The sequence below is a fragment of the Mus caroli genome, chromosome 7, assembly GCF_900094665.2.
Source record: "Mus caroli chromosome 7, CAROLI_EIJ_v1.1, whole genome shotgun sequence".
Lineage (NCBI taxonomy): Eukaryota > Metazoa > Chordata > Mammalia > Rodentia > Muridae > Mus > Mus caroli.
In genome coordinates, this window is record NC_034576.1 from 101,486,532 (window position 1) to 101,543,171 (window position 56,640).

At 53.3% G+C, this 56,640-nt stretch overlaps 1 protein-coding gene and 1 pseudogene across 5 annotated transcripts; one reads left to right on the forward strand and one right to left on the reverse strand.

Moving 5' to 3' along the window:
* Positions 1 to 18,349: 18,349 nt before the first annotated feature.
* On the forward strand, positions 18,350 to 36,562 carry Wnt11 (Wnt family member 11). Of its 5 annotated transcripts, XM_029479810.1 has the most exons (7): positions 18,350 to 18,517; positions 19,224 to 19,383; positions 22,167 to 22,349; positions 29,470 to 29,705; positions 30,284 to 30,561; positions 33,097 to 33,389; positions 35,929 to 36,562. In XM_029479810.1, the coding sequence occupies exons 3-7, from the start codon at positions 22,267 to 22,269 to the stop codon at positions 36,101 to 36,103; spliced, it is 1,065 nt and encodes a 354-aa protein (XP_029335670.1). In that variant the 5' UTR covers positions 18,350 to 18,517; positions 19,224 to 19,383; positions 22,167 to 22,266; the 3' UTR covers positions 36,104 to 36,562. The 5 variants fall into 5 exon arrangements, with proteins under 5 accessions (XP_029335670.1, XP_021024103.1, XP_029335671.1 ...); XM_021168444.2 differs by lacking the exon at positions 19,224 to 19,383; XM_029479811.1 differs by lacking the exon at positions 18,350 to 18,517 and having other exon boundaries at positions 19,089 to 19,383.
* A 1,016-nt stretch (positions 36,563 to 37,578) lies between these two features.
* On the reverse strand, positions 37,579 to 38,067 carry LOC110297992 (annotated as a pseudogene).
* Between the last annotated feature and the right edge of the window lie 18,573 nt (positions 38,068 to 56,640).

Consider the following 56,640-nt stretch of genomic DNA (forward strand, 5'->3'; position numbering starts at 1 on the left):
TGTGTGTTGTCACTGGCGCCTGCTTGGTCCAGCGCTGGGTCGATGAGTCAGGTCTGCATGCTGAACCCCGTGCCCAGTGGTGGCCACTCTGGCTGTACCTGCTGCCTTGCCCAGAGTTGTGGGCTGTTCTTTGAGAGAACTCAGTCGGGGCCTTGGTGAGCTGTGGTTCCTGCTCTGTGGCCTGGACACAGACACAGAACCTTTCATCCTCTGCTCAGTACCTCTTGTCCCCAGACAAGCCTTCCTTATGGGCAGTGTATGCACTCCACTGGCTTCCTATAGGGGCCTACCTCTCCCTGGGACTAGCCACCCAGCTGCTGCTTGCCGCAGTGGGTTACCTGAGACTCGACACCCACCTCCCCCAATATTCTCCCCCCCCACCCCCACCCCCCACTGCTCAACAGGCAGTCACACTCCACCTCCACCACTGAGATTGTAGCTCCAGACCTGGCCTTGTCCTCCAGGCTGCTCTAGTTTCTTAGAAATTCCTAGGCTTGCCCTTCCTGCTCTCTCTCTCCAGGTAACTGTCCTCCAGCTAACCCCCCAGCCTTCCTGAACTGTCTCTCCCTGTTGCCTGTGTCTCCACCTTAGGGGGCTTCTCCCTAAGGATGGGCATTGGCCATGTCAGTACAGGGCCAGGTGTGGATGACCTGTGAGGTGTTCGTTGAATGAGTGGTACGGGATTTCTGCCCTTCTCTAAAAGCTGGAGCCAAAAGAATACATCACAACAGCTTGCAGCCGAGGTGAGTCAGAGGTTCAAGCCTTGTTTGCTGTCTCCATTGGCACATAATGCCTGTCAGCCAAGAGACTTCTCAGGGAGGTGGTATGATGTTCTAGCCACTCTGCCAGAATTGGGGCCCTTGAAGATTACCTCACTAGGCAGAAGGGTGTCAGGGCAGGAGCAGCCAGGAGGTGGCTGTTCACCCAGAAGTGCCCTGGCTCATGGGGGCATCAGCATGGAGAGAAAGGCTCTGGGATGTCTCAGATGGCCGGTGCAGGGTGTGGGGTCACCTTTGGGGGAGGAGGACAAGGGGTAGCAGAGACGAGTGGCCTCTGAATGCTTCCCCAGTGGAGAAGAGAGACTGCTGTGCAGGAGACAAGGATAATTGGGTGGTGTGCCCCTTCTAGTGTCAGAAGGTAGAGAGGGGAGTTGTTTGCCTGCAGGACGCCCCTCCTGGCAAATATGGGCTGCTGACAGGCTCTCAGAGTGATGTAAACAGCCAGGCTCTTCAAGCCTCCCTATTCCACTCTGGGGAGGCCTGGAGACTTCACAGACGTGAGCAGAGCTGTGATTGATACCATGTGCTTGACAGGGGCTGGAGAAGTGCATGAACCCGACCAAGCTGGGGATCGGGGAGATTCCTGGCCCAGGAGCAGCAATGAAGGGGTAGGGAGAGGGGGAGGAAGTGAGAGGGCAGCTTTTCCTCACAGGCCCCTCATTCATGCTGTTCCTTAGTACCCAGCCCCACCATGGCATGCGGGGGAGATGGACTCAGAGGCAGGGCTAGCAGATTCCTAAGGGGCTGAGGCTTTGGCTCCAAAGAAAAAAAGCTGGGGAGAGGATTGATGGGTGGGAAGTGTAGGGAGCAGGGTGCTGAGGGAAGTGTGGAGGACAGGGGAGAAGGGAGACTCAGCCCAAAGGTCTCTTCTTCCTTTTTTTTTTTTTTTTTTCTTTTAAAGAGCCACAGCTGAGATCAAAGGCGATATTTTTACAGCAACTGAAATAGAAAACCACTGGACACATGGTGGGAGGTGAGTGGCCAGGACACAGGCCCCTTTGTGCAGCTTGTGGCCGGAGTGAGCATCCTGCCCTCTTGCCACTGGGAGCTGGGGACAGTGTGGCAGTCACCGTCCCAGCTTGGGTTCAGCGAATCGAGGATAAAATAGGGGTGAGCCCTGGGTGCTGACTCCAGTCCCCGATGGTAGAATCATCGCAAGCTGGCACGTGCAGCCATCATTGTCATTGTGTGGAGTTGTCTGTCGTGCAGGTGTCTAGGAGGCCCAGAGTCTTCCAGACAGTTCCCTGGAGGAAGGATTGCTAGTGGCCCCTGTTTTGTGGAGACAGAAACATACAGTTCAGTGAAAAGGTGACCCAAGTTCTGTCCTACAAGGAGTTGGGAACAAATTCAGGATGAGGTGCTATGGACTAATCGGACATCCCTTATACTCACTGTTACCTTCCATCTACCTACTCAGACACCAAACTGTCCCTCTGTTAGCCACAGCCAGATCCCCTGAGGTCCTCAGATACCAGCATTAACCACAAATACGCTGGGATTGCACATTCTCAGGTCCGAATCCAGACTAACAAACGAGAAATTGTCGGAGTGGAAGCTAGCTCTCCAGACTTCAACAGCCTGTCCCAGGGATTCTGCTGGAAGCTGAAGTTGAGAATCCTGTACTGCGTTGCCTCAGTTTCCATAAGGTTAGGCTAACACATGGGCTGGGTGTGAACCTGGGCCAGGCATCTTTTTAGCCATACAAATATTAACTCAGCAAAGTTCACAAATGACCCCATGAGAAAACCTAATGAAGTAGAGGTGCACAGTGGCAGAGGAAACCAGGCTGCTTTGAGCAGCTAAAAGGATTCTAGAGTCAAGCTCTTCCGGGCTGAGAAAAAAATCCCCAGCAGTGGGTCTGGCTCCTAGAGGACATTCTGGGCATGGCTGAGACTGCGGTCCTACCGGTGGCCTCACCTGAGAGAGACGATGCCCCCCCCCCCTCGTTCTCTGAGATCTGCTGCTTTGTCAAGACTGAGGTATGTGTCATCTGCAACACCAACTTCAGTGTCTGGAACCCTGGGGAATGTCAGCCTCGCCGCCCTGCACCAGGCTACAAACTCAAAGTGACATACATCCTGGGCTTTTGAAACACCTCACTCTATACGGGACACAGAGTGGTCTCTCACAGGGAGCTGGGACCTCAGTTTGACCTCTCCGAGCCTCTGTTTCTTCTTCTATGAAGTGAAGGGCAATAGTTGTAAATCCACAGGGCTTCTATGAGGTCGGGGATGGTGATGTTTGTCACACCCAGAAGTGTGCACAGAGCAGCAGACTGCGGTTAAGCTGACTACCCCCTTCTCCCCCCCTGCCTTCTGGTGGCTTTGGGGAATACCAGCGTCCGGAAAAGTTCAAAGGAAGAAGCAAGCTCCCAAACGAACCAAGTGCACTTGGCCTCCAGCGCCCCCCCCCCCCTCTCTCCAGCTCCTGGGCACAGGGCTCCGGGGAGGTTTTGGAGGTTAAACACAGGCGCCTGCTGTATCCTGGCAGAAACTTAGTTACCTGTGTTGGGGAGCACCAGCTCTACCACCCCTCACCACATCTCACACACCACAGTGCACTGGCCAGGCCAGGCCAAACTAGGCTTCCGCAATCACTGTTATGTTTGGGGACCAGTTGCCGCCAGGCTGAGAACATCTGAAGCTCGTAAACTGCGGGTTCCCTGGGGGCTGACCCCCACTTTGGCTTGGGGAGAATTACCCATAGACAGAACTTGCAAAGGATGCAAAGGAAAACCAGGTGAGGGGTGGCCATGAAGGTAGGGGGAGGCAGCATCTCTGGAGTGGCCTCTGGGGACCTAAGGAGAGAGAGCTGAGAAGGCTAGGAGGGAGAGTCCCAGGCCTGGCTCAGCTCCAGCCCAGAGTGGCTCACCAGTTATGCAGCCTGGGGGCCAGGGCTTGGTTTTTCCTCTCTAGGCCTCAGTGCCCATGTGTGTACATCAGTGGAAGGGGCTGACTGGAAGGGTATACACACAGAAGGCTTTTGCATTCTAGAATTTTGGGCCTCTGAGGTCTAGCTTAGTGCTATAGGGAGGTAAACAATCGGTAATTCAACCAGGGGCAAGTCAGTGCGAGGGAACCATGACTCCATTCAGTCCTGGAGATCACAGGAGAGTCAGGAGCAGAAGGCCAAGAATATGACCCCATAGCTCAGAACCATCCACTTAGGGTTCTCAGTGGTTAAAAGTAACACAAATGGTTATACTAGCCAGAGATGAGGCAGATGGAACATTCCAGAAGCAGGGCTTGCAGCTGGGTGCATGGTCCAGAAGCCAAGGGCTTCTCCTTAGGACTCACCGCCCTTACCTTTCTCTCCCATAGACCACAGCCAACATTCACTGAGAACTTTTTATGATCATGCCCTGCGGGGTTCTAGGCCATACACATACATTAAAAGCAATTGAACTTCCCTGTGTGCCAGGTCCTGATGCCTGACTAGCCTGGAGTGTGGCCACCACAGCGGGTCTCAAGACACCTCACAGGACGGGCGGGCTGGTCCTAACACTACCCTGACCTCAGGCAGCCTCCTGTTCCCTCTTAGGACTCATGTCTCTGAAAAGCTGTGGCCTGGTGAGCCTGAGACTCACACACCTCGGTGACACAACCTCTCCTCAGAGATGCCTGCTGTGGGCATTGGGGTGGACACGTCTCCCAGACAGTACATCTGGCTTTGGGAATGAGGGCGTGCATGTGGCCAGAGTGGGCTTTCCTCAGCCTTGGTTCTGCTCTGGGTGCCTTACTTCTCAGAGTATCCCTCAAGCACAGGCCACAGAGTGCCTCTGAGCTGGGAGCCTTTGATTCATTGAACTTCGAAGATTATATTTCTAAAGGCCCAGTCACAACAGGACCACGCTAAACACACTGTCACAATTAAACACTTGATCATTTTCAAATAAGAAAAACTAGCCGGAGGTCTGTAGAAAATACAGACAGCTGTGAATATGTGAAAACATACCTTGGGTTAGTTTCTCAGAGAAATTCCAACCTCCTGCTCCATCCTTTCTTACTTCCCCCACCTCTGCACTGATCTGAAACGCCCTCCTCCAACCCCAGACATAATCAATAGCTCACTACTTTCGCCAACAGCTGTTCCCTGAGGAATCCTTGACAGCTGATCCCGAAAGACCGCCCTAGACCGGATTCTGGAAAGGTCAGGACTCGTTCGGAACAGCAAAGTTTCCACCCAATCAGAACTGTTTAGGAGATATTGTTCCTGGTCAGTGATCCAGAGAACGAAGGGGCTTCCAGGTCCCTTGCCTACTTTGTGGACTGGATGTGTGGCCCTGGGCCTGTCCCTGCCCCTCTCTGAGTCTGTCTCTATAAAGGACTGGGTCTGATCAGGTGGTTTCTGCCTGGCCAGTCCCAGGCACTCAGGCTCAGCCTACTAGGACTGGGCTATCCTGCTCTGAGGACAAGCTCTCACACCACTCTGAGTTCTCCCATGAAGAGGATCAGACCAGAGTGCCTGTCCTGTATATCAGGCCTGCCTAGAGTTCTGGGAAGGTAAACATCCAGGACCTGTGAGAGTGTGAGGTGGGGGGAGGGGGGGAGCGCCTGCCTGCCTTGCACCTGGGGACTGGGCCAGGCTTACCAATGGGCGCGCTCACTGCCACGTGCTCACAACTCTGAGGAGAAGTGTGGATCCTGGCCCAGCTCTCCACATGAACTGTCAGAAATGTTTCCCAGAGGGCCTTGGGGCTCATGACATCATAGATAGCAGTTTCCATGTGGCACTCACAGAGCTAAGTTCACTTACAAATGAGCAATATCTTTTCTTCTTCTTCTTCTTCTTCTTCTTCTTCTTCTTCTTCTTCTTCTTCTTCTTCTCCTTCTCCTTCTCCTTCTCCTTCTCCTTCTCCTCCTCCTCCTCCTCCTCCTTCTCCTCCTCCTTCTCCTTCCTTCTCCTCCTCCTTCTCCTTCCTTCTCCTCCTCCTCCTTTTTCTTCTCCTCCTCCTCCTTCCTCCTCCTCCTTCCTCCTCCTCCTTCTTCCTCTTTTCCTCCTCCTCCTCTTCCTCCTCCTCCTTCTTTTTCTTCTTTCTTCTTTCTATTATGGCTGAGACATGGAATATAAGATTAATGACTGCAGGAATTTACAAAAAAAAAAAAAATACACAGGCTGAATTGAATCCAAGACTTCCTCTGGTTTCTGGGGTCCTAAACACAACAGCAAAATCCAGAAGTTCATCGCCTTCTTTCTTTCTTTTTTAAGATTTATTTATTTTATGTATATGAGTACACTGTCTCTGTCTTCAGACACACCAAAAGAGGGCATCAGATCCCATTTCAGATGGCTGTGAGTGGTTGCTGGGAATTGAACTCAGGACCTCTAGAAGGGCAGTTGGTGCTCTTCACCTCTGAGCCATCTCTCCAGGCCTCCCTTCTTTTTTAAAGCCACCCTGACTCTATTCCAGTTTCCTCCAATAGGACCACAGTCAGGGAAAATGCATGGCCCAGATCTCCATATGAAGTGTCAGTAATGTTTAGGGTCCAGATGTGCTCTCTCAACCTCAGCTCATATTTATCAGCCTTCACTCGAGCACTGCTGAGAGACAGCACAACACTGGCCATCTGTGCCTTCACTCCACTGTTCCTACCAAGTAACTACTCTGCCAGCACTGTCCAGTAATTCCTCAGAACTCCAGTGCAATGGAGAAGACAGAATAAGTCAATAATGAAGGTGACTCTGTTTAATGTTACTATTAGAGAATACCAGAGGTAAGGCACGTAATAAAGAAAAGAGGTTATAAAATGCCTGAGATATGATAGCCATATCTTGTCAGCTTCTGATGAGGGCTCTGTGCTTTATCTATTCATGGTGAAGAATCAGAAAGGATGTGGGCAGGCGGGAACAGAAGGAGACATGTAAGAGGGACAGACTTACTTGTGACAACCCACTCTGAGGTAGCAATCCAGCCTGGGGGTTCTTCTTTTGGAGACAAGAGAGACCTCACTCCTTCTTGTGAGAACTAATCTAATTTATGAAGAAAACATAAATCCATTCATGATGGTGGTGTCTCCCTTTCCAATAGACCTCCCCTATCAATACTGTTACACCGAGTCAGGCCTCTCACATGCACCTTTGCAGGGCACAGTATACTCCCAATACAGCACATAGATTGTGTTCTGTGATAGCGACAAAAACTGTCTGGAGGAAGGGAAGTACCAGTGGGCCACACAGGGCGACCAGGCAGCCTCACCAAAAGTGGGGCTGGGTGTGAGAAAATCTCATCTCTGAAGATGTGGCTCTGTAGACAGGTGGAGGAAAGGCACCCCGAACTAAGGGAGGACATTGGTGATTGTGAGAACAGGAAGTGAGCCGGACACTAAATTCTCAGCCCCATGCTGGGCTTCAGCAGCTCTGGGGAGTCAGGGGACAATCAAGTCAGGTGACAGTCAGAGGCCCCCTCCACATCCAGCTGGTTGACTCCACTCGACAGCCTCCATTAGGCACTTCACATGGCCAGAGTGTGGCCGAGAGTGCCTATCAGAGAAACTCAAGTGTCAAACCTGAGTGTGGTAGATGGGGTATCGGCAGGCCCGGACTGGACTCTAACTCCTCTGCTGACTAGCCAGCCAGTCATGTGACATAGGGACAGTCTCTGCTCTTTCCTCAGCCTCAACTCCCCTCTCTTTCAGAGGACAGCAGGGACGACTGTACACCAGTGAATATACAAAAGTGAGTTGCACGTTTTTTAATAAGATTTTTTTTCTTTTCTTTGGAGACAGGGCTTCACTATCTTAAGCTGTGTTCCTGGGAGACCAGAGTGAGTTCCCGGAATCCCTGTCTTCAGCCTTGGGGGGACCATGCATAGCCTCTTATGTGCATGCTCCTCTCCCATTCTCATGCCGCCCCTGACTTGGCTCCCCCTGACCCTGCTCCAGGTCCGCTGCTCTGTGTGCTGAGGAGTCAAGGGCAGGCTGCTAGAGAGAGCAGCCAGAGCCATCACTAAGCTGAAAGATGGCTCTGCTTGGCAGGCCTTAGCTACCCGGCCTCTTTGCAGGCAGACCCTGCTCCCCCCACCCCAGCCTAGTGCCAGCTCCCCCACCTCTGCAGTGTCTTGAGGTGAGAGCTTTTCCACCCTGCACAAGCCAAGCCTGGTTCTTGGCTCCAGGTTCAGTGAGCTGATTTCCGCTGTCCCCGCCCTGGCCTGCTGCCCCAGGACCTGATGGGGGCCTCAGCCAGGCCAGAGCCGTAAGTTCTTTCCACCCTTGCTTTTTTTTTTTTTTTTTTAATTTTTCTCTCACCTTTTAGTGTGGCTCTATCCCTCTGCTGGAACTCTCTACACCCCCTCCCTCTCGCTTCCCTCCCTCCAGTCAGTTAGCATTATGAGAAAGGTAGGCGACCCAAGACAGATGGATCAGGATTCAAGCCCCAGTTCCCACCGCACCCTTCTACCTGCCTCGGTTTCCTATCCTAGGACATTGAATGAGCCTTCCAATTCCTGCTCCTCTGGAACAAGTAAGCTGAGTCTAGAATCCTGCAACAAAGGAGGAGTTCTCCCTTACCTGCCTTGTGTACTTTCTTCCCATGAGCTTCTGCATGCCTCGGCTACACACAAATCAACAGATAACACACACACACACACACACTCACACATGCACTCCCAACCCCCACATCACATTCATTCATGCTATGAAACCAATAGCATTCAGTGCTCATTCTGGCCCCCATGCTGGAAGACATGCCTAGTTGTCATGCTAGTCACTGCCAAGGGGTTCCCAAAGGGATTTGTAAGGTGTCCTCTAGGCTGTAGCTGGGGCTCCAGAGTTGTTGGTTGTTTTGATTTGATTTTATTTTTTCACCAACTAGAATACAGTAGAGACATGCTGTTGTCATCACAGTATGGCCCACAGGCTCCTCAATGACCCCACACCACACCCGGTATACTTGAGGCTTCCAGCTAGTTCCTGTATCCTTGACTCCAGCCGGAGAGTCTAAAATCCTCAATTCACTTTTTAAGAACTCTCTTGAGATAGAGTCTCATGTCATCTGGGCTGACCTCTAACTCTTGTTAGAGTTAGCTGGGGATGGCCTTGAACCTCTAATCCTGCCGCCACTTGCTGAGTAGTAGAATTGTGGGCATGTAACATTGTACCTGGCTGATTACCCAAGATTTTTTGATGAAAAAAATATTTGAAAACATTTCTCCAAAGAAGACAAAGAAAGGGCCAATTATCACACAGATTGAAGCTCATTTGCATTAGTGACTGGCTAGGGGCAAATCAGAGCCACAGTGCAGAACTGGGAGTGTGGCCCAGTTGGTAGAGTGCTTGCCTGGTGTGCACAGAACCCTGAGTCTGATCCCCGTTACTGCATATAACCATGCCTGTCATCTCAGCACTTGGGAATGGAGGTGGCAGTAGGAAGATCATAAGTCCAACTGTCATCCTTGCCTCTATATTGAGTTCGGGGCTAGCATGGGCTACAGGTGGCTCTGTCTCAAAATAAAATGTAAAAAGTGAGACCTCTTTTTATACTAAGGTGGTTATAATAAAATCAACAGAAGATGACAAGCTTTGTCAAGACTGTTGAGAAACTGGATCCCTCACACATTGCTGGTAGAAATGTGGAAAGGCACACTACAGTGGAAGGCTGCCTCTCTCACCATATAACCTAGCAATTCCTAGTTATATGCATCAAAGAACTGAAAACATACATCTCACAACATGTTTGCCCACGACTGTCCACAGCAGCATTATCTAGAATGGCCCAAAGGGTCCAGGTGCCCACCCAGCTGTTGAGTGGATAAACAGAGTGTAGCAAGTATGTCCACGGGGTGGAGTGATATCCAGCACAAGAAGAAATGCAATGTCCACACGTGCTGCGACATGGAGAAATTCCAACATGAACTTGAAATGTCCAGAAAAGAAAAATTCACATTCTTGGTTTTAAAGGAAATAATGATTTTTTTAAAGTCTGGGATGGTGAGTGGGATTGGGGTATCACAGCTAATGGGTGTTGGGTATTTCAGAGGGTGGTGGATGGAAGTGTTCTAGAATTTGAAGCGGTGAGTAGGTTATGCATCCATTTTTAATGCCAAGAGTCTGGGTCTGGAGGAATCTTTAGCAAATCAAGCCTGGTGCCTTCATGTTAAAGATAGGAGGTTACAGCTCAGAGAGACAGAGCAGGGTCCTGAACCCAGAGCTATCCACACCCTTCTCCCTACCCCAGATTGTTTGTTCTGAGAGGATTGGATTCTCGTCAGGCCTGTTGCTCCTGACAGGATAGTGTAGCCTCAGGCTCATAGCCTCAGGCAGGATGGCATGCATTGCCAGAGAACAGAGACCCACAGTGGGTGAACCCAAGGAAATGTGGGCTTGGTGGCCACTTGGAGGTACAGGGGATCCGGGCCACCAGTGATCCTCCCTTCACACCAGGTTCTTCTCTTCCATATGTGGGAAGAAGCACTGAGCTGGGAGCTCCCCCCAAATCCACTAAAGCCATCCCAGGGAGACTGTTCAGAGTGTCCCGTCCCCTCCCCCCACCAGGTCACATACTCCTTCTAGATCAGTTATGTAGCTAGAAAATGGGATTCTCTAGAAGACCCGGCCTTCCTTCAGGGTCCTAGGCTCTATGACTGGCATTTCTCCCCAGCCCAACATTCAGAAAATGGAGGTGAGGTGGGAGGTAGGGATACATTTGTCAACAGAAACAAGAAGGGAGAGACTGGGCAGGCACAAACACAGCCACCTCCTGTCCTGGGCACCGAGAGCACCAAGAGAAGGTAGCCATGGTGTTTGGAGGGCAAGTGACCTGGCGCTCAAAACCCAGTTTGTCTGCTTTCTGGCTGGGTGCAATGGATGGTGAGTCTCAGCTTCCTAGACTGCAGAATTAATTTTCATTGAGTCAAAAACACTGGAGGTAAAGAGATAGAGTGCCAGTTTTATCCTCAGTTTGCTGCAGGGGAGGGCAGGGCTAGCACCATTGCTACTGGCGCTGTGAGTGGGTTCCTGTTCAGCCACAGGTGAGAAGCTGAGGATTCTGGGAAAATGCTTCCATGGGAGCTGCCCAGTGAATGGCAGTGAGTGCAGCTGCCTGCCCTGAGCTCAGGTTTCTTCTCTATGGGTCCCAAGAATGGAATTGGCTACTGAAGAGCCCAGTGCCTCTCCAAACTGCTGGATGTCTTTGCCCTTTCTGAGCTCAGTGTCCCCTTAGCCAGTGAGAGCCACTGACTGGGAGCCCAGGGCTCTTGCTCATTTAAGGCTCCTATGAATTTGGCAGTGTCATGAACCCACCCCCACGTAGCCTCTGTTTTGCAAAAGGACCAAGAAGCCCTCACCACTGTTAGACATTTGGGGTTTTTTTTTTGAAAGACTGTGGGCTGGGTATGGCTCCTCATCGGTTATTGGTCTAGTCATGTTCTCAATGTGACTATAGCCTGGCTGGACAAACAGCCTTCCCTGGACCAGGCTCACTGGACCTCTGACTGTGAGACTTTAATCAACTCACTATTAACCCCTGGTCTCCAGACTCCTGAGGGAAGGACTTATACTGGAGGGCAAGAGCCTGAGGCTAGGCCCACAGCCTTGAAGGAGTAGATGGATGGCCCAGCCCCCACACTTCAGCTGCATCTGGTGACATCACCCCGCCTCCTCCTGCTTCCCCAGCAACTGGGGTGCTGGAGGAGGCTCCCCAGAGGCCCAGACCGTCTGGATTTCTTTGCATACAACTGTACCTCATCCACATTTGCACAATTAAGTTGTCAGTCTGGGTTAAGTGCTGTCTGTTGATGGCTGTCAGCCTCTCTCTGGCTCCATTCACTAACAGTTTGCTCAGACCCGGTGCGAATGTCTTGCCCATCTCTCAGTTCTAGGGACAGAGAGTATGGTAGGAGAGGTGGGAGCCAAGGGGCCTAGATTCCAGCCCAACTAGGCCACACATCTGCTGTGAGTCGTGGTCAAGGCCCTGGCTGGGCCTGTATCTCTCCCTTGTAAGAATAGGGCTGATCATGTCTACCCAGTCTTCATTCCTCTCAAAGCAACCTCAAGGCTCACAGGGGCCTGTAACTATGGCAGAGCTTAGAAACTGTGGACTCAGTGCCAAGTCCAAGGTAGCTGAGAAGATGGATGAGAGGAATCTCTGATTCCCCACCATGTATATAAGGTTACCCACTCTCTGGTCTAGCCTGCTCTCTGGCTGTGCATTTGGCTTCCCAATTTCTTCCTAGCCTAAAGATTCAGAGTAGAGGCTCTAAGCTAGAAGGGCAGCTTCCCACAACTGTACCCATTTATGCCCTCCCCAGATACAAGACTCCGCAAACCTGCCTGCCCCAGACCAGAGGCAAGCTGTACCTGACCTTGCCCCTCTTGTCTGGAGACCGCCCCGCCTCCTGTTCCTGGAGCGGACCCTGAGCCTGGCGTGTAAGGCCTCCCACCGCTCCTCAGACTGGCAGCTTGGAGCTATGGACTCGCCCTTCCCTGACACCATGCTTCCCAGACCTGTCTGTGCTCCTCCTGCTCCTCAATGGATGCCCCTCCCCCACCATCCTGCTGACAGACAGTTCCTCTCCCACCTACACATGAGCCGGCAAGCTTCCCATCTGGAATGGTTTATGTACCTGGCAGAAGAGGAACTAGCCTTTATCAAGGAGCTGTTACAGCCCAGCCTTCACATCCATCATCTCCTCTCCGCCCCACTGCAACCCTAGGTGGTAAAATTTACTCCTGTTTTCCAGGTGAGAGCCAAGACTCAGGCACAAGGGGGATCCATACAGAGACAGTTGGCATGGCGGCTGAAGCTCAACTCACAGCTGGCAGAGCCGGACTGAGCTTAGGCCTGAGTAGACATACTTCCTGTATGGAGACTGAGGCACGAGTCCATGTAAATACTTGCTGTTAGTGAAATTGTGCTACTTTGCAAAGGCCAGAGACCCCTGTGATGCCTCAGAGTCATCATATAGACAAGGGGATCCTAGGAAGAGAGCCGGGCTCTTCAAGAGTTGTGGGTCGGGGCTGGAGAGACGGCTCAGTGGTTAAGAGCACTGACTGCTCTTCCGAAGGTCCTGAGTTCAAATCCCAGCCACCACATGGTAGCTCACAACCATCTGTAATGAGATCTGATGCCCTCTTCTGATGTGTCTGAAGACAGTGACACTGTGCTCATATAAATAAAATAAATAAATCCTGAAGAAGAAGAAGAAGAAGAAGAAGAAGAAGAAGAGAGTTGTGGGTCTCTGCTTAGACTCTAGAGGGATGAGGGTCTTCCTGCAGACAGAGCCAACCCATAGAGGGTGAAAGGTGGGGGGAATCCTGCCCCTAGGATTTGTGAGCAGGGCTGGTTGAGGGATGTGGACTGTTTCTTGTGGCACTATGGAGCAAACAGCCTTTATCTTGTGTGACTCTGATGTCACACAAGGGATGCAGCAGAGCCTGAGACCAAGGCACCACTGGTCCCATGTTCCCCTCAGATCACTGGCCACCTTAGGGCTATAGGAGTGGCCTACTCTTGAGATGTTGAGACTGGGAAATTGTTTAGGTTACATAATAATTGCATATTTTAGCTTGTTCACTGTTGCCATGTGTGTGTGCTTGCGCACTCGTGTGTGTTATGTACATACAACATGTGCACATAGAGGCCACTACATGTCACTTTCTGCCTTGTTCCCTTGTAACTGGGTCTCTCATTTGGACCTATGCTGGCAGCCAGCAAACTTCAGTGATCCTCCTGCCTCAGTCCCCGACAGCTGAATTAGAGAAGCCCGCTGGCTTTTCACACGGGTGCTGGGGGATTTCTGCTCCTTACCCATGAACAGAAAGTTCTCTTACCCCCAGACTGTCCTAAGCCTATCATTTCACCCTGAGCCTGTTTGTTTTGTGTAGCTCATTGCCTACCCCTCCTCCCTCCCCAACCCACACGCCTGTCCCTGAGAGCTGAAAGGGACGCTTCTAGAGCATGGGGCTTGAGTTTTAGCTTTTCTTCATCACACTGGTCAAACAATATCAGGACAGCCCAGATCAAGGGTAGAAGGGCAGACCTCCCCTGTGGCCAGGTGCACTAATCAGCTTTCTCATGCCTGTGATAGTTAGCTGAGAAAAACGGTGGCAAGGAAGGGAGATTTATTTCTGCTCATGATTCCACAGGCTTCAGTCCTTAGCCCTCTACCCTCGAGCCTCCACTCAGTATCTTTAGGCTAGGCCCGACCGAGACACTGGCTCTCACTCAAAGTATGGAAGTAGAGGCCCAATGGCAGAAGAAACTGTACCCAGACATGTGCCTGGTGGCTCCCTGCTTCCTGGTCCTCTCCTGGTGACAGGAGCTCCTGGTCCTTCCCGGCATCTTCTCACCAACTGTCACTCAGAGAAACACATGACCCAAGCAGTCAGCCAGCCCCTTCTCCAGGACTGACACATAGACCAGAGGGGAAAGGTCTCTGGCTGGAGGTTCTACCTGGGGCTGTCACAGCCAGTTCCCAAAGGAGGAACAAGAGCAAGACCAAGGCTGGGAGGCTTCAGAGAATGATGGATGGATGGTACAGCTCTCCCTCCAGGTCTTGCTGCTCAAGTCTCCTGCCTGGAATTCCTTGTAGGTGCACCAGTTGTGGTCCAGTTTGTCTCCGGGAGCTGACAGAGGCCTGAGAAACACAAGCATTGTCTCCTGTGCAGCCACCGTAGCCATCCAACAATGAGAGCTGAAAGTGGCCTTTCAGAAGTGACGCCTCAGCAGACATGACGGGCAGTGTTTTGTTATGTGCACCCAGGAAAGCAACCTCTCCCCACCCTATCCTGGGGTGCTATAGAATAATAACACCTCCCCTGTGGCCGGCCCTGAAGAGGAGGAGGACAGGCCCCTCCCAGGCAGTGGGCAGAACCAGGTTTGCAGGTCTCTTGCACAACCTCTCTGTAGGCTTGTGGCTCAGTGGGCTCACTTGCAGAGCGACGACTACCTCTGAGACAGGGGCACCAGAGAGGTCTGGGATGTGTGTGCAGTGGGTCACACACATATATAGCAACACACACGCACTTCCCATTTGATTGGCTTTCAGTAGCTGTAAGAAGGAGCTGATTGCTGGTTTTCCTGTTGTGCAAATGATGAAAAGCAAAGGTCGTGGTGGTTGGACTACTTCTTTAGACTCCCACAGGGGGTAAGCAGAAGACATCAGTGTGAGCCCCAGGCCCAGAAGGCTTTGGTGACACTGTGGCTACTTAGTGTGCCTCTCTTTTGTCTAGAAGGTTTGGCCTCTGGGCATGCTAAGCTAAACTCCTCTGCTCAGACTCATGATCCTTTGAACCCTGGACAGGCCTTTGTCAAAGTACACCTCTGTGTCCTTCTCGGGAGGTCAGTGAGGGTTTCTGCCAGGTTCATTCAGGCTTGAGATGGGGAATCCCTAGGAGTCAGGAGAGAAAGGATAACTGTGTCCTTTCCTTGCCTTCCCCATCCCTCCCTTTCTTCTTTTCTTCCCTCCCATTCCTGGCTCATCTTTTGCTATAGACCAGAGTTAGGACTTGGATTCTAGAGTCAGAGAGGCCTTTGACGGTTATGTAGCTCAACCCTCCCTCTGAATGGAACTCGGAGAGAGCAAACAGAGCAAACCAGTGCTGAGTTCAGCAGGTAACTAGCTTTCCTGGTCCCTCTCTGTGGTCCTGGAAACAGCCATCAAGCCCCCACTGTCTCCAAGGCTTTAGCGGAAGTGAATAGAGGGGTCAGTGTGTGTGTGTGTGTGTGTGTGTGCGCGGGTGTCATCATGGTAGACTGAACTACAGCAGGTGCCTCTCTGGGTAAGGCATATACAGGGTTGGGCTGCAAAGCTGTGAACAGCAGCAAGTTCTCTGCAAGGAGGACTTGACTGATCAGATAACAACAAATATCGCCCTGGCAACTGAGAAGGGCAGTCTAAGTGCTCCTAGCAGCAAGAGTGTGACACTTTGTCCTGCCCTGTCCTGCTGGGAGTCCTATGCCCATTGGATTAGAGCTCAGGACCTAGGTGTCTAGCACAGACCTTTCAGACAGCGACCTATGAGGTAATCTAAGCAGGGAAGGGGAATGAAAAGGGAAGGAGAAAAGTTAATGGGCCCTCAAGATGCTAAACAACCCGCCCCCAGCATCCAAGGGAACCCCTTCTAAAATACTCCTTTTCATAGGAATAGGAGACTTGGGCTACAGGCAGGGCAGACTTGGTCCAGATCTCCTCTGACTCTCAAGCCAAGGTTTTGGCATCTCTCCCTTAGCCCAGCTCCATCCCACTTAGGTTGGAGTGTTCTGCCCGAGCTGTGCCCTGTTTTTCACCCACCAGGGAGAGGCGAGCAGTTGGGCGGGCCCATAGCTGGGCTTCAGGAGTCCTAGCACTGGCTCCTGGCCTCCATCAGTCCCTAGGAGTCCAGGGAACTCTCCTCCTCCTCCTCCTCCTCCTCCTCCATGATTTCTGCAGCCTGTGCCATACTGACTCTGAGCAGGGGATGCCTGGCTCTGGGGATTCGCTCAGTACTCTCCAGCAACTTCCTTGTGAACCTTGGCCCCAAAGTCTAGGACATTAATCCTGACCTTGGAGAGTATAGATGATCTTGTGCGGTTGCGTCATTCCTATTTTATGGGTAAGAAAACTAAGTACAGGAGAATTTCAGCAACTCACTCAAGATCACACAGCTAAAATCAGAACCAGGAAGATTCTACTGGAATCCCAAATGGACTTTGTTGTTGACAATTGCATTTCTGCAACAGGTACTTACTCCCTATAGCCCACTCTAGCCTCTACTAGAGGTGACTGACTCCCCAGGTGCCAGGGTTACAGGTGTCAGCTGCAGTGTCAGAGTAGAATCCAAGGTCCATACTGTGATTCCTAATTGCTCTCCACTTCCATTCAACTGGACGCCGAGGATATCAGGCAGAAGTAGTATTCACGAAAATGTTTAGGTGCTGTTGACCGGCTTCTTCAAGCAGACAGAGGCCACCTGGAATGGCTCTGACTGGGATGTCTCTGGTGGCAGAGGAGCTAAGGGAAAATCAGCCCTTGGCCACCTTTGCCTTCATCCCCAGCCTTCTGAGGGAAAGCCTTACCCTTCCCCTGGCTCCTGGATGCCCCACATAAAGTTCCCACTGCCATGCCATAGTTTTTTTTTTTTAATGGGACTGACTTAGTGCCCTGGGCTGGTCAATGATGAGGGCCAAGAGTTGTCTGCTTGTTGTGTTCTTGTGCTCATAGGCTATGCTTGTTTGTGTATGTGGTATATGTGTGTTTGCTGTTGAATGCTGCGTGTGGAAAGTTGTATGTTTGTGAGTGAACTGTTTGTGGGCAGTCTGTGTGTTGTGTAGCAAAATCTAATGATATATATATATATATATATATATATATATATATATATATATGACTACTGCACACCTATGTGCTACTGGGTTTATGGGCATGTGATATATACAGATATCCCTTGATAGTGTGTTTATAACCATTGTGATGATATGTCCCAGCCTCATGTGCAAGAGGGCTGGTGGCCATTGTGGATGGATTGTAGTTCGTTTTCTCTCTCTCTCTCTCTCTCTCTCTCTCTCTCTCTCTCTCTCCCTCCCTCCCTCCCTCCTGTGTGTGTGTGTGTGTGTGTGTGTGTGTGTGTGTGTGTGTGTATTGGGGGGAGCTTGTGAGCACTTCAACAGCATCTACGAAGAGTGGGGGGAGGGTAGCAGACAGCTTGGGAGATCCCAGGGAAGCCCCTTCTTACCTCCGTTTTCCTTTCTACTAGTGAGCTAGATAAACCCTGAGCACATTCAGAAGTCAAAAACCCTAGAACGAGGAAAACAGAAACTGGTAGGACCACAGCACTTGGTTAGAAACCGAGGGAAATAAGGCTGGCCTCGGTTCTAGTCAAGGAAGAGCAATTGAAGGGGTAGGGGGTGAGAGCAGGATCAACTCATAGATAGGACCACACTCAGGGGAAGTCTTCACCAGTGCGGGTTAGCTTCTGAAACCTGATCCTCTGTTGGGACTGAGAGAGCCCCTACTGCCCGCTGGGTTCGCCCACAAGAGTCCCCTGCCACCAAGTCGGAATGGAAGACACAGCCTACTATGAGGCACTTTTTGGTGCTCTTCTCATAGCAGAGCCCTTGCACCTCTTAGAGGTGAGCGCCCTTCTGAGATGCCTAGAAAGATGGCCCAATGAAGCTTGTAGGACCACAGCAGAAGCGCAGAGCTCAAGACCTCCAAACTCCTGAAGCATGTAAGGGGCAAACGCATTTAGTAACGCTGTCCTCCGCACTCTGATTCAGGTCAGACCCTCTGGCTAGTTCAGGCTCTTTGCTGATCATTACTAGCTTCGGAGGTGGGCCGTCCCTGCGCCCGGCGCGCTGCTGGCACTCAACAGGCATGCTTTCAACACTAACTGTGGCGAGCAAATTCTCTTCCGTACAGCAATAGGGTGCAAAGTGTCCCGGAGCGCCGGGCGGGCGCCGCGGGTCCGAGGCGTCATGGGGACCCCGCCCCGCCCCGCGCGAGCCACCGGGTGGGGATTCGGCGCGCTGACGTGGGCGGATCAAAGCGGCGGTCCGCGCCTTATAAAGCGCTTGGGCCGACCGGCGCCGCAGATCGTGCCGGGCGAAGAGAGAGCTCCGGAGATCCGCGGGCGCAGGCCGGAGCCGAGCACAACCGACCGCCTTGGCGTCCGCGCCCGAGTTGCCAGGATCCCCGGCTCCCTGCTGAGCTGCGTCTGGAAGAAGCAATCCTCGCTGCTCCCGCCGGCGGGGGACCGCACTCGCAACTCCTGGGGGCGGCCGAGGTTGCAGGGGCAGGCTGGGCGCGCCGGGAGAGCGTCCCAAAGGTGAGCAGTGGCCGCGGCTAATATTAATCAGGAACCCACTGGGTAGGGAGGGAGGCGACTGAGCCCTAGAGACCCCCTTATTGATAGGACACCCACTCCCGGAGAAGCAAACCAAAGCTTTGGTCGCTCTCCTTTCCTCACTTCTCTCCTCCGCAGCATTTCGAGTAACTCCTCTTGGGGGAACGCAACTTCCCGGACGACCCTGGGACTAGGGGCCTGGTGTGTGCGTGTGTGTGTGTGTGTGTGTGTGTGTGTGTGTGAAGGATGGGGTGGGTTGTATGGTTCCTTCAGGTCTCCCCCTTCAGGTTCTTCCGTCCTATCCCCCATCCCAGGACTCGGTCCCCTCCCTCGCAGTCTGCGGGTTGATGAGGTCACGCCCGAGCCATCCCGGGGGTGGGGGGATTTGGATCCCGCGACAGAGGGTGTGTGTGAGGAGGCGAGAGAGGGGGACAAAAGCCGAGAAGTCCCTAGCTCCTGCCAGAGCAGGAGGGGATAGCTCCGAGAGGTGAGAAGGGCTCCTAGAGGCAGCTGGGAAGGGGGGCGAGTTTGTTTACCGATCTCAGCTCCAGGTTGGGGGCTGGGGATGGGGAGGAGAGTCCTGCCCCCGCCCTGTGACACATCTGGAGCCGCTCCGAACATCTGGCTTACATCCACCAGCCCGGTACCTTCCACCCGTGGCACTGAATTGCCTCCGTGTCCCTTACAGTCTTTGGGAACACAGGATTCCGCTCCAGCGGGTGGCAGGAGTTCTGCACTCTCCCTATCCGCTTTTCAAACACCGCGTCTCCGCGGTGACCTGGAACAACATAGAAGATCCTGACAGACTCTCCGCTGAGCTTAAAGCCAGGTCTCAAGCAACCTCGCAGGTAACCTTGAAGCTGTCGCTCGGCGTCCCTGTCGCACCCTTTTCGTTTTGAGTGCTGCGCGGCCAGCCTCTTGGAGCAGCCCATTTGGTCATTATACTTGGTCAATTGCGGACATTGTCCGGGTGCACAGCACCAAAGCTGGAGCCAGCATAGCACACCGGGGTTGGGAGAGGCTCGGCCAATCCTCGCCGGTTAGCCTGAGCCGGAAGGTTATCTAAAGTAAAGTTTCTAAAGCTCTCCAAGGCTCCAAGCCTTAAGATCACCTGTTGGCGGCCCGGGGCTGGGCCACAGTGTCCGTAGTGTCCGACGTTTGCACAGCTCTGGGAGGCTCATTCTTCCGACTGCTGCAAGCTGGGTAGCTTAGACTTAGTGTCCAAGGAGAGGAAGAAAGATTTGCTCTCTCTTTCTCTATAAGCACTGCTTTTTTTCCGCGGACCCACTATGAGACTGTCCCCATTGCAGGCTGGGCGCCCAGTCTGAAGCAAGAGGTTGCGTAGTTAGTTCAGGGATAACGAAAACAAGTCTTAAGGGATAACCAAGGCCAAGAGGGAAGTCACTCTGCGCTTCATCCAAGACGGGAACAGTAGAGCCCGAAGTCCCACTGTGTGAGGCCGGGGCAGATATTTCTTTGAACCCAGGCTTAGCGCCCCCTGGCGGACCGGGGACTTCGAGCGACGAATGCGCTCTGACCCTCTGGGCGCAAGGTGAGGGTGACACAGCGGCTCCCAAGGCTGTCCTGGACCTTCTTAGGTAGGACGAGAATAATATCAGTACCCAGAGACCAAGGTGCTTTTTAAGCAACGCGCCGGGGTGACGGAAGGAGAAGTCTAGGGCCTCTGGAGCTGCTGGGAAGAGCAGGGAATAGCTGGAGGCCTGGGTCCCTGACCGACTGCTGTGCGGTTTGGGCCACCCTTCCTCTCACTGGGAGTCGTATATTGATACCCCGCTGTAAGTCCTTGAGATTCCTTCTGCGACTTAGCGATCTCCTCCTACTTAGAAATTCTGGGTGCCTTCGGGGATCCCACACTTTAAGAGGGAACAAAGAGACAATGACTGGTGTTTTGAGGGGCCCCCCCTCCTCTGCGATCTGATCCTGCAGACATTTTTTTTCTGATTTGGGGGAAGTGTGCAAACTTCCAACAGGGAGAGAAAGATCTGGATACAGGAGAGGTAAGAGGAAGATTCGGACTGCACCAAAAATCCCGTTGAGACCCCAGCTTGGAGTCGTGTTTGTGCCAAGCATTTCAGACTTGGGGGACTCTGTGAAGGGGGGGGGGGATAATTCAAGGTTTTCTGCTTGAATTCCTCTGGATTCTGCCAGAAGGTCCCAGAAAACTATGACGTTTCAAACCCGTGTGTGTGTGTGTGTGTGTGTGTGTGTGTGTTTTGAAACACCCAGGCGTGCATAGGCTACACAGGTATGTATAATAATAGCGGATACAGAGAGAAGATCAGACGAAGATCAGAAAGCTGGAGTCCAGTTCTTTGCTTTTTAATAAAAGGGAAAACTTAGGCTGGGGTGGTTGAGGAATTGCCCAAACTCACAGAGCCAGATGAGAACCGCTCTTCCCTGTTCCAGAGACACCCCCCCCCTCCCCTCCCAAGTCTGGCACCTCCTTCCTCAGACTCTGTAGACCCTTTTGGAAGGAATCCCTTTGTCCTTGCTGCTCCAGAGGGGAGAGGGGCTGTGTGTGTATGACTCGGGGCGAATGCCAGGTGTTGGTAAATTTGGGAGAAGCCTGGAAGGGAGTTAATGAGGTGAGAATGATGAGAAGGGAGTCAAGCCTCAGAAAGCAGCTCCGCAGGCTGCAAGCGGGCGGGGTGGCGGCTCCTCCGCGGCCCTAGCTCGCCGCCTGGCGGTCCCAGAATCAACCTCTTGCAGGCCTGGAGCTTCCCTGCTCTGCTAGGGAGCTCTGGCGCTGCCTCGTCCAGACTGAGGCACTGAAGTGGCAAGTCTGAAGTAGCTCTTCAGGCGCTGGAGATGCCTCAGTGTGTAAAGAGCACCCACTTCCACCCCATTTTTGCAGTTTCCCCTTCCCTTACTGGAAAGTAGGTACCCAGAGATGGCACCATCTTCTGTGTTCTCCCTGCCCTTAGCTTACCCGGCACAGGTAGACGAAATAGCTCAACAGCCCAGCACCAACTAACTGAACAGCCTAACAACTAATTGAACAGATGTTTCCACATCTCTGGGCCTCGGTTTCCTCATCTGAGATGGATGGAGTGACAATACCCATCACAGGTCTGAGAAGAGTAAAGATGGCTACACTAGGAGACTGTTCTCTGTAAAAGGAGAATTCTGCTCAGATCACCCCATTCTCAGATGAATAAACTGTAGACTCATTAAAGCTGCAATAACTAATAATCGATATCGTGGATTAGTATAGGAGCCTAAATCATATTCCGGATCAGTTCCTCTCCTTGCGGTCGCTACGTCAGTTTGTTTTTGCGCTGCTGCTGCTGCTGCTGCTGGTGGGGTCTCCTCCTTGCGGTCCTCTCCAGGCTCTCTGCTGGGTCTCCCCAGAACCTCCGATCTGCTTTACCCTGTCCTTCCTGGGCGGCTCAGCCCTGATTTGCCCTGGGCGGCACGCCTTCTGCCGCGCTAGGGTCTCACCTAATCCGAGCCTGACGCCTGACGCCGGCGGGTCTCGGGCTCTTCGGGGAGAGAGCGGACGCCTTCCTCGCTCAGCCTCCCGGGCCCGACCCCTCCTTTGTAATTTGAATAAAACGCCTCCCAGCCCGCGCGCCGCCTTAACCGGCCGCCCTGTTCTCCGTGATTGCAGGCGGCGTGCGCGCAGGAACAGCAGCGGTGGCCTGCAGGCGGCGGAGTTCGGCGCGGCTCCTGCAGGGTGCGACCCCCGGGAGCGCCGGGAGCGCGCGACGATGAGGGCGCGGCCGCAGGTCTGCGAGGCTCTGCTCTTTGCCTTGGCGCTCCACACCGGCGTGTGCTATGGCATCAAGTGGCTGTAAGTAGGACTCTGTTTTCACTCCAATGGGCCATTGGGCGAGAAGCTGGAGAGGTTGGGTGAGCGCACTAAAATCTTCGAGGCTAAGTTGGCTTGGGCGTCGTGGGCGAGCCGTTCTTAGCTCGGCGACCTCTTCTGCGATATGCTGTTCTTACCCTCCGCGGACTTGCGAAGTGGGTAAACGGATTTTCTCATCCAGGCCAGGGTTGCTCAAAGGCCAGTGAGGGACTAGGGAAACATCCTTTCCAAGAAGCATAACTCAGAGAGGGTCTGCTCAGTTCAGGACACAGGGTCCAGTTCAGGATCATGGCCTGTCAGCCTCCAGGAGGTCTGCTAAGAGAGTTTTGACCCCTTCCACCTGGGGACCTTCGGGGAAGTGTCACCTTCTGGGGCCTCTGAGTATTCGGTCTGTCAGAAGGATAGTTAGTGCCGGCTCCTTGGGATCTGATTGGAGACTCCTTAAAGAGCTTCTGAAGGCCCGAAGCTAAGGGATGTCCTGGAAGGATAAATGGTCGCTGGGGGCAATTTTCCTGGTTTCCTTGTGCAGTGCTAGTTCCTCCCGTGGTGGCTGCGGTAGGCAGTGCGAAAGGAGTGGGATATGGTGAAAGGCAGCCCCTTCCTGAAGGAGCTGCCCCTGGGCTCGGAGAGATAAGCCTGGGCTGTAAATAACTTTCCAGGAGTTGTAAGAGTGGAGGCTCCGGGGCTCGGAGGAGGGCAGCCTGGTTAGGTCACCCATGAGGGTTACAGAGATTTTCTAGAGGCTGCCACTTTTGGCTGCAGAAGTGGGGAGTTTGGCAGGTCGGAGATATGGAGGACACTCTCAGAGTACAGTGCCCGGAGTGGGAGAGTCAAGAACAGGAATGTGTCTGCCTTGCTCAGATCATGGTTAGGGAGCCTGCAGGTCAAACAAGGGATTGATAGATTATGGGCACTGAAGAGGGTCGGTCCAGGAATTCGCTTTGAAGAAGGGATTACTGCAACACACTGAACCTCTGGAAAACTGTCTGGAGGTTCCTGGTCCAGCCTTTTCTGGTGCTGAGTTCTTGATTAAATAATTCGGGAGGGAAATCCCATCTTCTTGTACTTCTGGTTTACAAGAAAGGGGGTCTGTCCTGGGCCAGGCTCCTTCGAACCTCCTCCTGCTGCTGTCAGGCACTCTTGCTTACTGGGCTGGGCATGAGCCAGGGAGAGAAGCCCCTTCAGCCATTGCTTTACAGACCAGGGGATGAGGTGAAGAGAGGGAAGGGGTTGCTGACAGCTACAGGGGCCTTCATGGCCGAGCACCAAGCTTGGGTGACTTGTTTTGTTTATAGAGTCCTGGGGACAGAACTCTCATCTCTCTTTACCTGCCCTACAAAGGGAGTCCTGAGTTTCTAAGGATTCATGTGACTCACACAGTCCCAAGCTGGCGCATGCTGGGGATGGGGTGGGGTACGTGGCCGGCTGAGAGCAACACCCAGTTTTGCTCTACTACGTCTAGCCTTGACACACATGGGCACAGCTCAGAGTCTGCACTCAAGACATCTCCCAGGGAGGACTTGACGGGCAGAGATGGAATGTGAAGCAGGTGTCCCAGGCTGGAGGAAGAACAAGGACAGAAGTATGGGGGCAGGAGCATCCCCTGTCCCCTGCAGGGAGCAGGGACCACAGGGTGTCCTATTACACAGCTCTGAGAGCTGCAGGCCTCTATCTGATTTGTTAACACTCCATGAGATAGGTGACAGACTGGCTTTTCATTGCTTCACAATAAGGAAGTTAAGGTATAGAGAGGGTAAGTAGCGGCCACAAGGTCACATGCTGGCCCTGTGGCTGTGAGATCAGAGGAACCCAAGCAGAGGGCTTACAAGGCTAACCCTTGATAATGGTTGAACTATTACTGCAGCTGGAAAATAGAGGGCCTGGGAGAAGTAAAGCTTAAGAATAGTATAGCCAAGCTTGGCAGCAGAGGCTGGTAATCTCCGCTACTGAAGAGGCTGAGGCAGGAGGATTGCAAGTTCAGTGCCTAGCCAAGGTACAGATTCATTCAAAGCCAGCCAGAGCCACCTGGTGAGACTCTGCCTTAACATTTAAAAATAATGATAAGGGTTGGGAGTACAGCCCAGCATGTGGGAGGCCCTGGGTTCAGTCCTCTGCCTGTGGGGGGAAGAGTGGGAGCAGGCATAGGCACTTGTGCACACAGATGCAGCCTTGCTGGGTGCCGGGTGCTATTTTTTGACATACATATGGCTTCTTTTCAGTCTCCCAATCCGTGTTGTGTGTTCTGCTTTCCTGAGCCCCTCTGCCCAGCAGAGGAAAGGAACACCTTGGGGGATCTTTAGCAGAGTTTCATAGCCAATGAGGAGTAGAGCAGGCCTTTGGGTCGGGGCTGTTGGTAGAAGGAAGTCCCGGGACAGTTGTGCAGTGGGGGTAGGGACTCGTCAGGGCCAGCTGTCCTGGGGCAGTCCTGGGGACCATGTGTGCAGGCTTGGAAAGTGACCTGGAGATGAAAGGGACATTTGACACAAGAACTGAAACCAGATGTGACTTAGTGGCCTGAGGTGCCCACCTGGTGGGCTTCTGGGACAGACAGGCTAAACAGGTGGGATCAGGGATTGGGGAGCAGGGTCGCAACCTGACTGCCTGGTGATCCTGGTGATACACTGAGAACCTGAAGCATTGCCTCCAAAGCCAGAGGTGCAGAGAAACCATGATGGGTCAAATGTGGGGAGGGGTGGGGTGGGGGAGATGTGAGCCTCTTGCTCCCTCTGGTGGAGGGGTTGGGGAAGAAAGACCCCTGGCCAGCTAAGGGACTTTGATAGGCTGTTCTCTCCACAGCTGGCAGTACTGAGCCTGCCACTCAGCAAGGGTGGGGCCTCTCTAGGAAGAGTCTTAAGAGGCTCTGGCAGGAATGTAGTGGCTCTGAAGTGGGGCAGCAAGAGCGCCAGCCTAGGAATCCATGTTTAGCTTAAGTGATCACTTTCTGTCAGGCAGACCTTGGGCAAGACTTCAGTCTCTCTGTACCTCAGCTTCTCAGCTCTGACACAGGCCGGAGGAAGTCCTGGTCTGGGGTCTGGGAGGTCTAGCTTCTAGCTGGGATCTGCCTCTAATAGGCTGCACACAGAAGTGGGCAAGTTCTGCTCTCCCTCAACGAGGTTGATAGCACATGGGATCTTTTTTCCACTTTGGCTAGCAAGTGTCTGGCCAAGGCCACCAGCTAGGGCTCTTTTTAAGGCTGATCCTGTGCCTGTGGAGCCAGTTGGGGCCTCAGAGGTCTAGGCAGCGCCTGCTAGGCAGGACTGGAGCTACAGCTTAGAGGTTACCAACCTTCATTCAGTTCAGTCGCCCCCTCTGTGCAGTGCAGGGAAGGAGCTGGCCTTGTTCATCGTGATTCTAAGGTCCTAAGACAAGTTCCTGGGAACATTCTGGGACCCCTGTTCCCTGGTTCTTCTCCTTGGAACTGGTAGCTTCATCTTCCACCCAGCCTGGTGTCCTGAAGAGCACTGGGTTTTAGATCTAGGATATCATTGAGGAATTCCAATTTGTCATCAAAGGGAAAGCTCCCCAAGGCCATCCCTGGGGGGGGGCAGATGGGAGTACAGAGAAGGTCTGACCTTGCCTGGTTGGCATAGACAGGTTCCATTTTTCCTGCTTCATGGGTAATTGTCTATGATGTTGTCCAGACAACCCAAAGCTTGGTAGGTAGATGAGCTAAATAGTTTTAGCGAATAGTTTCTCCCACCTTTCTGGGGTCAGCAGGGTCCCCAGAAACATAAACAAAGGGCCACCTTCCTTGGCCAGCTTTGAGAACCCTGAAGCCATCCATATCCATGACCACGGTCTCCTAATTTTACAAGTGGAGTTTTTGATGTCAGATTCAATCTACTGCCAGGCTTGCCCCTGGGGTGCTTCTTTGGAGTCCAGCTTTGCCCAAGAAACTTAGCATTGTGAGAACCAGACTGCAGAATGACAAGAGACTTTGGACCAGGCCACCCAAGGCAGTAAAAGGCGGGGCCATAAGGAAGGCCTTTCTGGAAGGTGGCCTTACCTGAGTCAAGTACCACAGAAATGCCCGGACACAAAGCTACTGGCAACCCAAAAAGACCCCCTCATGATGGACTTGCCAGAAAAGAAGCTCCACGGTGTGAGAAAGGAGAAGCAACGGCCACTCAGGACCTGGGGGTAGGAGGAGGGGTGGACCTGGAGACAGAACCAGGGGGTAGGAGAGGGATGGAAGTCTATGGCTTAGTGAGGACGTTGGAAGGTGACTTCCCAGTTGTGTCACTGAAAAATATGCTCTCACAGAACTATGAGCATTGAATGCTATACACTGGGAAACTGAGGCTGGGCGCTGGCAGTGGCTCACCCAGGTCACACGGTGAATGTGTAACCAAGCCTGAGCTTGATCCAGAAGAACCCCAACTCCTGAGTGAGGGAAGTCTCTCTCAACCCAGGGCCTAGGCTCCCCAGTGAACTCTCCCTTCCCTCCTGTCCTCTCCTGCATGCTCTCCCCCACATCCCCACTCCTAGATAAACTGAAATGTTTCCAATTAGGGGTATTCTGGAGCAGGCCAGCTTGCGAGCTGTCCACGGTGGCTCCCCCGCCTCTGCCTTAGTCCTGATTGCCTCCCCAAGGGGGTTCACTTACCCAGGTCATTACCGCTAATCAGCGGATGCCTGGGCTGCCCTTGCAGTGTGTGGGGGAGGGGAGGGAGGTCTACGACTGTGCCAGCTGCTCCTGAGGATCCTGTGGATGACCATGTCCCCTGCTGTCCCTGGCAGGGGTCTGCACTCTGCCTGCCTCGCTTCCAGGTGTCTGCTGAGATAGCCCTGTGGGAGGTCCCCTTCCTAGATAGAATTCCTTTAGCCTGGGGACTTCAGAGGGGATTAGGGAAGCAGAGTCCCCCAGTTCCCCCCACCAGTGAGCCTAGGTACTGGGGTGCACTGGGTGCTGGGCCTCAGAGTAGCTCCAGACCTCAGGAACTGCTCGCACTGCCCAGCAGGAAGGACTCCATCAGCACTCCACTTCTTGGCTAACACCTACTTTTTAGTGAGCAGGCATCCAGGGTTATGCCAAGAAGACAGCCATGATGCTTGCATGAGCTGTGTGCCTCTGGTCCTTGTAAACTTTCCACTTTAACCATAGCAAGCAGCCCAGTGGGGAGGGAAAAGACAGCATGCATCCAGGAAGGATGAAGCGGTCGCTCATACCCACCCAGGGGCCCAGGGGCGGGAGGCAAGCCGTGCAGGCTGTGTTGGGAGAGCTGAACTCCTGGGCTGCGGGAGAGCTCAGGTGTGCTCGGAGGAGGAGCCACAGCAGGGCCATTTGCCTCTATGATCTGAGCCCACACAGGCGGGCTTCATAGGCCAAATGGATCTGCTTAGACCAGGGAGCCATCTGAGACACACACCCTGCACGATCCCTCTCTATGGGCCAGGGCTACAAGAGGTAACATGGCTTAGGACACTCACCTTCTCATCAGGTTAGTTAAGGCAACCTAACCACAAATGTCAGGCTAGGCCTTCTGCCCTCAGGGGCTGCTTCCTGGGTCCTCTATATTGGGTTCTGTATTGGGGCTCTCTCTCTCTCTCTCTCTCTGTGTCTCTCTCTCTCTCTCTGTGTGTGTGTGTATGTGTGTGTGTTATAGTGGATAGAGTATAGTGGATAGAGTATGGCAGAGAGGGGCGAGAAGAAGTCAACTTATCAACAATTACCTCATTTGGCCTTCACCTGCATTTTGTAGTTTTTCAAAATGAAGAGCTGTACACTCTGTGCACACAGCACACAGAGGAAATCGGGTCTCTTCACTCCTTTAGATTTAAGATTCCCTTAACAATGATCTGAGGCACTAATTCTGGGATCACAGGCATGTGTCACCATGTCTGACATGAGGACATTATCTTACTTAAGCCTCTCCATTGCCTTCTTTTTTGGGGGGGGGGGGGAAGGAGTCCTAGACAGGGTGTGGCCTATCTCTGAAGCCCCTGGCTGTTCTGGAACTTGCTCTGTAGATCAGGTTGGCCTTGAACTCAGATCCACCTGCCTTTACCTCCCATGTACTTGGGATGAACCGTAATCCATTGTCTTTTAAGGTAGAAATGATCCTTGAAGCAGATGAGGGCCATGAGGCCCAGAGAGGTTAGGTGATTTGCTTAAGTCACACAGCAGTGTCTCAAGCTTGGGTCTTTCCCTAAGCCATGCATACATACATACATACATACATACTTACATACATACAGCTGGAACCTCTGGGGCCCTTACTGTCTAATTGCTGATGGGCTTGTGTAGCCCTTAGGTTGGGACCTCCTGGAAGAAAGGATCTATGCCATGTTTGTAACCAAAGGAGGCTGGGAAGTCTTGGTGTGTAGTTACCATTCCTTCCTTGAGTAGAAGTTCTTTGATTCAGTTGGGAATGAGAAGGAAAAGGCATTCCTGGCGTCAGGACAACCCTGGACAAAGGCATGGTGGTAAGGAAGTCCCAGGATCACCAGATCCCAACCAGGGACATGTAGCATGCAAGTCCAGAGATCGTTGAAGGTCTGGGTTCGATGCTGAATTTTCTGAATTCTGGATCACCCTAAAATTGAGTGTCCTTGCATTGTTGAATCCTTTGCTCTGGCGTGGACTTTACAATGGTGATAAATGGGTGTAGAAGTAAATGCAGTAATGGTGTAAAGCTCTTAAATCACGGTGTGCACTAGGAAAAGGACTTAATTAATAGCACGTGTGGTTATTATGAGACTCAGCAGTTGCCCGGGGTCTGGCACAGGGCTACCAGTGCTGCGTGAACGGATGGAATGGGAGTGGGTCGTGACCAGGAGAACCCAGGCAGCAGCTGGAAGTGCCTTACAGATTGCAAATGTCTTCATTCCTAAGACATTTATATAATTCAGTCAGGATAAGAAACGTGATCTCGTGTTAGAATTCGGGGATAAGACCCAGAGAGAGACAATGTCACGCTCCGGGTGGTGGGTGGGCTAGGGTGGGCAAGCCATGTTGCTCTGCGACATGGCGCTTTGCTTCTTGGTTTCCTGGCTCTTTACAAGAGTGACTCAGAGCCTGTGGAGAGGAGGGCTGGCCTGCAGAGCAAACGCCCCTCACACCCCGTCTTTCTCCCCCGTTGGTGATTTTCGGGGTATGCAGGGCACTGTCCAAGACTCCGGCAGCCTTGGCACTGAATCAGACGCAACACTGTAAACAGCTGGAGGGCCTGGTGTCTGCGCAGGTGCAGCTCTGCCGCAGCAACCTGGAGCTCATGCGCACCATCGTGCACGCCGCCCGGGGGGCCATGAAGGCCTGCCGTAGGGCCTTCGCTGACATGCGCTGGAACTGCTCCTCCATCGAGCTCGCCCCCAACTACCTGCTTGACCTGGAGAGAGGTATGGGCTCTGGGGCGCCGCACTGCTGTGGTGGGGGGATCCAGGCGGAAGCTCGGTGTGTTTGGATAGGTGCGTGGATTCATGGGTGGACGGATGGATGACTAGATGGATGGTTACACAGATGGATAAGCCGTGGCTGGGTGGACGCTTGAGCGGATGAGTCAATCTTAGATATGGCTTTCAGGCACGAATTGAAGAATGAATAAACATTAGTGAATGAATATATCAGCACATACAGTGGCCCGAATAACACTTCTGGATACACATGTGCTATAATGCACTGATGAAGGAGGGGTATAGCCGTAGAAGGTACCAAGGTGGCTGCCTGCTGTACTAAAAGCCACATCAATATAATGAGACTGCTGGAGAGCCCACCCCTGGGCAGGCAGGTGGGCCTAGGCAAACCTGGTTGGCAGGAACTGTTTCGATGTGCAAAGTAGTCAGGGGTAGCAGGGATAGCAGGCTTCCTGGAGGAAGGTGTGGGGACCCGAATACATATAGTGGATAATGCCAGACACAGGCACCTCCCTGGCTCTCAGTGATAGCAGTCTGCTTGCTGACGCTCACTTCTCCCACAGGTACCCGGGAGTCAGCCTTCGTGTATGCCCTGTCGGCCGCCACCATCAGTCACACCATCGCCCGGGCCTGCACCTCTGGCGACCTGCCCGGCTGCTCCTGCGGCCCCGTCCCAGGTGAGCCACCCGGGCCCGGGAACCGCTGGGGAGGATGTGCGGACAACCTCAGCTACGGGCTCCTCATGGGGGCCAAGTTTTCCGATGCTCCTATGAAGGTGAAAAAAACAGGATCCCAAGCCAATAAACTGATGCGTCTACACAACAGTGAAGTGGGGAGACAGGTAACCATCCCCCACCCGCCCCCGAGGGTGCGCCTGGGCCACTGGCTGGAGAAGGGCCATAGTGGGCCCCAAGAGGGGGTGGGAGAGGGGGTGGACTGGGACCCTGCTGCTTCTCCCTCTCTAGAGCTTGTGCTCCTTCTCCTTTAGGGAGTCTCCAAGATTCAGGTGCTCCAAGCAGAGGGAACGGTGAACTAGGAGCCCAGAGCTCAGGGTTCTGCCTTTGGCTCTGGTCCTGAGCTTCTTTCCCAACTGTAAAGTGGTGGCAGGGTGGGTGCTCCTGCAAGCTCCTCAGCCTTCCTTCAGGGCAGGGAGAGGCTGGGCCACAGGCTTTACACCAAATCATGTCTTTGTAAGTGGGGAAAGGGATTCCACACTGCCCTGAGAGCAGAGCTCCCATCATGTGCTACCTGAGAGCACAGCTCCCATCATGTGCTACCTTAGAGCACAGCTCCCATCATGTGCTACCAGTGTCTCCCCATTTCTCAGTTACTGCACAGAAGGCTGGGTGAGTGAGAACAAATGTATCACATTAAACTTTTACTTGTGTGTGTGTGTATCTGTGTGTGTTAGATAAAAGTACAACTTGGGGAGGGTTAGATTGGATCTCCCCTACTGGGTTCTAGGGATCCAACTCAGATTATCAGGCTTGGCACAAGTCGTCTTTACTTGTTGAATGTTCCAGCCCCTTCTTCCAATCCATGATGTGACCATGTGCTGACTCTTTCCCTCCTGGGATCCCAGAACAACTCCCAGAAGGTTCTATTGTCCCCTTTCCACTGATAAGGAAACAACCCCAGCATGAGTATCCTGTGCAGAAGGCATCTCTCACACAATTGAGCCAGGGTGGCTCAGTTAGAAACACGTGGCCTGAGGAGGCTGAATATGTGAAACCCACATCTGTGGCCTGTCATGGCAGGACACTTGAATGTCTGGGCCATCCTTGCATGGTCTGGGAAAACTGAGGCCAAATCGCACTATGGATCTGTTTCAGAGCCTTGCCAGGGACTTAGGGCTCCTGCCTCCCAGTTATAGGGCTTGTCCCATTGCAGGAAGCCAGAGAGCTCTCTACCCACCCCTCTTCTAGCTATGGCAACCCCAGGCTCCAACCAGGATGCACGCCCTCTGAGCTCCTGTGCTGAGCAAGAGGATGCCTGGCTTCCATCTCTCAGGCCTGCCCTTGGGGCCACATGCAAAAGGCCAATGCTGGCCCCCAGTAGTTGGGGCTGTGTGAGGATGACCCCAGGACTAGGCAGTTTAGCGCCTGCCCATGAGTAGCCAACCCTTCCCCCACCTGACTCAAGGAACTGAGCCTCAGGCTCTGTTCCGGGTTCCTTCGGCCCTCTGTGGCTCCTTCTTCTCCCTCCTGGGTTTCCAGCATGTTCTAGACTCTATACCTAGTGTGCTTCTTCCTGTTGCAGTTCCTTCCTGCAGACTGACCCTTTGTCTGGCTCCCTGCCAACTCACTGACAGAGGGATTGGGGCAAAGCCATGACAACTCTAGCCTCAGTTTCTCCAGCCAGGAGATGCAGAGTGTGAGTTCAGGTGACCTGTGACCCTTCCAGGACAAGGGAGGGGGAATTGTCCTGTGACTAGAAGAGGGTTTGAAGAGCCGTTGAATAGAAGGGGCCTTGGGAGAGGTCTAACCTCTGCCTTGCAGACACCAACAGGAAACTGAGGCCTATGGGGTAGAGTCTTATCTCAGACCAGGGCTAGATCCTACCTAAGGGCCTAGCCCAGAGGTTTCCAGTTTCCCCCACAGCTCTGATTTAAACTGCATGTTCAGAGCCAATATTGACTTACACTGTTGTAACTCACACACCCCTTTGGCCCGGCCCATTTAACCCGTGCAGCATTCTACCAGGAAGCATGCCAGCCAGCTTTGTACTTTATAGCAGAGGTCCTGTCCTTTAGACCGAGGGTCACCTGGCAGCCTGTGGGTGGGTCCTGAAGGAGATGGCCACCAAACCCTCACACTGTCCCCCTCCTGTTTACCCCATCATTCCTCCCTCCCCAGCTGCCTTCCCTCTTGCTTCTCTTTTTCTTGCTGCTCTTCTGGCAAGCCTCTAGTGAGTCTTGGTTCTATGGAAGAGAGAAGGCATAGAATGATTGAAAACCACAGCTTTGGATTCACTGTCAGATGCAGGTTCAAGTCCCAGCCCCACAGTTTTCTAACTGCAAACTTAGGTGTCACGTCTTTGAGCCTTCCTGTTTAGTAGAGGGGAAAACATGAGTCTCCCGGATGGGCTAAAGTGGCTGTGTTAGAGCACTTGTCCAGAGTGGATATCTGAGAAGTGGCGTCTGTTACTCCCCACCTGCCGCAAAGACCACTCTCTTCCTACCTGCCCCTCTTAGCTCCTCTGGAGTGGAAGCATGACTCCCAACTCCTCCTAGCTTTAGAGCCAATGCTTCATCCCTTGAGGGTCCAGTGGGGCATGAATCCCTAAGATCACCCAGGCATGGAGTAGGGGTCAGGGTACTGACAGGCCAGGGAGGGGTTCTGTCCTGTCACCTCGCCAACACCCCGGCTGTCCGCAGGCTCTACGTGCCTCCCTGGAAACGAAGTGTAAATGCCATGGGGTGTCTGGCTCCTGCTCCATCCGCACCTGTTGGAAGGGGCTGCAAGAGCTCCAGGATGTGGCTGCTGACCTCAAGACCCGCTACCTGTCAGCCACGAAGGTGGTACACCGGCCTATGGGCACTCGCAAACATTTGGTGCCCAAGGACCTGGATATCCGGCCTGTGAAGGACTCAGAACTTGTGTATCTACAGAGCTCCCCTGATTTCTGCATGAAGAATGAGAAGGTGGGATCCCATGGGACCCAAGACAGGTAAGTGCCACACGAATGTCACACTCAGGGCTGGGCCAGGCACAGTGGTGACTCAGCGGGCATTCGGAGGGTGGAGTCCTTGCTTAGTGGAGGGCAGAGGTTCCAGGGAGACTAATGGGACTCGGGAGATAGAGGCTGGTGGCTCCACCTTCTCCCAGATAGGAAGTAACAATAGCAGTACAGGAAGACAGGGGACATGAACGGCTGCCTAACATGGAGCAGGAGCTCAATAAACGTCCCACAAACAGGTGAAGGATAAATGCCTGCCCTCACTGGACAAAGGAGGAACTGAGAGGCACAAGAAGTAGGGACAGCATCAAATCTAAGGATACACCGGAAGTACCTGAAACAGAGCAAATGAGCTTTTGTAGAAAGGATACTCCTTTGTCCCCTGATAAGTGCCAGCCCTCCCTCAGGCTCTAGATCCTCCCATGTCCACTTGGAGTCCACCTGGTTTGGGCCTGGGGTCCTCACAGCTGCCCCAGCTTTGACTATGGATAGGGAGACAGGGCAGACAAGAAAGGAGCCCATGCCGATGGTTCTGCGCAGCCTTACTGTGTGCCAGGTAGTGCTACATCCCCAAAGATGGTTCATGGAAACCCAGCGAAGAAAGGTCTATGATCAGATGTACCTGGGAAGCTCTTTGGTCATCCCCAAAGCCTGAGGGAGCCTCAGCTAAGGATTTGATTAAACAGAGTTTCCCAGAGGTACACAGCCAGGGAAATCTTTTATTAAGGAGCCCCTAATAGCATTCCACAAAGCTGGTGTGCACAAGGTTAGGGAAATACGGAGCGGAGAGCGGGTGTCTGGGAACGTGTCTGGCACATAGTTGGTGCCCAGCCAGCATCTGCTTCCTCCGCAGCCCACGGTCCTGCCTGTAAGAGGGGAGGGATGGTTTGGGGCTCCGTCCCCATAGGCCAGGACTCTGTGAGGAAGAGGCCCAGGCTCCCATCTGGAGGCCAGATTGAGGGGGTCGGCAGAGTGGAGATGGAATGGGTCAGGCAAAGGAGACAGGAAGGAACGGGAGTCTGATTTGAAGCGGCAGGGTAAGTGTGAGCGCCGAGAAGGGGAGATGATTCTGTTTCACAGAGGGGCTGGGCACAGGGCCCCAGCGGGCTATGGAATGAGCCCTATATCACTGGAAAACTCTGTCCATAGGCTGTGGGCCGGTTTCCTGCCAGGTTCCTCAGCCGCCAACTGTATGCCACAGACACAGCCCTTCTTCAGCTGTGGCTCTGTTGGTGTTCAGTTACTCTTTCACTATGCTGCTATGACCTGAAGTCTTTATTAGGCAGGGACATGGCAGTGGGAGACACTGACTTTCATGGAGACCTTCCCCTCTGCCATAGCTTAGGGCAGGGGGTGAGCAGTGGTCTTGGAGGCTGTGTTGAGGAGAGAACTTTTGCTTGTCACTGATTCCAGTGAGAGCATCTGCTGTCCTGCACTGTCTGCTGCACAAACAGAAGGGCACAGGAATGTCTCTGGGGAGATGAGCCACCGCCAGCTCCCTTGGACACCTGCAGGCTAGCACTCACAGATAAAGTGCCCAGGCCCATCTTGCCTCCTGTGCTGTTTTTAGTGTTCCAGAATGTATCCTGGGAGTTTTAATTGTAAAGATGACGCTCGTCTCCACAGCAGCATAGTGAAAGATTAACTGTGAAGGCTGGGTACTCTATGGTAAAATGCCAGCCTTGTAAGCTTGAGGATCTGCGTTCAGATCCCCACCACCCACATGATGACAGCAACTCGAACAGTGAGGTGGGGCAGGGATAGGAGGGGTCCCCAAAACTCACTGTCCATTCTTCCCAAGTGGATCCCCGAGCTCTGGGTTTAAACTTCCAATGGGTAGATGGATGGATGCATGGATAGATGCATGCGTGCATACATACATACATACATACATACACACATAGGTAGGTAGATATGAAAGGAGATATAGATACATACATGCACACACATACATACATGGGTAGATAGATAGATAGATACATGGATACATGGATACATGGATAGATACAGAGATACAGAGACAGACAGTAGGGTGGAAGAGACAGAGACAGAGCCCCAGTGGAACATGCAGTGCAGGGCAGCAGTTGCTCTCACTGGAATCCGTGCCAAGCAAAAGCTCTTTCTCAATATTGACACCAAGGCTGCTCACCCCTCTCCCCTAAATATGACATTCAATGTGGACCTTGACCTCCAAATAAATGTATGCACACATCTGTGCACATGGACAGGTAATACACACATGCTACACACAATAGACACTGGTTCTTCTGGGATTTGGAAGTAGAAAAAAAAATAATAAAGGAAACCAGACAACTTAAGAGATAAAATAGGCTCAGCTCAAGCGTTCTGTCGAGGCTTATTGGAAACACAGGGAAGTTAGGGAACAGGAAAGCCTGTTTCCCCAAAGATTGATTCCCCCTTCTTAGAGCCAGCCACCAGGTGAGGCTGCAGGCTACTTGGCAGGGAGGTGCAGGTGCTGGAGGTGATGGGCACCCACTGACCTCTTGTTCCCACCCCCCACCCCCTCCAGGCAGTGCAACAAGACCTCCAACGGCAGTGACAGCTGCGACCTCATGTGCTGTGGGCGCGGCTACAACCCCTACACGGACAGAGTGGTGGAGCGATGTCACTGCAAGTACCACTGGTGCTGCTATGTCACCTGCCGCAGGTGTGAGCGCACGGTGGAGCGCTATGTCTGCAAGTGAGACCATATGCCCCCGCACCTGTGCAGGGGTGCGTATGCCCCGCCCCTGAGGAGGGGTGCTGCTCCTCTGAGGACCCACTCAAGGGCCTAGAGACCTCGGTGGACTTCCCTGCAGATGCCAGATGCCAGGCGTGGGAGGCGGCTTGTGCTGTGCCTCCACTTGGAAGACACCACAACAGGAGGCCTGGTCGCCCTGGGAGAGCCGGGGCATCAAAGGAAACTGATAGGATTAAAAATAACCTGGCAGCCTGGGGCCTGAGTGCCCACATGTTGCCTTCCAGGCTGCTCCAAGAAGTCAGGGCAGGGATGGGTAAGACTGTGTGCATTTGACCTTTCAAGGCCAGAAAGACCAGCTTTCTGGAATGTTCTTTGGGACCCTGTGCCCACCACATGGAACCACTAACTTGAGTTGTAAATTTTTATTTTCCTTCCCCTCTCCCGTGGGATGTGGGAGTTACAGAAATATTTATAATAATACAACATTTTCTTTGGGGTGGTTCACTTCAATCCCTCTTTATATATTATATATATAAATATATATAATGATTATATATTTTAAACAAGTGTGTGAAATAAATGCTGAGCAAGCCCCAACCTGCCCCCAAATCTCTGCCCTCCTCAAGTGACCCCAGCAGATCCTGGGCTGGCAGGAGGACTCTCCAGTTTCCAGGCAAGGCGGCCTCCCATTGATGTCCCAGCCCCACCCGGTCCTCCGACCTGGTCCTGGCCCGTTTCCCTGTATGTGATCTGTTGGTCAAGGGTGAGGACAGACGTCTTGAAACATAACCCTAGTTGGCAGTATCTTTATTCCTCAGGGACATTCTTACAGCACAGCCATTGGCCACGGTTTCAGACCCATTAAGCTTGCTGCAAGAAAGCTGAGACCTTAGGGAGGCTGCTGCCCTGGTAGGTTTTTGGTGGGACCCTGAATGGTGGGCCTGGCCCATACTATTGCCCTGTCTATGAGGCTGGGCTTGCACTGTCTAAGCCTGGACATTGGGGAAGGCCCAGGCTCACAGCTCATGCCCGAACAGGGCTTGTGGCTACTGATGTGCTACAACACAGGGACCAACAGGACCGATTCCCATTTTCAGGTGTGGAACCAGGTGGGCCAGGAAAAACTGTTTGGGTTTGGAGGGGTTGGGGGAGGAGGGAAGGCCTGCTGCAGGTGGGGTTAGGGAGATGGTGGGGATCTGATTTGGACAGGGGTGCAGACTGAGGTGCAGGGCGGACTCCCGTGTGGGAATGAGCAGATGTTAGGGCCTAGGGTTCTGAAGTAAGCCAGGCTGCAGAGTCACCTTTGTCAAGCCAGGAGGACCTGGCCTGTCTGTGATGTCTGCCTATAGGCTGGAGGCAGCAAGTAAAGGATGGAGGGACAGCCGGGAGGAGGCAAGAGCTGGGGGACACGGCCATCCTTCTCTGGCTTTATCTTTCATTCTTTTTAAAGATTTTTTAGCAATGGAAACAAAAATATACCTAAAACTGAAACTTCTCGGGGAACCACTTGTTCGTTCGTGTCTTAGGCAGATCTTCAATTCCACTTAACCTTGGCCTCCAGCCTGGCCTTGCAGTTTCAGAGCTGGGTCTCCAAAGGCATCCTCGTTGACAACAGTTTTGTCCAAGAGGATATCCACAGGGCACCTCATGGGCATGAGGTGATTGCAATTATAAACTCTCACAAAGGACTTGACCTTTGACCTCTTGACAATTTTCTTTTTGCTCGTGGCAGTTTTGTCCTCTTGGGGATAGTGGTCAATTCCAGCCACCTGAGCAGAGTTGTAAGGATCATCTGAGAGGCACCGTCATCAATGTTCTTCATGACAACAGCTTTGCATCCGGAGTAGCAGCCAGCCAGCAAACTTCCTTAGGTTTCCTGAATTTGCCCAACAGCGTCCAGCAGGCAAATAGCAGGAAAATAACGTTAACTCTTGAAAATGGTTGATACAAAGAACAGGCCTGGCCCATGCAAGTCCCTCCCCCACCCCAAGACAGAAAAATTGCTAAGAACCTATGTTTTGTGCTGCTGGTGTGTGTTGGGGGACCACCCAAAACAAGGATGCAAAAGAATGTTCCAAACAGTTTCTGTGTGTGGCTTCCACACTTCGAAGCTAACGGATAGGCTCCCTCAGAGGCAGCTAGAAAGGGAGACCTTCCCCACCGAAGCCCTACTGAGCAAGGCCCCAGGGCCTGGGCAGGGTTTCATGGAGAGAAATGGGGGCTGCTGGTGGGTCAGGGAGGATGGAATGGAAAATTTGTCAGAAAGCAGGCAGGCCATAGGTTGGGAGATAGCTGGATTTTGTGGCTCTCCTCCAAGCTCTGCCTGCAGGCTTGTGATGTGGGGGTGGCAGAGTCTCAGAACCACGGGCTGGAAAGGACCTCAAGATAAGTCTTCAGGTCTCCTTTGAGTCTGTTTTCCAGATGAGGAAGTCCCTGATGGGAGGGGCCATCTGATGGCCATTGCTGAAAGAGGCTGGGGATAGAGAGGGACCCTGCCAGGGTGACCAGTGTCTTTATTAGTCTGCCCTGATGTGTCTTCTCCTTGGCCCCGGTCCCCTAGCACTCGAGTCCACCTGTCGCCATAGACTAGCTTTCTGCTGCAGTTTCTGTAGCTTAGTACCCCTCAGCTATGATGCCCACTGTTTACATGCCTACTGTTTACATACCTACTGTGGGCATCTGCTGATTCTTTCAGAGGCCCAGAATTATCACTCTCCCCCCTCCCCCTTTTCTTGTTTTTTTTTTTGAGACAGGGTTTTCCTTTGTAGTCCTAACTGTCCTGGAACTCACTCTGTAGACCAGGCTGGTATTGTCACTCTTAGAATGCCCGTCTGCATGCCTCCCTCTTCTGGCTCCTCACAGCCCTTGAACCTTTCAAGCAACTATAGCAAGCCCCTCCCCTCAGTCAGTCAAAGCTCTCCTCCAAGGCCCAGGTAGACAGCTCCCTTTTCCAATGAGCCTTTTGTGACCACTCCTAGCCTAGACTGGCCTCTCCAGGGTTCCTGCAGTCTCTGGTATCTCCCTCTAATGCCCTGCTGGGCCAGAGTGTTTCCCAGCCTGCGCTGTATCCCGACCTGCCCTCCCACCCCCAGCTCTCTGAGTCACCCTGGGCTGAGACCAGCCTGTGAACACAATGGGGCTCTGGAGCTGAGCACAAGGCACTCCTCAGAATTGAAGGCACCCCGCCATGGTGCAGAGTAGCTATATTAGTATAAAGGAACTGTTCACATGTCCCTGCTGCGTTCCAGTCCCCCTTATCCCAGGTCATCCTCACAGCAGCGTCCCCATATGTGAGCAGTCACTCTCTGACAGGTGAAAACTTGGGTTCCCAAAGGACACCTGACTTGCCCCCAAATCATAGCCAGCTCTCAACAGAGTGGGGCTCAGAGCTCAGGCATGCCCTATTGCTGCGTTTCCTAGATGGGAGGGAGACTTGGCTCAGGGCAGGAGAGGCTCCTGACTCAGGGGGCCTGTGTGCCTGCCACTGACTAGTCCCTAGACCTGTGAAGAAGCCCTGAACCTCCTGGCTAACTAGGTGCTAGGCAACCAAGAGGGAGGGAATCACTAGACCTGGACAGCATCTTACCCCAAGCTTCAGGTTGAACCCTGCTGGGTCTCCTCATCAGGGGACAAGGCTTCATTGTAAGTCACAGGCTCCTGGGAGCTCGGGCAGCCCAGGAATTTACTGTGTTCAGAGATTTAGAGTCAGAATCTCTGCACCTGGGAGTTTCGGCATAAAACATTCCATCATATGCTGGACAGTCCAGAGGACTTGGGTTCAGAGCGTCGGCCACTGCAGGTTTCCCATCTGTACCATCCTGAGCCAGGGGTGGCCATGCTAGACTCTGAGCCCCCTGTGCTGAGCAGCTTAGACCTGTGTGGGAGGCTGGCTGGAGTCTCCGGAGACAGACAAGACGGCGGGGAGGAAACAGGAACTTTCCAAGAGAAAGAAAGATTAGTTTGTGGGAAAGGAGAGAATGGACAGATAAGGCCCTGTGGAGAGGTGGCTCAGGCCAAAGGAGCCACCATGTGGGGCCCAGCCCAGCCTCAAACATCTCTGCTGTGTTCTGCCACAGCCCAGGGAACATAGACCAGGCCCCAGACAGAAGTCCAGGCTCAAGAGAGGCCAGATGGTGTTCAAAGAGGTCTGGCATCACCCAGCATCTTGCTTACTCTCTTGTAAGCTCTCTCTCCAGGCAACCTCTGGCCCTCTCTGGGTTTCTGCAGCCCCTGTCTTCCATAATTATCCCATGGCATAGGGCCCACCATCCCTGTTTTATTAATGAGGAAGCAGGCTCATAAAAGGAAAAAAAATGTGGCTTAAGGTCATGGTCTATCAGTGGCAGAGTCAAGATTCAAACACCAGGCTGTCTGGCTCCGACTTCTAAGCCTGTTCTCGGTTTCCATATGGGTTTCCCAGAGCGAGAGTAACCTCCGCTGAGCTGGGGCTGGTGTCACACAGGAGGGAAAGAACAATCCAGGACTGAGAAGTCTGGGATGTCTGTGGCTTTACTGCCAGGACTTCTTCTCCAGGTGGACTATTACTGGGGTGTCCCCTTCCTGTCCACCCACCTCCAGAGACAGCTGTGACCGCACACAGAGCGATTTGGTCATCATACTTTTAGCAGCTCCCCTTGCTTACATGACCAAATCAATACCAGTTTCCCAGGCTGGTGGCTGCTGAGGACATTCTCCATCTCGGTGGCTGGGTCTCCATTGCCTCACCTGCACAGGCCTCAGGGCCAAGGTTGGGGGTGACTGAGGGAAGAGGAGTGAGAGAGAGGCTAGCCCATAGCCACTTAAGCGGTTGTGTGATGAGGGCCCTGGGCTCCAGGGCTCCAGGGCTCCAGGGCTCCAGGGCTCCAGGGCTCCAGGGCTCCAGGGCTCCAGGGCTCCAGGGCTCCAGGGCTCCAGGGCTCCNCCAGGGCTCCAGGGCTCCAGGGCTCCAGGGCTCCAGGGCTCCAGGGCTCCAGGGCTCCAGGGCTCCAGGGCTCCAGGGCTCCAGGGCTCCAGGGCAGGGCACTGATGAAGTTAAAACCCCAGTGTTTATTTTATGTTCTCACTGCCTCTGCCTCCATAAACGTGTGCTGGGCTCGAGGGGCCTAAAAAGCAGGAGGCAGCCTGTGAGGCACAGGGGCCGAAGCCACTTGAAGGTTCCTTCCAGCTTTAGATCGGGGTCTGGGCCTCTTCTGGACACACCCAGAATGTAAGGATACCGATCCTCGCTTGTCCATGGTTTGGAAGACCCCAGACTATCCCCTTTGCCTTTCTCCATCAGGACCATGGTTTGTCTCGGCTTGCACTAGCCTCACTCCCTCCTCTCGAGACTCCCAAGTGCTCTCTCTCCAGCTCCAGCCAAACCATCTGGCCCAGAGCAGGCAGCCACCTCGTGCAGACCCCAATTCTGTTAACCCTAGAACTTACTCAGAAGGATATCTGCATGGCTGACCCCAACAAGACCCACATCGCTGCAGTCAGAAGGATGAGGAACAGGTAGGGTGTCCAGGGATACCTGGATGATAATTGAAAGAGATAGGAGACAAGGTCTCTCAGGACACAGGCTCAGGGGCTTCAGGTTTACAGAGGCTCCAGTTCTGTGGGATACCATGGAGACCCTGCTCTGTGTGATAGCTAGCATTCACTGCCTGGGCTGAGATCAAGTCTTTGTCCTACCTGTGATGGGCCAGACTCTACTCCTAGGATACCTCAAGTTTCTGAGAGGGTCTCCTCTAATACACACCTCAGGGCCTCTGTGCTTGTTGGGCTATGAACACTGACAAATTGGACTTCCGGGATGCCATCTTGCTAGCTGTGGTCTCCCAGACCCACTCCAGTCTGGAGAACAGAAGCAACAGTGCTGAGCCCGTATCAGGACAGACTGTGGGTGAGTGTCATCTCCCCGATGCAACTCACCTGGTGTTTGGAGAGCCTGGACCCCATCCACCTGTGAAGGGCAGTTTAACCCTAACTGACTTCTCCACTAGAAGCCCTCTGGTCCTGGCCTCAACCATGGGAGGTTCAACCCGGTCAACCCTTGCCACCTTGTCCCTAAGCTTTGGTCTGCTATGCAACTGCTGGATTCAGGCTCTGAGGCATTCCCCAGATCCCTCTGGGGACCAGGGCTATGCGGGATTGAAGAAGCAGAAACTGGAGTCTAACCCCCTCTTCCCTGTGACTCAGTATCTAGGGCCTGGCCACTTGAGGCAGGACATGGGTTCCTAGGAGAAGCTCCCAATGGAAACATAACTGAAAGAAGGTTCTATAAGAATTTAATCACAGCCAGGCATGGTGGTGATACAGGCCTGTAATCTCAGAAGTTGGAAGTTGGGGTAGCCTGGTGTAGCCTGGGATATGTATGAAGACCCTATCTCAGAAATCCAAAATCAAGGACACCGAGATGCTCCAGTAGGAGCCAGGGGACATCTTAGGAGGTCTGCCCAGCCCTTTTCCTTCCAAATCCATTCTAGAGATGAGGAATTGGGATGAGAGGGTAATGGCTGTCTCTGGACCTGCTGTGAGTTGGAGGCAGAGGCTTCTGTGGGGCTGGTGACAGAGCAGGGTCAGATGCCATCAATCCCATCAACCTCCAGAGTGGCCTCAGAGAGGACTTCCTCTCTCCTGTTCAGTAATGGGTCTGGGTGTGGGTAGACTAGGGGACAAGCAGCTCAAATATGTAGCCTGTGCAGAAAGGAGCAGGGCTCAGATCCTGGCCCAGTGGCCCTGACCAGATCCTGTGCCAAAGGTCATAGCACAGAGATCTAGGTCCAGTTCAAGGGCCCAGTCACATACTGTTAGGGTGCCCAAATGCCACCCTCTGTAATTCCTCTGAATTAAGATTGTGTTTCTCATAAATATTCTTTTTCCCAAAATAATAAAAATCAGCACAGATGTACAGGGGCACAGTTATATGGGGCCCCCACATTCTGAGATACTCCAGAGTTTTCCAAGGCCAACTCTCGAGGACATTGTATATGGGAAACCAGGCCTCCAGAGATTAGTGTGACTTCCCCAGGGTGACAGCACTAAAGAGGCACAGCAGTGATGGTTTGGATAGAAAGGCTCCTGACTCACACCGCTCCCTGTCTCAAAAATAAGCAATTAGCAAAACAAACAAACAAAAAACCCTCAACTGAACAAAGTGCTTCTAGTTGTTAACCATGCTATAGTGGCTACACTGGTATTTTTTTTTTTTTCAGTCCACCATTTTCCTATGCTATGCTGGGCATACTGCCTGCTCTGTCTGTTCCTGACAGGCCTGACTGGCCCATGCCTGGCCTGGGTGGTAGGCTGGTCTCCACCTGGCCAATTCTAACTCACATCTGGGTGTCACCCCCCAGGATGAGTGTCCCTGGCTCCAGGCTGCCCTGAAGCTCCCCCTCTGTCTCCTTGCCTGGGCTCTGTCTAAGTTCTGGCCAACAAGGCAGGCCCTCTCATCCCCAGAGCCCTCCAGTGTAGGAGACTGACAGTTAGCAAATCTGAAAAGCACACAGTGTGTGTGCTTTAACAGGTGGCCTAGGAGGCTTCATGAAAGCAGCCTGGAGTAGCCAGGAACACTGGTGGAAGATGAAGGAGTCTTCCGGGGAGAACTTCCAGGCAAGGTAGCATTTGAACAGGGTTGCTATAGTCGGGGAACCCTGTGTTTATGGTGGCTGACAGGGAGCCACAGCAGGGAGATGGCCATCCCAAGGACTAGAGTGCTGAAGGGGGCTACAGATGAAGCCCAAGAGGGACCAGGGTCAGACTGAGGAATCATGGGAGCCACTGTGCACTTCATAGACAGGCCATAGTGCAGCCTGCTCTACACCAGGCTCTGAGCTGGGCACCTGGCATCTCACTTCTTAGGCAATCTCCTGGCAATTTTAGACTCACTTCAAAGGCATCAGAAGCCCAAAGAGGGAAGGGACCTGGCCAAGGTTACCCAGTGGGAGGCCTCTCCTTTTTTCCTGGGCCTGTGGCAAGTTAGCACCCAGGAGGAGGGGAGAGTCCCTAAGACTGTGGTATTTTCTTTAGCCTCTTCTCTCAGCATCTGCCCATAAATCACTCTGACACTCAACAAGGGGGGCAGAGACATACAAGATCACCTCCACGGGTGAGCCGTTCCCAGGCCCCTGCACTTCATGAGCTTGTGGTTCTTGGCTCTGGACACTGGCTGCCCAACCCTGGGCTCCAAATGCACAGCCCAGAATATCAAGGGAGGCATGTTTTCCCTGAGCTGGGTGGGGGACTCAGGAGAAAAGGAGACAGTGTCCTCCCCAGGTGGGAGGGGCCTGGCTACCAGATGAAGGCCAGGAAGGCTCAGTGCTACCCAGAAGCCTGGGCAAGCCCTGGGCTGTGTGAAGAAGTGTGGAGGCTTCTGAGGGGCCCAAAGCTCCTCTCTGTGCACTTGCTGAGCCGCTGCTCTGGTCGGGGCAGGAGTGACGCCCTGGGGCAGGAATTCTCCAGAGAAGAAAGATCCCTGGAGCCTAAGCTGCTCCTCAGTGTAGACCATGTCAGGCATAAAATGGGTTCTTTTTGCCCAAAGTGGCTGGGGGCTGTTTGAAGAAGGCCTTGGGGTTCAGAGAGCACCTTTCATTTACGCATCTCAGGTGGTTTGGGAGGTGTCACAGCACTGCACCCTACACTCAAGATATCTCAAGTCTCAGCTAGACAGGTCAGGCCTCAGGGTGGTCTGGCCACTTCTCATCCTCCCAGCTTGCCATATCCCACAGCTGTGAGCCTGCTGCTCGGGCTGACCCCTCTGCCCAGCTCTCCCCCCACCCCATGTCCTGGAATGTCCACAGGGCCTGCATGCACTGTGTACATCACACCATATAGTGGGAGGAGGGACAGCCTGGAGCTAGAGCTGGAAAAATCATGGCTTCTAGGGTCCAAGCTGGCTGGATCTGCATCCTGGAGCAAGCCCTCATCCCCCCACGCTCAGCCTCCTCCATGAGGTTATCACGGAAGAATTGTTCTACAAAGCTCATCCTGGGATTCAGGACACTTGTCATTTCTAAAGGGATGGCCTGAGTGTGGGGTCACAGGGGGCCACCCCTCTCCTGAACCCACTTCTTGTTACCCTTCCACCAGGGGTAGCCTACACTCCTCTTTAGGCCGCTGAAGGACATGTGAGCATGTCAGGGGTCAGGAAGATGCGGAGAGGCAGCCTCTGGCACCAACAGGATCTGCTCAGTACCCAGCAGGGCCAGGTACTTGGGGGGAGGGGCAAGGTGGGCAGAAGTGGGGCATGGGGAACCATTAGTGGGCTGGCAGGGGGGCAGCCTCCCCGCATAGACCCCATGGAAGCAGCTTGTCGAGACTTCTTGCCTAATTATCAAATTGTTCCCAGATCCCCTCCTGCATCTGGACCCATCAGCAGAGTCAGTCAGCGAGCAGAGCACTGAGCCCGTCCCAAGAAGAGCTTGTTCTTGGCCCCACACTGAGTGGGACAGTGTGGGGTTAAGCCCTTGGCTGGTTCCCCCAACTTCTGCTTTCCTACAGCCCCATGGGGACACTGGTAATTACTGTGTGCTAACTCCCCAAAAGTCACAGCCCCTGCCATTCCCTAACCAGGCAAAGGGAGCCAGATTGTGGTCACACCTCACTCCTAGCCCTCCCTTGACCTTGGTTCCTTTGTATCAGTCATCAAACCTTCTGTCTTCCCTATCTCCAGATGGGTTCCCACCTCATGCCAGAGTCAGTCTGTGTCTAACGCTGGCTCTTCCTAACCAGCCCACATAGGGAGCAGGGGGCATCTTGATATAGCCACAGCCTAGGGCTTTGAACAGAAGGCCTTACCCTGAGGTGCCTTGCTCAGGACCCAAGGGAACCAAGTTATATATGGAACAGGGACTTCCCAGGGTCCTCTGCGAGCCTGGAAGAGTTAGCCCTTTCCTCAGCCCCGTGCAATGTGTCGCAGTGCACATGAACACACACACACACAGCACCCGGTGGGGTAGTACGGAGCAGACATCTGCAGGACAGGTGTGACCCAGCTGTTAATCAGTACTTGGAAGAAGCCATGCATAGAGACCCCAAGGGAGGTGAGGGCAGCCAAAGGTTTCCTGAAGTTCCCACAGCCCCTCATGGTGGCCACACCATGAGCCAGCAGCTTGTCAGCCCCTCGGGCACCCTCTTCTGTTTCCAGATGGGAAGTGGGACTCTGATCAGACAGGGGTTCCACGGGGATCATACAATGTTAGGGGCAGCTGAACTTCCTACCCCACCCTCAGGGCCTGAGCCAGGACTCCCCCAGCCTGCATGGAACGGAGAGGGCCTGGGAGCTCAGCAAGATCTCCAGGCTGGGGAGGCTGAGCCAGCTCTGTAGGAGGACATATAGCCTCTAGACAGCTGTCCCACAGACTAGAGGCTGCACTGCTGTGAGCAGGCCACAGTTCTTGTTCCTGAGGTGTTAAGGACCAACTAAGGGCTGTCAGGGAGTGGGGTAGAGGTCCTCAGATGTTCTGCTAGGTGTGGCTCTCTTTGGCATGTAGGGACTGTCAGAGTGGAGCACCCCTCTGGAGTCTCAGTTAGATGCTAGCTTTGCCCAGCTTGCTTCTGGTCCCCACTTTGTGATGCTCTTAAAGCCTGGAAGTGTTTGTGTTGATGGGAACTCAGGTCCACATTCACGAAGGCTAGCAAGGACTGTGCCTCTCCAGGCCTCATTGGCTTCACATGCCGGTCCTATAGCACCTGTCTCACCAGAACTGGGCTGGAATGGACTGGATCGGACCAGGTGTTCCCAGTCTGGCTGCAAGAGGGCCTGATGGAGCCAGTGTGGCTGAGGAAACCAAAGAGAGAAGGGTTGAGTGTGGGCATGGAAGCCAAAGCCGGCTGAAGACAGGTGTGGGGGGATGGGGGAGGGGAAGACCCCAGGACCTGTGCAAGGGACATGGGGTTTCCTAGCAAGACCTCAGTGTCCATGATAGCTCAGGCTGTGGCCACAGGCATCGGCAGATCAAAGGGCTAACAGCTGAGCTGACACTGCCTATGTTGACCCCAGCTGGTGGCCAGGCCTTGGGAAAGGAGCCCAGGAGGAGGCCTGGGGAGGAGGCTGGACAGAGATCCAGCGGGATGCACCTCTTGTGTGCTGGACTCCAGAGGGTAGGTCCCTCACCATGGAACTGTTCACACAACCCGAAGATCCATTTCATATACAAGGACACCAAGCCCTTGGATCCCTTCTATCTGTGGATCCTGCCTTAAACACAACAGAGATGTGAGTGCAGAGGTTGCTTCCAAGTTGATTAGGGAGAAAAGAAAGAAAGGAGTGGGGCCATGTGCCGAGAATTGTCTCCCCTGCCAGCTCAGCCTCCCCTTAGGTGTCTGCAGGCCTCTGCCTCCCTGTCTGTGAAATGGGTGGGGGGTGGGGGCTCTGTTGGATCTGCCCAAGCCAGACCAGGATAGAGCTACCTTGTTGGATGGCAGGATTTGAAGCTGCCAGGAATTCATCCCTCGCTGTTGCAGTGACTAGCTGGGTTCCTGTGGGGTTTGCAGGCTTCTTATCCCCTCTCTTCACTGTGAGCCTGACCACGGAAAGCTGGGAGAGCATGAGACTCAAGACCAGGCCTCCTGATGTGCCGCCTGGCTAGCCTGTGGGAGCAGGGGGCGGGGGTGGTGGGGTGGCGGAGAAGGCTGGGCACCACTCTAACCACATGCTTGAGTAAGGGCTTCACCAGTATGAGCACACACTCAGTGGAGCGGCCAGTAAGTGGCCCCAGGGGACTAGGACACCCTTCCTCAATGCCCAACTTGGAAAACCAGGAATCTGAGGTCCCCTCATTACCAAGCCTCCTCTGAAGCCCTCTGCCCCATGGTTCCTGTGGGTGCACAGCCTGGCCAGTGCCTCCTGCGCACACACAAGTCTACCAAGTCTGTCTCATGTTTATCCCATTTCCCCCGCCACAACAAAAGCTGGCTTGGGGAGGAGAGGGGACTCCTGCTCATGTTCTCCACCCTAGGTGAATAGAATTTCTGGAGATGAACTTATAATGAGAGGGGTCTTAGGCCATCAGGGATGGAGAGATGACTGTAGATAAAGTGCTTGTCACACAAGCATGATGACCCGAGGTCAGATTCCCAGAACCGTGGTGCAGTATGCAGTAGCTCTCAGATCTGTAATCTCAGCCTCCTTGTTGGGAGATGGGAAGCAGCCACGAGAATCCTCAGAAGTTTGCTAGTGGCAGGCATAGTGGCCATGAAAACCCTGCTTCAAACAGTGAAGGTGGAGACTAGCACTCAAGGTTGTCCTCTGCACGCTACATGTGTGACACATGCCACATACACATATACCTGTATGTGCATGTCCACTCACACAATACATATTTAAAAAAAACTGGGCATCAGAGAATGTAGACTGTAATTCCAAACCAGCCCAAATTGCTATGTGACCTGGAACAAGGCACTATCTTTCTCTGGTTCTTTAGGCCTATTGTGATTTTATTTTTTATTTCATGACTCCCACATCTCACCTGAGTCACCAGGAACTTATTCTCCTCACCTCACAGGTGTGTAGAGGACAGAATGTGGTCAGGGTCTCACCATGTCCTCCCAGGGGGACCTTGCAACAGATGCTCCCATAGCAACAGAGGCCTTCATCTCAGATCCCACCACTGGAAGAGGCATCCAGCCCGAGGTGCTAATGAGCACCACAGCTGTAGGATGGCTGACAGGCGTTGCTGCGTGCCATGCATCATTGATTGACCCAGGGCTCCTGAAGCCCGAACAACTCACTTGTCCTCAGACTGTCCCCCTTGAACCCATGATACAGGTGAAGAACCCTAGGCTCAGAGAAGCAAGGTAACTGGCCCATAGCCACACAGCTTGTAAATTACAGGGCTGGGATTTGAGCTGAGTTGTGTGACATCCATCCCCGGAAAGATTCAAACCCAAATGTGCCTGACCATAAAGGTTCTCAGCTGCCATCCTAGCAGGAATACATACAGGGAGGACAGATACCCATGCTGTAGAGGGCCCCGCAGAGCAGGGCCAGCTTCAGTCCTCTCTCTCAGTACAGTGGCTGGCACAGGAGGGTGCAGAGGGCTGACACAGAATCTCAGAGGCCCTCCTAGTCCACTGTGCCCTCCGCTGGTGGAAAAGAGCCTGAGGACCACTCGTCTCTGGGTTAATGGAGTCATCCATTCTGGGAGGGCATGGTTCTCCTATGTGTATATGTATGTATATGTGTATACATATGTGTGTGTGTCCTACTGAGTGGATGTCTTTTCTCCACTCTGTGCTGCCAGGTCAGGACAAGGAGAAACAGACACCCAGGGAATGACTGACTGGCCCATGGGGTAGCCAGGTAAGAGACACAGTCCAGTCACCCATGGGCCTCAGTTTCCTCCTCTGAGCAGTAGCCCCCCTCTCCTATGCCACCTGAGGAACCACCTGAGAGGATGACAAGCCAAGGCAATGCCTGATGCCCTTCAGGACCACAAGCCTCAGGAGGGAGCTGGTGTTGAGCCATTATCCCAGGCCCAGTGCTGTACCCAGGGTGCTCTGCTGCAGCAGGTGGTGCTGCAGGGCCACCCAGCTCCATCCTCATGCTTAGCAGGCTGAGAAGGGACTAAGGGGCAGGATAGACATTACCAAGTGGCTCTGAGCCTGGGCCCTCCTGTGTCCTTGTGTGGAGTGCCCTGTCCCCAGTGCCTGTGCAGTCCACCTGTGTGGAGTCTGAGAAGCAAAGCCATCCAGATAGCTGGAGGCCAGCCTGTGCTGGGAACTCTGAAATCGTCTGACTCGTGTGTGTGTGTGTGTGTGTGTGTGTGTGTGTGTGTGTGTGTAACCCTCTTGTGGGAGGGAGGGCTTGAGTGAGCTTGGATGAGCACCCACGGGGGCTGGATGGAGCCGTCTTTCTCTTGGATTCTCAAAGTCACCATCTGGGTGGGGACAGTGGCTGGAAGATTGGGTCCAGAATGCTGCCTATTGTCACTCACCCCAGCCCTTCCCCTCCCCTCCCCTGGAGAGTGGTAGGACTGTGGGCAGTTCACAGAACACCAGAGCCTACCAGGGTGCCTGGGTGTGGGACTCTAGGGTTTCTTGAAATGCTGCAGGCCCCTGTGCCCCTTCCATCTGGCTGGGCTGGAGCAGGGCCAGGGCTGCCAGCTGGAGATGAAACGGCGCTGGGCTCTGGGGTGGGGATGGGAGAGTAGGGTCTGTGACCCGCCAGGCAATGGGAAGAGTGGAGTCTAAATAAATCACTAACGGGACAGAGAATTCCTTGAACAGACATCTATGATTGTGGACGGAGGGGAGCAGAGGGAAGGGAGCTTCGGGCGAGCCACCATGCAGCCCCTCACTCTCACACTTCGGGGCCTGCGACTGTCTGGGGGAGGAGGCTCGGTTGGGGGACCCTCTGCCCAGGGGCCCCTTGATCCTTGCGTGAGAAACTCTGACAGCCCGTGTGGGTCTGAGGGGAGGGAGGTGATGAGAGCTGTATCCTGCTCTGGGCTGGGCGCGTGCCAGAGATAATATCACAGGGCTGAGGAGCAGCGGATGGTCTCTCACCCAGCCCGGGACAGAGAGGTAGCAGAGGCCAGCCACGTGGCCCGTGAGGGGCAGTTGGGTCCTACCTACTACTGACTGGCAGGATAGGAACGGAGACAACCAGTTTGGGTAGGGGGGCAATGGGAGGTTGGTGTCTGAAGGTCATTCACTTTGCCCCTCCTCTCTGGTTCCTTTCTGAGTCTGTTCCCATATCTTGAAAATGGAATGCAAGAGACCCCAGTCATATCTCAGGGCTTCCAGGGCTTCCCTGGGTGGAGCAGTTCCTGTTTTAGCGGCAGCTCCTGGGGCAGGTTATGGCAGCTGTTGGGTAGATGAACAGATGGGTGAGTGGATGAGTGGATGGATGGACGGATGGATGGATGGATGGTTGGGTGGGTAGATGGATGGAAGAGGCTGCAATCCAAGCATGAGGGAGACCAGGTCCTGAGAGGAGAGAAAGGGCTCCGTTGCCTCAATCCACAGAGACCTTCATAAACCCCGCCCCTCACTGATTACAAAGGGGCCTCAGTATGCCCTTGAGGGCTCTGAGGGGGCACCCAGGCAGGGGCTTGTGTCCTCTGTGGCAGAAGAGGAAACAAGAAAATTCTTGGCACCAGGTAGCCTCCCAGAGCCAGTGTGACCTCTGTTCCAAGGGCACGGGCACCATCAGCCTGACAGAATTGCCGATGAAACCCAAGGAGGATGGGCACTGAAAAAAAGGGCAGCCAGAAGTGGGACTTGGGAATCTGGCTTCTAGCTGACCCCATCCAGGCTCTGTGTGCTGACTCTGGACACAAAGGCACAGCCATTCCCCTAGCTGAGGGTCTGGATGTGCTTGGTCCCAGAGGGAGCCCGTCCTGTCTGCTCAGGCTCCTGTCCCATCTCTGACTCCATCACTCCTCAGGAAGCATGTGCTGCAGGGGGGATCATGCTACTGCCAATCTCTGTGCTAGGAAATGTTCCCTTGCCCTGGGAACCACACTGTTTAGCACATTTCCAGACTCACCGACCCCTAACCACACACTCAGACTCTGGGTTCCCTGCCAGACCACAGAACCACCCGCCCCACCCCACCCCCCAAGGCTCCCTGGCTCCCCCATGAGGTGTGGGAAAGTGCTGCTTGCTCTAGAGCTGTGCTTTTACTACCTGGGGTCTTTGGCCCTGCACCCCCTCCTCAGAGCCAGTAGAGTAGGGTGCTGAGGTGTGTACCCCAGAGGACGTGAGCATCTTGAAGTTCAAAGGAGAAGAAAACAGCCAGCCTTTGGATGCTGTTCAGAATGCTAATGAAGTGGGCAGGAAGGGCCAGGTGGGCTGTGTCCCATGCAAATCCTCTCCCCCTTGGTGAGTATGACCTGCGCCAGTTGCTCTTGTGAGTGGGATCCTGATCAGGGACATTGCCTGGCACCTTTTCTGTGGAGATGTGGGAACACTGGCCATAGGACACTGCCTCTGACTGCAGGTATGAAAGCATCTGAAGGTGGGGGATGGGATGGAAAGCAGAAGTCACTCATGGGCCCCCTCGTCAGCTTCCTCTTAACATCTGTTTTATTCACGCCTCTCAAAGCACGGAGGCAAGATATGTTTTCTCTGATTTAAAGATGAGGACACCAGATGCTGAAGAGATTAAGGCATTCACCCAGGGCCATAAAGCCAGCAGTGGACAGGGAAGGACCTTCAGCTCAGGTGTAGGAGGTTAAAATTGGAAGTCCTTTTTCAGCGTTCCCAACCTCCCTCACCACCTCCCACCCCCACCCCACAGGAAGTCTCTAAGAAAGACTTTCTTAGGAGAAGAGACTTGACCCTGACACCTCCACTGGCCTCAACAGGGGACATCTTGGCACTAGGGCACTGCCCCCCACCCCCAAACCGGCCCCGTCACTCTGGTGAACAGCCAGGACCTCCTCGAATATATTAGCAATGCCCTGAGCTTGTCAGAACAATGGATGGGGTCCAGGTCTATCTATCATCCCTGCTGCACCTGAAGTTTGCCTGGTGCCTATAGCTTTGCTCTTCCACAAACAGTTCAGCACACTGGGGAGCTAAGGGAGCCCCCAGTGACAGCTGAAGCCCCCAGGGTCAGCCTTTACCTGAAGGCAGTGGGGAGCCATGGAGGATGCCCACCAGGGAGGGGCAGGGAGAAGCCTAGCTGTGGGCTCTGCAGTGACTTTCCTAAGCAGCCAATGGCCTTGAGCTCAGGCCCCTCACACACTCAGGTTCCTGCCCACCTAGAGGGGGACAAGGTATTAGCGATGAGTTTATATGATTAGGTTTTAGGAAACATCATCTTCTCTCTGGCTGTTTCAGACCCCATCCTTTTGGGAAACTGTTATAGTTTGGGATCCAATTAGCACAGCTGTCCTCTCATTGGGGGTCAGAAGATGCATTAATGTGGTCACAGTCACTTGCATGTAACAGGTCTGTGGTGGCTGCCTACACTGGGAGGAGTGGCTTCATGGCTGCTCCCCTCTTGAGCTCAGTGCCACTGAGGTGTAGGACCATGCATGCCCTTGGCATCAGCATGCCCTTCAGACCCAGGTAGGCTGTGGTGGGGTCACAATGCTTGAACAGGTTAGAGCCGGACATCACCTGAGAAAAATTCTTCCCACCATCAGTAAACTCCAAGGGAGAGATTTGGTCTTCAGGGGCACATGAGCAGGGGTGGAACCGTTTTCCACCATGGTCCTGTTCAGTAAAGAGTCAGGGTCACTGCGGAGTCGTTCGTCGGATTCCTGTGCTGTTAACAAATCTTGTCTGAGCAGTGGCATCTTGAATCCATTCTCAGGCACCTTGGCATTCCTAAACATCTTGTCAGGACACAGAGTCTCTGCAATAGATGAAATAGTAGGCAAACTTTTTTTTTCCCTCAACAAGGACACTCCATATTGTATAAGGAGGGCCTCACAAATTCTATCTGCCCTGGTCAACCCAAGAGGATGCTTAGCCTTGCTTGCTTGGACCTGAAAAACTTTCTCTGTCAGCAGATCTTGTGAGTGTAGCCACAGAGGCCCTCATCCCAGGCAGCCCCATCTTCTGGGTGCCTCTGTCTGTGCTTCTCACAGCTTCACACTGCCCAGCCTGCACACCTCCCCTAGCGGGCCTCCTCACGCACTTCTGCAGCAGCCGAAAAGCTGGAAGGGAGAGTGAGAGCGAGGCCTCTGAAGAGACAGATGTGTGCTGCCCTAGGCCTCTGCAGCTGGATAGCACGTGGCGATGCACTCCCCAGGCATGCAGTCTGGAGGAAATGAATCCAGCAAGGCTGCAGAGAGCGGCTCTAGGGATGAACGCTTGGAGCCTGCAGACTCTCAGCCAGCCTTCCCCAACCTCAGCCAGCTCTGTGCTCAGCCCCTCTCCGGATGTGAGAAAGCTTGAGAGGAACCAACCTTCGCCTCTTTGTGACTTCCTCCCATCCAGCTCTTGAGTGCATCCTTGGATCATGCAGGACAAGTCACACCAAAGGCAAACTGAGCTCCTGTTTACCCTTCATGCCCTCCTAATCATTGCTTCCCTGCTTTCTTCTCTTACTCAAAAGCTCCAAACCAGGAGCAGGAGGCTGGTACCCAAAGACTATGGATGCAGCGGAGGAGTGACTGAGGCTGGGCACAGAGACATCTTCTAGCTGCTTGCCGCCTGTGAGGCACAAGTCACATATCCCAGTCCCTCTCCCTGCTATCCCCTTGAGAGACACGTATACCTTGCCCTCTGATGTGACACTTTGCTGCTAGCAATCCTTTGTCTCACAATAATATTCTTTTTTTCCTTTGAGCTATGTCTTGCTATTTTGCCCAGGTTAGCCTTGAACTCCTAGGTGTAGGTGATCCTCTGGCCTTGGTCTCCCTGAGTAGCTAGAACTATGGGTGGCTTCACCCTTTCCTCTGGGTTTTTCAGCTCCTGGTTCTCGGGTCTTTCCTTCTTGGTCCCCTGGGAGACCTCAATCTTCTTCTTATCTCTGAAGGATGCTGGTGGCTCAGTTTGACCTGAATCTCGGAATGGCTTCTCCCATCAGTGAGCTCTCTCAGGAACTGCTGTGTGCATGTCTTGCAGCTGTCAACATTACTGGAAATTCTGGGTACTGTTGGCAGAGTTGCCACCTTTCCCCAGGGAAATCTGGGTTCCCTTTTGGGGTCCTGAGTCTTGTTAGTAAAATAATTTTAAAATGGCCTCAAAAAGAAAGCTCGAGGACAATTTTATTAGAGAAAAAAACAAAACAAAATAAAACAACCCTCCAGCAGAGTAAAGCTGCAAGTCTTGGCAGCTGCCCAGAGGAGAAAGGAGAAGAGAGAGAGAAAAAGTCATACAATTTAAATTAAGCCAGCCTGGAGGACAGTCACATGGTAGACAAACGACCACATGGTCGGGAGGACTTCAGAGCAGATGAGAACTTTGGAACCACGCACCGGGCAGAAAACATACTGTGGCGTCGGCGAGCATCGGCGAGGATGGAGGATAAGAAACCGGAAGGGAAAGCTCGTCTTTCTGAGCTCTGGCTCAGACCAGCATGCACGCGCTGGAACTCACGGAACTCACAGAGGCTCTGGAGAGACTACACCCGGGGGCTGGGGGTGGGGGTGGTGGGATTCCGGAAGGAAAGATACAGTATCTCACTAAAGGGGTAACTATTTCTCCTGTCTCTTCAGCAGGGGTTAAAGTAGATTCACCTTCCTGAGGGGTGGCCCCTTGGTCAGGTGATTAACCCGCCCAACTGAATGTGCTGGAAATGTTGGGTCTCCACCCAAGCTAGAGCAACAGCTTCGCCCCAATGGACCGCACTGAGCTCTGAACGAGATCACTGCATTAGCGCCTCCCTCTCCTGTCCAGGGTTAATCCTACCCTGAGCTCTCAGTGTGTGTACCCCACCTTCCCTGTTCTCTAGGCCCTGCTCCATCCCAGGTAAGAAACCATGTTTGCCTGCCCATTATGGCTCCCCGTCTACACCTCCACCTCAGCGTCCTCTGCCCTCCCCTTTCCTCACTCTTCCTTGTTTCCTGCTAAGATCTCATATAGCTCAAGCTTGCCCGGAAGTCTAGTACCCAAGGATGACCCTGATTTCCTAATCCTCCTGCGTCTGCTTCCAGTGCGGAGACTGCAGGTGAGCACCACCACGGCTGGCTTGTAAATAGACACACAAAACACACACACACAAGCTTTATTGAGCTTGCTTGTCCTAGTCCCGGCTACCCCTGCCTTTGGATTGGAATAGTTCTACACTTGGATTTGCTGGGACAACATTACCACCATTTGTTTGACGAAGAGTCTCTCTATGAAGTCCAGGCTGGCCTTTAGCTGCAGATCCTCTGGTCTCTGTCTCTCCTAATTTTTTAGTGATTGTCCCAGAAGTTACGACATGTGTCTTTAATATATTTATGTGCATATTATATGCATACAGAAGTATATCTTTATCAGGGTCTACCTAGCTTTAGTGAAGTGTGTTAGATAACATCGAGGGATGTTACAGCAATGTGCTTCCAATTCTTTCCAATTCTCAATGTTATCAACATCCAATATTCTCAGTATACAACAGGCAGACATGCACGCACGCACGCACAGGAACACAGACTCAGTATCTTAACTCCAGTCCCAGGCTTCCTCAGATCTTCAGTCCTCCCACCTGAAGAGCTTCCCTTGCCACCCCCACCCCCACCCTCCCCTGCAGATCTCCTCCATTGTGTCCCTGGAGCCAGCACATTCTCAGCGCTTTGGTGTGGCCCAGTATCTGTGCTTCCCTTGTTTTGGAGATACTGGCTATGGATTTTTTAACTGTACCACAGCCCTTCAAGGCCAGGCAGCTTTTGTTAAGGGCTGCTGACAAGATTTCTCCCTATCTTGGGCTTTAATGAGTCTGGCTATTCTGTGCTCAGGCTTGGTTTTCTTTCTGTTTGTCCCAATTAAGGTGTGCTGGAATTTTTAGGTTTTAAAATTTGTCTTTTTAAAAATATTGGGAAGTTTTGGGCCAGTTTGTATTAAAATCGCTGCCTTTATCTCCGCTCTTCTCCTTCTGAGGCTCCAATTACACAGATTTTGGAACTTTAGATCTTATCTTCTGGGTGTCCAGCATTCTGTTTGCTACTCCCCCCCCCC

What these genes read in the sequence shown, in the direction of transcription:
- Wnt11 (XM_029479810.1), top strand. Translation starts at nt 22,267, where the DNA reads ATGAGGGCGCGGCCGCAGGTCTGCGAGGCTCTGCTCTTTGCCTTGGCG. An exon ending in TGCTATGGCATCAAGTGGCT is followed by an intron (nt 22,350 to 29,469) that starts GTAAGTAGGACT and finishes CGGGGTATGCAG; the next exon opens with GGCACTGTCCAAGACTCCGG. An exon ending in ACAGTGAAGTGGGGAGACAG is followed by an intron (nt 30,562 to 33,096) that starts GTAACCATCCCC and finishes GGCTGTCCGCAG; the next exon opens with GCTCTACGTGCCTCCCTGGA.